The sequence below is a fragment of the Zalophus californianus genome, chromosome 3 (genome assembly GCF_009762305.2).
Source record: "Zalophus californianus isolate mZalCal1 chromosome 3, mZalCal1.pri.v2, whole genome shotgun sequence".
Taxonomy (NCBI): Eukaryota; Metazoa; Chordata; class Mammalia; order Carnivora; family Otariidae; genus Zalophus; species Zalophus californianus.
This window is the reverse complement of record NC_045597.1, coordinates 152,788,520-152,860,608: the sequence shown is the minus strand read 5'-3', so window position 1 is coordinate 152,860,608 and position 72,089 is coordinate 152,788,520. Positions and strand designations below refer to the sequence as shown.

The 72,089-nt window shown below is 40.3% G+C and overlaps 1 protein-coding gene across 1 annotated transcript; it reads left to right on the top strand.

The window, feature by feature from the left end:
* The first annotated feature begins 31,340 nt into the window (after positions 1 to 31,340).
* CAVIN2 (caveolae associated protein 2) lies at positions 31,341 to 43,188 on the top strand. The gene is made up of 2 exons (XM_027590822.2): positions 31,341 to 32,124; positions 41,902 to 43,188. The coding sequence occupies exons 1-2, from the start codon at positions 31,642 to 31,644 to the stop codon at positions 42,694 to 42,696; spliced, it is 1,278 nt and encodes a 425-aa protein (XP_027446623.1). The 5' UTR covers positions 31,341 to 31,641; the 3' UTR covers positions 42,697 to 43,188.
* The last annotated feature ends 28,901 nt before the right edge of the window (positions 43,189 to 72,089 follow it).

Here is a 72,089-nt window from a genome sequence, read left to right as displayed (position 1 = left end):
AGGGAGACAGTAAAGAGTGTCTTCAGAATTATAGTTTTGATTACTCTGTATTTGGTTTTGCTTTATAGAACATGGGAGTTTCTACTAGATTTGGGGTTTGCTCAGGACCCTTGCTCTCTCAGTGCTTGCGCGTTCTCTGATGACAGCATTTGAATATCTTGACTTTTTAACAATCATGGTTGGTCATGTATTACTGTTCCCAGTGTTAGCTGGATTCTTTACATTTCATGCTCTGCATTTTACTAATGTGTAAGTCACTATGCTGATGAGTTGAAGTGCAGACATTTTCTTTCCCAATTTTTGAGAAAGTTAGTAACTAAATCCTTTAGAAATCCAGTAAGCAAGAGTCTATTTATTTAAGAAATACTGTATTTCTTTGGAAATATTAAAGGTATATCACCTTTCTAGAGGCAAAACAAAAAACTGCTATTTTACTTGTTCCTTGGTAGAGGGAGAGCTATGAACAATCATGGAAGGGAGCTTAGAATAAAAATAATTTTATTTTACATTTTGATTCAGATCCTGTAATTTCAAAGAAAGCCTTTGGAGATAGATTGATTTTGATAATTTCCTGCATTCCACTTAACATCACCTGGAGCCAATCAAGAGAAATCAGAATATCTTGCTCTGACATTTGGGTGTGAAGCAAAAACAACACCTTTATATTTTAAACTACACTGTTTCTGAAAGTGAGAGGTTGAGAGGCGGAAAGGTTGAAAGTTCTGGCTTCATCCATGCACATAAGAAGGGAACACAGCTCTCGGCCCACAGATAAATTCAAATCAGATTTGCTAAGCTGGTAGTTCTGTCTGAAACCCTCTTAAGTAGAATCTGTTGATCAAGCCAAAGTGTATCCTGTAGTTCATTTTGCATACAAACATCCTCTAAAGTCTGTGGCTGAGAATATTTTATTTCCTTAAAACCCATGCCAATTTTAAGATTGTCAATTTATTTTCAAATTGCAGAGTTGGGATGGTATTTGAGTATGCAGGAGGATATATTGCTCAATTGTCATTTAACCATAGATTAAATGTCTGCATAAAAAAGGAATGCATTTTACAATTTTCAAATTGATGAAAGTTTTATGGGGAGATGTAATGAGAATAAGGATGTATTTTATGCAGGAGGAAATGCTGTCTGGCACTGGAGAACCATAGACAAGGATTTAAGAGTCTAGGATTGAATTGGTGGCATCACAAAAGATGCCTTCAGGCATGGATGCTCCAAGGTAGGTCGAAAGAGCATCCACTGAATCATAAAGGCTCACTGCTTCCTTTGTAACCTCAAAGACTTTGGGGCTCCCAGGTGTAAGGAGAAGGCAGGATCATCTCAGATCTGGCCATGTGAAGTTGGGCCCAGAACTGAAAGGAGTATAACATAGAGCAGAGATGGTATAACATGGTGGTCAGAGGCATGGATCCTCCAACCAGACTGCCTGCATTTGAATCCACTTTCTAGCTGTGTGACCTTGGGCAGGTTACTTAACTGCCTATGCCTCAGTTTCTAAGCTATCCAATGAAAATAAAAATAGTCCTTACCTCATAAGGCCACCATGACGATTAGTGAGTAACATTTGTATAATGCTGAGATCAATCCCCAATGTAAGTGTAGGCATTTTGTGTTCATTAAATAAATGAGTGAAGAATCAAGCACAGTGGTCGAGGCATATATTCTCTAGATTCATATTGCTCAGTTTCAAATAGATCTACCATTCTACTGGGTAAGTTGTTAGTCTTGCCGAAGAGTAGGTTACTCATACTCATATCTCCCATTGTATGAGTGATCTTGGGCAAGATCCTAGCCTATCTGAAGCTTGGTTTATTCATATAGCAGCAGACTTCCTAAGGTTGATGTATATTAGTTATCTCCCCTCTACTAGTCTTGTCAATAGATTCGATAAGTGTGTCTTTAACTCACTGAAAAATAGTAACCGAGAAAGGGCCAAGGAAAGGAATGGGAACAAAAGACCCTGTGGTGTTACACGAGTGGTATTCTTCCAGGTTGGCGTCCATGCATTCATCAACCCTCTCTGGGCATAGGTGTTCATCAATTACGACTCCACTTCGGGGTGCTGTCATGCAGCCCATATTTGGCTATTTAGTTCACAAAAATAATCGCTTCTTACTGCGTGTTTTCTAACATATACTACATGGTGATAACACCTTACATCTAGATAGCATGGTACTATTTCGCAAAGCCTTTCACATCCAGTATTTTACTTAACTAGACATATTGTAAGAAAGTCATTTGTCTTTGAAGAAGCAGCTCTGAAGAAATTTCCAAATTTAATTTAAAAACATACTTTCACTGCTAACAGAAGTTATCATTGAAAACAGTATTTCCATCAGTGATTCCTTTTAGGTGAGAGACTGTAGGCAGTGCATCTCTGGATGTTTGCTGCAGAGGGCAAAGGCACCCCAGCATTAAAATAGTTCTTTATGTTCTCTCCTCTCCTCTTCTCTCCGCTTCTATCCCAAGCCCATGTTGCCTATTATTTTGAAAACATCTCAATTTAAATTAAAAGTAAATTCTGTGTTTTCAGTTGTTCAAAATCTCTACACATTTACCATGAGAGTAGCTTCATCTGTAACTACCTTTCCTTGATCCCAGTACCCCAAGATAATGTGCGTGCTGCCTTGTCCACACTTAGTTTGTAAAGCCTGAACATTAGTGTTCCCCCAACATCCCTAAATCCACGTCCTGTTCTGCCTCTGATCTCCTGGCCCAATGCTTAATTATTTATGACTTGGACTTCTTTTTTATTTCATCAAATGAGTAAATATATAGCTCACCCACTTTCCAAAAGCATCTGAGGTGACTCAAAAACACATGAGCGATTGGGGAGTTCAAAGGAACAACATAGGTGGGCTTCCCAGGTCTTACTCTTGCTGTGCCCCGGCTTCTTCTGTCTTGCTTCTCACTCACATGCTGCACACGGAAATCAGTCACTTCACTTGGATAAATATGGTCTTAATCTCACTCTGTGAAGTGAATGCAAACTTTGTGGGCCACAGAATCTTCTCAAGACCCATTTTCTCTACTCTCCCCAGCCTGGAATCCTCCATCTCAGACAAACACGCCCCTGGAGACTCCATGTGCCTGTTCTCCCTCTCCTGCCTTCATACCTGTCCTTAGAAGTTTATTTTATTTGTTTAACAAACATTTATATCAAGTTCTTAGTCTGTGCCAGTCCTTGTTCAAAGTGTCTTATTTAGATTAGCCCATTTAATGCTCATAACAACACCTATGGGTAGAATTATTATCTATCTTACAAATGAGAAAACTAAAAGGGAGAGAAGGTAAGTGGCTCACACCAAAATTTCAAGCCCGAGTGGCACAGCCAGGATGGGACTGGGGCAACAGGGTCTAGAATCTGTGCTTAACTGGACTCTGTCTCCACTCGACTCTGTGTGATGCGTTTTGATCTGCCTGAAGCCCCCTTGAGTTCCTACGAGGTCAGAGCACATGCTACTCTTACATCCCAAGCATCTCGAAAGTAGTTGTGCTCCTCCAACATAGGCTCCAGTAGCTGGTGACCCACTAGCATGAAAAAATAATAATAATAATAACTCGAATTCATTGAGAGTGAGTTTCATGGACCCTGGTGTTGCTGTATTCTGTGAAGAATGTAATTTTTACATTAATACTCATGAACAATGTCTGAATTTAGAGACGTGAATCTGTTGTTTAGATTTGAATGAAAGCGAAATAAAACTACATGCTAGACTTATAACAAAAAATGTTTTCCTGAGTTTTTTTTTTTTTCTCATAGGGAAAAGGCACAACCTACGTAGGAAAATACAGAGGAAGACAATTTTACAAGAAATGACAGTGCCCAGGTCTACTTAGTAACCATGTTCTTCTCTTGCACTAACCTATAATGTTAAAACTCAAGCAAGCATCCAACAATTATACAGACCTTCTGTTTCACCAGTCCAAGTATTTTCAGCTCTAGACTTTTGTATTGTTTTTACTATTTCATACTGCCTAATAAATTACCAGCAGTATACTGGCTTAAAATATTTATAATCTGGAGCACCACATGATCAGTGAAGGTTGGCAAATTTCTGTCAAAATAACTCACCCCCATCGATTTTGCATGAAACCAGCCCTTGCCTAATTGTATCTGGCTCTGAAAGAAAAAAAAAAGGAAAAAATTTTAATCTTTCCCTATTTCTCTCTTCCCCTCCAATGACTCTACTGCCTGTCTCAAAGAAATCCTCCGTATCTCCACCACTATCACAAAAAAAAAAAAGCATTGTGCCAGTTGAGAAGCAAATTTTCTCCAAATGAATAAGAACTGAATATTAAAACAGGTTACTTCACACTAAAAGAACGTAGCGTTAGTTTTCACTTCTCAAGGACTTAAAAAATTAAAAATTGAAGATTGGTGAAAGAAATCATGATATATTTTACCTTTACCATTTAAATATTTTCTTAAACTTGGGAAAATATTTTTTGTTGACATTTTGGAGCGTATGTTGGAGTGATAGTAAGTATTGTGTCATTTCATTTCTTCTTACCAATGGATGAAATAAAAGATTTCTCATATATTTTATGACAGTCCTTAAAAGATCAATAAGATGCAGCCTGTATCCAAGGCATGGCTGTCATTCAACAATGCATTTGTGAAGAGAGGGAAGGATACACGTCAAACACTTAACTTTATAGACACTCTAAAATACAACATTAGTACATGATCAAGAAAGCACCACAAATAATTGAGTGAGGAATAGCTCATTCACTGTTGGGCAAACTGGCTATTTAGGGAGGGAAATTTCTTTGCCAATATCGCATATCAAAATGTACACGCTTCCCAATTTACAATGGGGTTATATCCCCATAAAGTCATCATAAGTCAAAAACGCATTTAATACATCTAACCTACCGACTATGAGAGCTTAGCCTCACCCACCTTAAATGTGCTCAGAACACCTACATTGCCTATAGTTGGGCAAAATCATCTAACACAAAGCCAGCTTTTATAATAAAGTGTTGAATATCTCATGTAATTTATTGAATTTATTGAACACTGTGCAGAAAGGGAAAAACAGAGTTGTTGCATGGATACAGAATGATTGTAAATGTATCCATTGGTGACCCTCATGATCACATGGCTGATTGGGAGCTGCAGCTCATCACCACTGCCCTGCATCTCAAGACAGTATATTACCATATTTCGATAGCCTGGGAAAAGATCAAAATTCAAAATTTTTTGTATGGTTTCTACTAAATGTAAATAACTTTCATGCCACCGTAGTCAAAAAATCGTAACTTGAACCATTGTAAGTTGGAGACCATCTGTATTTAGAAATACACATTTAAAAAATTAAATGTAAAAAATGTTAAGAATATATAAAATACCTGAAAAAATATAGAGTAAATATTTAATTCCTAAATAGGCAAGAATTTCTAAGCAACAGAAACAAATCATAAATCATTTTTAAGTTTCAAATATCTAAAACTAGCATTAGTATCTTAAAAATAATATATTGGGGAAATATCTGACAAAATTCTAGTATACAAAATGTTACATGTAGAGTTTTGGGAAAGTTTTTCTGTAGTAAGAAAAATAATAAAACATTATTAGAATAATGAGTAAAGAACATGAATAAATAATTCATAAAAGAACAAATACAAATGACCAATTAACACAAAAGAAAATATTTCCTCCTCACTAATAATAAATAAAAAATATGTTTTCAACTGCCTTCTTAAAGGATTTTATTAAAAAATTCAATTGTAAGGACTATGTGGGGAGAAAAGTGATCTCAGAGACCGTGCCATGTGTATAAATTGATGTAATCTTTTCTTGAAAGCAATTTGGCAGTAGATATCAAGGACTTTGAAAAAAATTAAACATTTCAGGCCAATAATCCTCCTTACAGGAATCTAGCTAAAGGCATTAAAAGGCATTTGTAAACCAGATTATTTGATGTAAGAGTACTTGGTAACAAATTTTCTGACAATAAAGAAATAGTTTTAGGAGTTGGTATATCCATCATAAAATATTATGCAATTATTTTTAAATCCATAATTTAAAGGAACATTTCATGACTTGAAGTAATGCTTTCAATATGTAAATGAGCCAAACTAGCAAGATACTACACTGTACATAAAACGATCTCAATTTTATATAAAAAATAATTATGTATTAAGGCATTGAAAAGCCTAGTATTTTTTAAAAGATTTTATTCATTTGAGAGAGAGAGAGAGAGAGAAACAGCATGAAAGGGGAGAAGGTCAGAGGGAGAAGCAGGCTTCCCGCCGAGCAGGGAGCCCGATGCGGGGCTCGATCCCAGGACCCTGGGACCATGACCTGAGCCGAAAGCAGACCCTTAACTGACTGAGCCACCCAGGTGCCTGGCCGGTATTTCAGTAGAGATTGCCCTTTGGTGATTAGATTATAATCACAAATGTTACTCTTAATCAGGAGAAAATAAGATCTTACTTATATATTTATTGATATAAATACACTTAAAGTAAGAAGACTAGCTTTCTGGGATGATTTGGAAAATTTAAGTCAGACTCTAGCATAAGCAAAGTACATGACTAAAAATTTGCCAGAAACAGGTTTCCAAAATGATCTCTCCCAGTCCTCTTATTGATCTGCAATTATTGTTGGGAGACAAATATCTGTGGCTCTCTCATGTTTTAGCAAGTCTTTATTCTTAACTATCTTCCTTAGTATGTTTGTCTAGTGAACGGCTATGGAATACATAGTGTCTCCATCCACAGCAAACAGCAGACGTGCTTACTGCCCATTTTCAAAGGTTTGACTTCACCATGTTCTAGATTCCCCTCCTGTAACACAACCCACCGTATGTGCAAGTGTCACCTGGCCCTCTTCCCACCATTCTGTGAGAATTGCGACTAATATCTGGCACCTAATATCACTGTGAGTAATAAACGGTCCTTTGTCTCTGACCCAGGTGTATCAAATCTTCTGCCAGCATCCATGAAACTGACAGGCTAACATGTTAGATTGCAAGTAGGGTAACGTCTCAGACTCTTCACAGATCTTCACAATTATCTCATTAAAAATGGATTTCTTTGGTTTTAAAAGTTTTCTATTAAAATGAGCATACATTAATAAAGATAGTACTTATACTTTATTCATCATTTATAACTTAATAATATGACAGAATTTATAAGATTCTTTGTTACAAACAAGGTTCAGGCAGAGGAGAATATGATAAGAATATATCATGCATCCTTAATGGTTGAGCTCAGTAGATAATGGTGCATACAAAACAGGAGAAGCAGACTCTTCTGAAAGGGAAGTAAGGAGAAGCAGACAACCAGTGAATAGGGTGACCATGTAATTTATTGTCACTTTGGAGTATGAAAGGGGTGTTACTGAACAATAGAAGAGGGTATTAGATTTACAGCATATAATCAATTACAAAATCACTGTAAAAAGGGTGTTCAGGCTACTCCATACCCCACACCTACTTTCCCACACCTAGAGGTACTGTACCCTGACCCAAAAGAGCATCTCCAACAGGGCAACAGCACAATGTCAAGTTCAGTAACACTGATTGATTGACAAATGTGGGAATTTCAGGCGACATACCGCAGAGACTGGACAGATTGGTTTTTTATAGTCTTTGACAGGATATTTTTGCACTGGTCACAGTTTGGACTTTTTTAAAAAGGAGGACACAATGTGTTTTTGAGTGAAAGATTCCTCCCAGTGGAGAAATTCATGAGAAAAAGTAACAGGGTCGACTTGAAAGCAAATCCAGTTCCATTTTTGTTTTCCAAGATTCAGTGCTCTCTGCAGCACACTGCCCCACCTAGAGAGCTGTGGGGGCCACACCCATGACAATTTCCAGCTCAGCATCAACCAAGATTGATGGTAGACATGATTCCCCTGAAATGCTCTTGCAGTTTGCCTTCCTAACCTACGGGTTGTTTTCAGTTAAATTGTTGTCTAAGAGAGAAAAAAAAATCAATAAATGGATTGAGCTTTTTATTAAAAACTCTCCAAGAAATAAGAATCAAATGATGAAAGAGTTAAAGAGAAATAAAGTAGCTGATTCAAATGTTTGTATCATAGAGAAGAGTCACAGCATTGTGAAGTGGTGACAAGTGGATTAAAAAAGGAGCAAAACACTTGAAGACTGAAAATTTCAATCCTTGAAAATTCCACAGGCTTTTCCCCTTTCTGTAATCTTCAAATAAGGGAAACTTGGGACCACAGCTTCTAAGAGAATTCTGCACTTCAGAAAAACTAATAAGTAAAATCAAATTTAATCTTGATGAAAATGACCTCTTTTTGAATAGAAAAATCGTTAGCTTGTGGGACCAGAGGAGTCTATTAAACATGTGGAAAACATCCTTGTGTTTAGTTAATACTCTTTTAACTGTAGTCTCTATCTGCATAACCTTGGATAAAGCCAGTTATGATGCTGGATTTCCCTAACCCACACTAAAACTAGAGCTAGCTCTATTTTCTCTCATCTCTGCTTGAAAGGGAAAAAAAAAAGTAAAAGAAAATAGGAAAAGCTCCTGGATTCTTACATGGTGTGTGAATCCACTTAACACAATTATAATGCCCAATTAATCTTAGCAACATGAGTGATGAATCATTTCTCCAGGTGTCTCTTCAAAAGAGAGTAAATTGAGTTCCAACATTTGACTATTGTTTTAAACCAACTATAATCATGCCAGATTAATCAGGAAACTAATAATTGAACTCAAATCCATATTCAAAAATACTCTCTCCCCAGGTACCAACATAACAGCACACTCACTACCCTGGATACCAATTTTTCCAGGTAATACAAGGAACAGTAACTGAATTCTATCATTTGCTTCCTCTTTTTAATCTTGATTTGATGGTATCTCCTGCCATCTACTGATAGATAAAAATAGATAAAAACAACTTTTCTGAATCATTTTGCCATCATACAATAGATAATCAATTGTCTTTTTTTTTTTTGCTTCAGTGTGAAAAATCACCTAATCTAAACATCAAGATTTTTATATCCAGAAACTAGAATAGGTTTGTTTCTAGTGGAAAACCTTTGATTGCATTCACAACATTTTACATTTAAAACAATCATCATATAAGAAAAAATATCACTGGCTTTGGAGTCAGAGACTCTGGGTTCTTGTGCTAGTTCATCCTAAGGCACAGACCTTGTTCTCTTCAGCTTAGGTTCCTTATTCTAAAATGAAATGGTGGGGGGGTGGCTCTTCTTCCCCACTTCAAGATGCTCTAAGTCTTACGGCGCATTTGAGTTCTTGATAAATACAGCTCCAAACCACAGGTCACCCACAGTTTTACAGATGGCTCAATTAAAAACCCCAGATTGCTACCTCCCTGTCATGGTCACAGAGTCCCTCAGCCACACTATGGAAGACTTCCTCCCATTTTGTCTATTGCATCCAAACACTGCACTTCCAGCCTGCCCCCAGCATGTAGCATCTTCAGGAGCTGTCCACTGCGCCTCCTTATGCTGACACAGCATCTTCTCTATGAAAAACTCCTCTGCATTCACTCAAAGTCAGCATGGGAATTGCGATTAAGCTATTGAATTTAAATGACTTTGCCACCTACTCTGCAGCTGACTCCAACTCCCAATTGGACGACAGATAGATTTGATTCTTTTTCTAACCTTTGAAGAGCAGTCAGTCTGATGACTCCTTGCTTATCTGAGTTCACTCATCTGGTAATTTGAAATGTCTAAGACACAGCTGAGAAACAAAGATGGACCAAAAAAGTCCTCTGAGAAACGTCTTTAAAGGTCTCCAAGAAACTAAATGCACGTCACCAAACTCATTTCACTAAAATTAATGCACTTGACTTAAGTGCATATATCATCAAGATTTCTAAGCTTATTCATGCTGAATTTGTAGCCATTGCCATTTACAAGCAGCAAATTATACATGGGGAGAATGTCTATCAGAGGCAGAATGGCAGACACGAGAAGTGACAGGCAAGCATCTGACAGTAAACAGAAAAAAAATGAAAATGTTACGTTATCTTAACTAAATCTTTTAAGAAAGCAAAAAGTGTATAAGTCATTTTGGAAAGATTCTCGTTAAAATTTGTTAAAATAAAAAACGATCAGAAGCCCTAAAGGTATGTTTTAAATAAGAAAAATTCACCATGTAGATTTCTGCATTTCTAAATGATTTTTTAAAAGATGAAGTATTCCTATAGAATTAAAACAAGGGAGCTGACACAGTTGGGTTTTTCCCTGGCCAAGTTCTTTTATTCAGACTTAATTTCTCAGTGAATTTTCCCAGCTGGCTCCCTTAGGCCACACCCCAGTTCCTAGATTCTTAAGAGCATAGTGTATGCAGCATCAACATTTCTTGATAATTAAGATTCTTCCCTATTGACATCAGTGGTCAAACCATGATGCCCTCCGGTTTGGCAGAGTTGTAGGATTGTGTGGCCCTCCACAAAATGGTCCTTGGCCGGAGCACTGTTGTAGTACATCTTCCCGTTTTGTTCTGGTCTGTCAAATCAAGTCCAGGTTTGTTAAGTGACTAGGAATCACAGTTTAGAAGGTGGCCTTCTTCCCTCAGGGGCCTCTCCTATAACAAGTATTTTTCCAAATCCTCAGCAAGACCTCCCTCCCCTTCTCTACCATGCTCATTCTAGCAGGCTCTGGGTTTACCCCACCTGAGTTTGAATAGTCATGCAAGGCAGACCAGGCAAGTCTCTCATCACTCTTGACTTTAGTTCCCACCATTAGTACTGTCATGTGAAGCAAAGTGTGTCAAAAAACAATAATGTGTAACAGATTGCAAAAAAAAATATGAATATGCTTTTGCCTCCCTCGGATTTGCCCTTTTACTGTCACGCACTGGGGTGTGAAGAAGCACAGCTTGGGAGGAATTTGACCTACTCTGTAAAGGTCATAAAAGTTTCCAACTGAAAGTGATGACTCATGTTCCATACATCCTGATATTTCAGAGTGTTCAGGAAAAATGCAATCTAGTCCAACACACCCTTTCTTTCCATCATTGTCTTGCCAACTCACTGTACTTGTGAGTTTCACTACAAGGGAAGTTCAACAGCCAAGGTGAGGGAAATTGCTTAATGTGAACAAAAGTTCAAAAGCAGGGCAAGAGCAGTGAGGCCTCTCTGTGCTTTGTGTTTATGAACAAGACAGGTTTCATCCAAACACACAGATCTTTCCCATACAAATATGTGGCTCAGTGTTTTGGCATCCTTCAAAGCAAAGTTTTAGAGGCTGCCTTTCCTCCCCAGTTCTGTACACACACATATGCACGCACACACAAACACCAGCTTTGAAATCGGCTGGTATTGTCTCAGAACTTGAAACACATCCAGCATTTGACCTTAACTTTCCAGCACTTCAGGAAGCAGGAATTCTCACACCCTAAGGCCTCTAGTTAAGTGAGCCCATGGAAATCTCTCCCCCAGAAATACTTAATTGTACACACTGCATTTTTATCATTTTCTCTTCTCATTGAAAACATACAAGGTCACACTCCAAATCTTGATATAAGTTTCTCATTTAACGATCAAGCAATATGGCTACATAATAAACATACGCAACTTGTGAGATCAACTTGCCATCTGCATGTGGATGTAGGCAAAAGGAACTAAAAGACTTTCCCTTCACAGTGCACCGTAGTGAAACAATCAGCTCCAACTGTTCTCGGTCCTTGGACCCTAGTTCTCAACATTCAAATTCCCAGGACAGAGTCTGCTTGGCCAACTGTGGGTCAGTCCCTGCCCCTTTGCCTGGAAAAGCAAATGATCTTTGATTGAAGGAAACACCAAGACTACATGCAGTGGGGAGGTGGAAAATCAGAGGAAATGGGAGTGAATACTCAATGGGCAAAATCCATAGGTTAGCTCTCCAAGCAGGGAAGTCACAAGACAACAAAGCTCAGTTAAAATCTTCAGAGGTTGTGCAGGCTATAATGAGGATACTTAGCTGATACTATGTTGTCCTTAATATAGGATTATGTACTCCAAAAAAGAAAATAACTCAAAAAAAAAAAAGGATGTAAAACCAACTTTATTAAAGCCATGGAATGGCTTAGTTGGCTTAATTATCTTATCCTATTAAGGGATATAGGAAGGAAAAAAAAGAAGCCTTTCAAGCCTTTATCAATCCTCTGTCAAAATGAAAATTGAACAAGAAACTTCTAATTCTGAATACTACAGAATGTTTGAATTGGAAGGAATCTTCATAGGTCTGACCTAACCACATATTCAGTGAAGAAATTCTCTTTACAAGCTCTTGTAGCTTTCGCTTGCACATATATATTCCATCATTTTACAACTCTAATAAGCAGAATGGTCTTCCTTATATAGAACAACAATCTATTTACCCATGAAGCCCACATATCGACTCTAGGTCTGCCAACTGGAACTACATGGAAAAGAAAAAATGATTTGCCTTTCAAACATCTGAATCATGCCCACTACCCCCCACCCCCGCCAAATAAATAAATGAACAATTGCTCCATCCAGGCTGAACACCTCCAATTCTTTCAACAGCTCCTCATAGCACTTTGCTGACTTCACCATTCTTGGAGGCCTCTTCTGTGCAGTTACTGGTGATGTACACATGAACGTAATTATTTTTTTTCTCCTACCTTGTTCCAAAAAATATTTCTGGTGGCTGAGTTCCAGTGTCAATACCCCTTTAAAAAATATGATGCCCAAAATGAAACACAATACTCCAGAGTCAGAAAGCAAATGCGCTCCGTTCAGCGCACTTCCCAGATAGGCTACCATATGTCACTGAGTGTTTCAGGATCTGCTGTCATTGAGGAGGAGGAAGTACAAGACTGCAGGGGAGTTAAGACAGAGTCCTGGGTTGTGTTCCAGTATCATTCAGTGTGAAATATACCCTATATAAGGAAAACAACAGATGTAATGTGCTGCTTGTCATACGAAACTCTTCCAACATGGGAATATTTTATCACAGTCACAATCTAATGTTGCCTCACACCCCCTAGGGGAAATTCCCCTGGGATGTGTTAGAAGAGGAAACTGCCTTGAAAGATATTTTTCAGGCACATTAGAGCTGACAGAAATCAGTTCTGATGTCAGGACTAGGGATGTAAAGGAGCTAACCAGGAATATAGCCCAGGTGCTCTCAATGAGCCATCACAGCCTATATCGAAAACCACCTCCTGGATGTTCCTGGCGCTGAGGATTTTGACAATCTCTAATATGGGGGTAAGAAGGGGAAATGAGGCTTTGGAAGGTGGGAGGTTGTAACTGAAGGCAGATTTTGTTAATGGGTTATCAAAAGCACATTTCACAAGTTCAACACATTCCCCATGCCTGCTAGAACAAACAACATATAGGAGCTTCCTTTGATTTGCAGTCAATTGTAAACTGTCTCTATGTGATTTTACAACTGTTTAAGCTTATTCAGAGATTTAAAAATCCAGTCCCAGGAGCATCTTTGTGCATTTATGAAGCATCTGAGAAATTAGTCATTCTGGAGCCAGAGGATACCCTACATTTTTCCAACTGTCAACTCGCATTTGCTCTATTCCCTAAGATACACACACACACACACACACACATACACACACACACACACACACACTCCATGCTGATCCATGTCCTGTGTGTATTAATGGTCTTCTTTTAATCCAAGCATAATTATTGAGTTTCCAAATTTCCAAATCTCCTAAGCAATGACAATTCTCCGTGCTTTATCTAAAGCCTACTCCTAAACTTGTTTTTACCACTGAAAATAGTAAAATAGTAGTTACAAGTTTTGGAAATGTAACAATGAACCATGTTTTGTTTAGCTGTTTTGAACTCTGTAGTATCAACAGAAAAAGAAATAAAAACTGCATGGTGGCTCTGGCTAGGCTGACAACACGTTGCTTATACAAACCTGAGTCGGGATTATAGTACCTCACAACCTATGGCACAGCCCTGCTCAAAATGGAAGGTGTGTCACACTGGTTTTCTGGAGAAGCACGGAAAGGTATCTTGCACACATATTTCAAGAGGAGTCTGCCAAAGCCCATCCTGTTTGAAAAGTCAGCCTGTGATATAACTGTCACTTTGTTGGGAGGTACACCATTTCCTACCCAACACAAACCGCTGCATCCCAAAGGCAAAGGGCAGACATATCTGTAAGATGCAAACAAGTATAGAAATCCACCTGCATTTTTATATAAATATGTTAACTGGAAAATAAGCCCCATGAGGACCCGGATTTCTTTTATTTATTTATTTATTTATTTATTTATTTATTTATTTATTTATTTATTTATTGTCTGTCTTGTTGACTGATTTATCCCAAGCACCTGGCACATATTTGTTGAATAAATGACATGAGTAAGAATGACTCTTCTAAGTTCAAGTTTGAAAAAATATAGTTCCTGGCCCCTGTACTCTGCTTATAAATATTAAGAAGTAAATTGTCTCATGCTGGCAAATACCAGCATTTTGACTAATGTGGGGATAGGCATCAAATGAGGAGCATTGGTAGAAGATAATATCTGGATCCATGTAGATATTTTTAAAAATTGTTTTCATGTTTTAGTAACCAAGAAATCATTCTTCACGTCTTTCTATATTACACAAAAGGAGTTTACAAAGAAAAGACTGGCAGTCCTCATGATCAGGTGATCTCTTATTCTGTAAGAATTTAGTATCTTGGGGCCCTGGGTGGCTCAGTCAGTTAAATTTCTGACTCTTGGTTTCAGCTCAGGTCATGATATCAGGGTCCTGGGATCGAGACCCACATCAGGCTCCATACTCAGTGGGGATGCTCAATGTCCTCTCTCTTCCTCTGCCTCTCCTCCCCCATCCCCACTCACTTGCTCCTTCTCTCTCTCAAATAAATAAGTAAATCTTAAAAAAAAAATAATTTAACATCTTAATAACTCTTCTAACTCAAGGTATTACAAGGTGTTGAAACAAAGAATAGGGCAGTAAATTGGGCCCTGATGTCAGCGAGAATCTCTGCTAAAGAGAGTGTGGCCAAAAAAGAGAGTCCAACAGGAAACAAGGACCCAGGATCCTGAGGACCAAGTGCAGACAGGGACGTGAGACTGACAATGAAGGATGAAGGTGTGGCCACTGGACAGCAGTGAAACAGAGGGCCTGCAGGTGGGTGGTGGGCAAGGTGCGGTGCCCAGAGGAAGCGGCCACCAGCTCTCCATTGCCTACCTTGAAGGATGGAGAAGGGGAGTGGTTCCTTGGCAGATGTGCTTGGTTGTCACTGCAGTTCTCCTAATTGTTCTCTGTTCCTACATACTCTTGGCTGTTGAACAAATAGCAGATCTGGTAGATGGACCGGGTGTCTTCATCAAGATCCTACCAACACAAATTAGCATTGGTTTGCTAGTCACATAACATTAGCAACATTATTTCTAATAGATATATTAATAATGATAATCCTAAAAACCATAAGATATCCAAAACCTCCTTATAAATAAGTGACATTTTTTTCCTCTAGGCACTTCCAAAACCTTATTTGCTATTTGTACATAAATAAGAACTACAGGTTACATAACACTCATGCTTACTGCAGCCAGGACCAGAGCCAGAAAATCCATGCTAGTCCATGTCCTATACACATAGATTCCACTAAATTCCTACATAGTTTGTTTTGATGGTTTCACAAAAATTCTATAATTATGCCAATTTGAAAATGAGAGAAATGAGAAAAATATTTACCGTAGGATTTTGTTATTGTATTTTTTTCCGGTCAGGCACAGAGGACAAAGATTTAGAGCCATGAGTCAAATGTTGCTTATCCTTTAAATGTAGTAATTTTAACAACCAGCATCTTTAGAATTAATAACAATCATTCTTAGACTGCCCAGCCCTGAGGAGCAAGCCAGAATATGTGTGGAGGGGGGAAAAAAATCAAGTACATTGGAATCAACATTATCTGTATTTTACATGTTAAAAACAAGTAAAATAAAATAAAATAAAATAAAATAGTGTTAAAAGCAGCTCTGAGGCCCAGAGTTCTATCAGAGTCAGGATAACATGGAAAGATTCTCACATATGTGGGGTCGTTAAGAGGAAGGGAGCAGAGCCAAGTCCTGTCATCCAGTACATGTTTCCAAGGGGCAGGTCACAGCCCTTGGGACTGACTTCTCAGACCTTTCCCAGGAAAATCTAATGTCCCTAACAAAATCTGCACATGTGGGAACTCAGGAGTCACTCCCAAATGAGATTACATAGAAACATCTTTGTTTCTAAGTCATTATTTCATCCCACACAGCGATGGAAATGTAGCCTCCAATAAAAAATAACAAAAATTTGGATTTAATGAATATAGCTTTCTACTTCCTAAAACTTTACCCCATTAGATGTATATAAAACTGAAAATAAAGCTTCAATTCAACCAAAGTCATATCTGCCGTTTAGACTTCTTCCGTTCTGTAACAGCCATAGAGGAGATACTGGGGACGAAGATTATGATTGTGCCAATATCCTCTTTAGGGATATGAACGCTGGGGTAGGAGCCACACAAAAGGCCACCTCCGTAGAGCCATGGGAAGAGCAGAGACCGAGAGTCAGGAGGAATTACTCAGGCCCTGGCTCCCAGCTACCGGGTTGTGTGATGTCGGGCAAGACCTCTCCTGGGTTTTGTCTATTTCCTCACCTGTGAAATGAGGGGCCCAGATGCCGATGACGATGGTGACAATAATAATCAAGGTGACAGGAATAATAGCCAACAAGGAAAGCTTATTAGCTACAGTTTAATTTAATCTTCTCGACATCCCTATGATTTAAATATAATAATTATTATCTACATTTACATTGGAGGAATGTGAGGCTCAGAGAGAGGTTTGATAATTTGCTTAGCTGCATGGAAAGCAGAAGTGAATTTGCTGCAAAATGAATGAAGTGTAAGCTTCAGAGCCCCTTATTCGCACAGGCCCCTTCCAAGACTCTGGGCCTAATTTTGTATTTTGTCTTAAAGAGGGCTTCTAAAATTGTATGTGTAAGTTTCAGGTTCCACAAAAATTGGATTTGCCCCTCATGGGGGCAAGAGGTAGAGTCGGAATTCAAAGGCAGGTGACCCAAATCTGAAACCTGAGATCTTACTCACTGCTGAGCTGGTTCCCTTTGTTTCCTATAACTTCTTGGGCTGTCTGTTATGGACAGAATTCTGCCCCTCTTCCCCCCCCCACCTCACCCCTGAAAATTCATATGTTGAAGCCTTAACCACCCGCCATGAGACAGTATTTGGAGATGGGGCCGTTAGGGAGGTAATTGGATTAAATGAGGTCATAAGGGTGGAGCTGTCACTCGATTGGCTTGGTGTCCTTAGAAGAAGATGAAGAGAGGGCGTTCCTGGTCCTCTCTCCCCAAGTGCACACTCTGAGGAAGGGCCACATGAAGACACAGCAAGAAGGTGGCAGTCTGCAAATCAAGAAGAAAACTCTCACCAGAAACAGAATTTGCTGGCACCTTGATCATAGGCTTCTAGCCTCCAGAATAATGAGAAAATAAATGTCTGTTGTTTAAACCCCCCAGTCTGGCATTTTCTTAGGGCGTCTGGAGCAGCCTAATACTCTTATCCCCTGCCAGCCTTGTCCTTCCTTGCGCCTTATGTCTCATGTAACAGGACTGCCCACATTTCCGTAAGATGGCCATTTCACAGCATAATACCTTGGAGAAACCCAGGACATTTTTCTGAGCATGATTTTAAATCATTTCTCTTAGGAATGAAAATACTTTCTTTTTCTCCGATTTTGGGGAAGCAGTGCAGTATTAAACGTTGGACAACAGACAGCAAAAGTCCAAGTTCTAATCTCAGTTATTCCCAATTTGCTGACGATATGCGGGGCTTCGGGGTCCAGGCCATTCTAGCATCGTTAGGTTTGAGGATTTCATCTACATAGGATTGCTGGGCAGAATAATTCATTCAAGATAATACTACGGAAACTTTGCTAATATAATACAGTACAGTAAACGCCATTTGATTTCCCCTTACGTTGTGTAATTGTCCCAAGCCCCTCAGTGAGGAAAACGAATTAAATGGAAAATCAAATCACATGATTGTCTTGAATTCAATATAGGATTCTAAACATATAGCCAATAGTTTATTTTCCCTTCTCAATGACTTACTTGTTTTGTTGGCACTTATTTATTCATTCATTCACAAGTTCATGTTAAATACCTACTAAGTGGGGCGCCTGGGTGGCTCAGTCGGTTAAGTGTTTGACTTTTGGCTTGGGCTCAGGTCATGATCTCAGGGTTGTGAGATACAGCCCCCGTATTGGGCTCCACACTGGGCATGGAACCTGCTTAAGATTCTCGCTCTCCCTCTCCCTCTGTCCCTCCCAACCCCCACACTTGCATGCACACTCATGTTCTCTCCTTCTCAAAAACAAAACAAAACTACTAAGTGTCAGATGCTCTTCTAAGCCTTGAAACTACAGCAGTGTGGTAGGCAGAATTATAAACTGGCTTCCAGGATTCCCGTCCCTGGTGTACCTGCCCAGTATAATCCCCTCCCCTTGAGTGTGGGCAGCACATGGGAATATGATGAGATTTCACTCCTCTGATTAAGTCACATTATGTGGCAAAGGTGAAGAGATTTTGAAGATGTTGTTAAGGTGCCTAGATCCATTGATTCTGAATTAACCCAAAGATTATCCTGGGTGGGCCTGACCTGTTCAGGTGGGCTCATAAACGAAGATCTAGAGTTCAGAGACTCTCCTGCTGACCTTGAAGAAATAAATTACCATGTTGTGGGAAAGTCTCATGGCTAGAACTCTGGGCAACCTCTGGAAGCTAAGAACATCGCACCAGATGACAGTCAGCAAAAAAAGGGGGACTTAGATCCCACAATCCCAAGAAACAGAATTCTGCCAGCAACCTGAATAAGCTTGAAAGACGACTCTGAGTCTCAGATGAGCTTGCAGCTTGGCCAAGCCTGGTGAAGCCCTGAGCAGAGGATCCAGCTGGTCCACACACAGACTCTGGACCCACAGAAACCGAGATAATTAATAAATGTGTGTTATTTCAGGCTGCTAAATTTAAATAGGAAAATAATACAGTGAATAACATAGACAAGGTCCCTGCTCTCGTGGAGCTTTAGATCTAAGGGGGAGATGGGCAATAGGCAGCTCACAAATAAACAGTATTATTTCAACTAGTGATAAGTGCAATGAAAACAAAAGGTGGTAGAGGAGAGAAGCTGAGGACGAGACTCACATTAGGTAGAAACAGTCAGAGAGGCCTCCTCAAACGACCGGGAAAAAAGCGAGCCATGTGAGAATGAGCTGGAAGGATATTCCGTGCCGAGATAGCAGTCAGGAAGAAGGCCCTTAGCCCTGCTAGCCATATCATTACAGGATTAACTCCAAGAGCCACAGGGAGACACTACACAAGCCCGTTCATTCAACGGATGTTTAACTTAATATAAATCTATATCTGCCTTAAAAATATGCTTCGGGGGGCACCTGGGTGGCTCAGTCAGTTGAGCACCTGCCCTCAGCTCAGGTCATGATCCCGGAGTCCTGGGATCTAGCTCCACATTGGGCTCCCTGCTCAGCGGGGAGTCTGCTTCTCCCTCTCCCTCTGACCCTCCCCCCGCCCCCCCCGCTCGTGCTCTCTCTCTCTCTCTCTCTCTCTCAAATAAATAAAATCTAAAAATATATATGCTTTGTTAGAATGGGTACTATCAGACATTAATCTGTTTAAGTGTCATTACCAAAAGTTCTAATTATAGTAGCCTTTTAAATTTGGCTCTTCTTTAACCTTTGCCAGGCAGAAATTTGTGTTTTAAGACACCGTACTTAGCACATAATGGAAATTCAAAAAAGGACAGTTATTGGAGTGAATTCAACTTTGTTTAAAGTTTCATGTTTGTTTGATTCTTTGGGGAAACAATGCTGTTCCTTTATAGTAGAAAGATAAAGAGCTATTAAATTGTTTTATCTGAGACTCTGATGATTAAGTCAAAATCTGAATTAATATAGAGACTATATTAAATGAACAAATACAAAATGGGGACACATTGGTAATTTTGGCTAGCTGGCTGGTATTTATCTGTGTTCTATGTAATAGGGATGGTGTGATGTCATCAAATACATGAAACATTGACTAATATTATCAAATTTTATTTAAGTAATTATTATTATTATTATTATCATCATCATCATCACAATTTTTTAATGAGGAAATTGAGGCCTAGAAAGATTAAGTACTTTTGTCAATATTCTACAACTAGTAAGTGAGAGGCTGGGACTTGAATCCATATGACTGGCTCTAAAACCCAGCCTGTACATCACTAGCTGTGCCATCACGCCACAATGACTAAAATGCATTAAGTGCTTACCACACGCCAGGCCAAGCACATCCATATATAAACTCAGTTAATCATCATAGCAACCCTACAAAGTAGATATTCTTAGTGTTTCTCATTTAATAGCTGCATCTCAGAGGGTTAAGAAATTTGTCCAAGGTCACCTAACATCTCTGGGACTCAGTCCCCACAGCCTAAAATGGGACATCAATAGTACCTGCCTATGATGGGAAAGGGCAGAGGGTGGGTCGGATGCCAGCCAGTCAGGCCTCACAGCTCCACTCAGAACACCTTACAACACCACTGCACCAGCACCAGCTATGGGCCAAAACAAGCGAATAATGACAAAACAGAGTTGGCAGATGTACCTAGCCAAACTAATTATAGCTGGAAATTTTAACTTACTTTTCGTTGCTCATTTCTTTAATTAGCATGAGTTGCCTTTTTTCCTTTCTTCTGGACTCTCTTCTATCCCTTGGTCCGTGTTTTAGGGCTGGAGTAAGGTAACCCCTCCTGTCCTCCCCAAAGCTTGAATTTGAGTTGTAACAGAAATGTCATGCTGTGCAGTTGAGGTGAATAGAAGCTGCTAAAACAAATGTGAATTGTTAGTCTGCAGCATAACCCACTGTAAGATGTATTTTGTGAATGTGGGGCTAATAAGACCAGGGGACTTTCTGTGTTGTGACAAGAAGACCAACGTGACCTCTCAATCCAAGAAAAATAGAGACTCTTTCTCAATCTCAGCAAGGTGGCAAGAGAATATCCTGAGGACAAGGATAAAGCTGACATGAAGAAAGTTCTTATTTAATCAATTGTATTGTAACTTTTTGTGGGCAACATATGTGCAACAGGAGGGATGTGATCTGAGTGGAATCTGGAAAAGGAGATCCAGAAAGGAAACACCTGTCAGTGTTGATTCAGCTTCATCCTGGACGAGAGGGCTCTGAGTCTAGAGCAGTGTTTTTCAAATTGTGGGCTGTAAAATTGAATTGTTGAATATCAACTGACATTTTAAACAAGATAGAATAGACCCGAGTGTATTGCATGAGGTAAAGTTAATTATTGTTTTGTGAAACTTTTATTTCTATTGTAAAAATTTATATATACATATTTATGTAGGTGTGAGTTGCATGTAACAATGTGTTTCTCTCTGTGCATCTTGATCAAAAGTTTAAAAAGCCACTGGTATACAGATCTTATTTCAGTTTTCTAAACCAATCATTCTCAGACTTTGGGATTTCATGGACCATAAATCACCCTCCAAAAAAGGAAAAATAGGGAACCATCAGAGGGTTGCCAATATTTTCCTTTGCCTAATTGAAAAAATATATATACACATATAAATAAAGATAGCATTATAATTCCCTAAAATCAACTTTTAAAATTTTTATTTTATTTCATTTAATTTTATGTTATGTTATTTTATTTTATTTTTTAAAGAGGGTAGGGGAGGAGGGGCAGAGGGAGAGAGAGAATCTTAAGCAGGCTCCACGCCCAGGGCAGAGCCCGACCTGGGGCTCAATCTCAAAACCCTGAGATCATGACCTGAGCCAAAATCAAGAGTCAAATGCTTAACCTATTGAGAAACCTAGGTGCCCCTAAAATCAAAATTTTTGACATTAAAAACAACTAGGGCATAACCACAGAATAAAGTACATTCTTTTAAGTTAAATATATTTGGTTTTTGGTAGATCAATTACACTTCCTCTTTTTTCTCCATTTTACTACAGATTTGAGAAAACACCCTCCTGATCAGTCATTGGAGGGCAGACAGAAATATGCTTGAAATGTGAAAAGGCAGTACAGACGTTAATCTTACCTCAATAAAATATTTGTTGGGATATCTATCTCCCTTTGCTATGTTTCAGCATCACTGAGCTAACATCTGTTATGGAATTTTGTACCTGAAGGGGTGCTACCTCCACAAAAGTGAGCCAGGATAAAGGAAATGACCGAGGGAGCTCTCTCTTTAGTCATTAAGACACATGCCTCGTAAATCACTGTCTTGTGCATTTGAATGATGAGTCCCTTTCCCCCACAACTTATCATCTAAGAGTGAGCGGATAAAACTCAATTTCTGGACCTAGGAACTGGAGAAGTGGATATTTTAGACTACATGACTCCAGTGGGCAGAGTGGAAGCTTTAGCTCACGACAGGTCCTACCATTTTCATACCACTGTGATAAGCTCCCACAGCTGCCCCCCGGCTGGCTGGGTTCTGGTGTCTCCCACATGTTCAGACTCTCTGAGGGAAAACCACCCAGTTGCTCTTTGCTCCCAGCTGATCTTCATCCACACAGCTTCCCCTTCCGGGATGCTTTTAAAACTTTTCATTTCGGCTTCTCCTTAGCCCTTGCCTGGATGTGACCTCCTCCTTTCCTGACCAATAGCCAAGCTTGAGCAGACTCTGTGAGGAGCTCTCCTTACTATTTTGTTTTACTTCCCTCTTCCCAGTGTCTGTCAATGTTTTTGTGCCCAAGAAGAGCTTCCAGAAGCTCGTCAGTCACGCCCTTCGCTATGCCATGGCATATGACAGCCTGAAGCAGCCAGCTGGCCTCCCTCTGTGATATCTCTTTTAGCAACAACTTTTTGGAGATAACAGTTTCAGATCTGATTGTAATAAAATTGCACAGTTTCTAGTAAACAGAAACCAAAGTGAGACAGCATTTGCTCAGACCCTACTGATTCGTAAAATTCCGAAAACTAAAAGTATATGGGACTCAGGTTGACCTCTGAACTGTTCACATAAGATGGTGGGGGAGAGGTCATTAAAAAAATGAGCAGCATGAACAAAATTTAAAGAGCTTGATTGGTCACTTTATTTTTAAACATGTTAACACATAAATTATACGCATGTAGTCCTGATGAATCAGAATTTATCTATTCATTAAAAAGAAGAATCTAATAGCCCTTAAACTTAGAAATGCTTTTCTAGCAATTAGTTCAACTTACCACACATACTTGACAATAATATAATTGCATTTCTTTTTTAAAAAAATCCTATAGTTCAGATTATATTTTTCTCTAATTTAGATTGGGCTTCCTTCCATTTAAACTAAATTAGTTCAATCTTACGTCGGGGAGATTTACACCAGTTTCCTCAACTGGCTTCATTAACCTCTCTCTGCCCTGATTCTTTTAAAGGTCAATCCCTGAACTGGAAAAACTCCATCTTCCCGAGTTTTCATTTCTCCTACACCCTGCAGAGGAGTACAATTAGCAGTGAGAGATGGACATGCCTAATCACCAGAGTAGATTGTGCTTCAGAGTAGTGGCTGCAGTGAACTCTAGACACTAGTTTCAGGGTCTAAAAGGCAGACCAAATACACCTTTCATTGAAGGGGTCTTCAGCCACAGGGGAATATCAGCTTTCATAATACCTGAAAACTCAAAAGCCCATCGTGCCTCCTCTGTGCTCCTAGAGCTTTGTGATTCTGTTTTCTATTACAAGGCTTAACCCTGTCTTTCTTCCTTTGGAGGGTTTCCTCACATCTTTATCTTTGCCCTCTTCCCGACTCCCCCCTCATGTCTTATTGAAAGGTTTTAAATGTAGGTAACCATTAATAAATGTCTACTGTATTGAATTAGACCCTCTAGTCAAACCCTTCATGTTCCACACGAGGAAACCCAGTCCCTCAAGGTTGAGTGCTCAGTGTCATCTAGTTAGTGTTAGAGCCGAAAATCAAGTTCAGGTCTTTTGACTCAATCCACCCAAATTCTACATTTGGTCAAGAGACCTTGGCTATGAGCCAAGGTGAGATCCAGTGACCAAAGGATGCTGGGTTGTTTGTTTGTTTCTGATTTCTACTCATATTTCATTTTTCTGCTCTCTTTGCTGTTGTTGTTTTGTTTGTCTGGGTTTTATTAAATGAAAGGAGCAGAGGGAGAGAAGGGCCTATGGTCTCTTGGGCTATGAGGGACAACCATGGCCCTCCCCTCCCTCTGTTCAGAATGCATTGCATGCTGGATTTAAGGTATAAGCTGGGCAGGGAAGGCAGCTGGGAGTGCTGGGAGAGGTCAGAGGTTGGGACCTGTGACCCATGCACCCCACTCTCATGGTCAGGGAGGGAGCTTCTTGGATCTCAAATGCAGCTCACCCTGAGGGCCAAGGGCTGGGGGTGGTGGAACCAAGACCTGGGCTCCAAGCCACAAAGTGAGACCCCAGGCCTGACCCAGGCCCCTTCGCACCCCAAGAGGAGGAAGGAGCAACAATGTCCATCCACTGGAGAGTGCAGGGCCATGGGGCAGAGTAACCAGTCCCCTCACCATGGATCTCCCAGACCCATGAGTTTGTTTGTTTGCCTTTATTGTTTTTGAAGCCGAGAATCTGAGACAATGCTAGCAAAATTACTCTGCAAAAATGTATTAAAGCGTTCATTAAATTGTAAAATGTTATCACTAGAAAAGTCTTTAGAAATCAAGTAGACAAGTTTTTACAAATGAGGAAAGTAAGGCCTGAAGACACAAAGTCCCTTTTGCATTATAATACATTCCAGCATGTTTGCCATTAATCAGGCTTGATATTATGACTGTCTATGCAACAGCCTAAAATTTTTTAGAGATACTCCAAATATGTTTTAATAAAGCAATAAAGCTCATGAGGACAACTAGCCAAACACTTCCTCCCTCTGCTCTTGTCACTTATTCTTGTTACTTGGATTTTGGGCTCACTCAGTACTTATTTATTTTTTCAATTGGAACAGAGCCACATCTTCAACTAAGACAACAGGTCTTTGAAGTCAACAAATGTGAGCCCAAAGGGATAGGAATTTGGAATCACACATTTTTAGCATTCAGAGATAATTCAAGATAGTTCAAGCACTTTCTAAGTGTTAAGCCATCAGGCAAGTATTTCTTGCTACCACCATTCACCTACAAAAATATTTTATTACTAAAACATGCTGCATTGCCTAAATATTTTTGAGAAAAAACATTTTTACCAGTGGGTTCTATAGCGATACAGCCTCAATTTTATCAAGGATCCAAATTGTAACATCAGTATTCAGAAACCACATAAGTATGATTAATAGGTAATTTATAGAAATCCATTATGTGGCTGTTCATTAACTCAAAAAACAGAACCGAATGAGAGGAAATGGTTTTATATTCCTACAACAAGGATTTAAATTATCTATGAAGAAGAATTTCCTGACAAATACAAGACTTGGTTACCAAAATGGCCTTGGAATTTCCTTCTTTACAACTTTCAATTTATTATAACTTCCTTTTAAGACAGGGTAAGAAGATTTTGTTGTTGTCCTTGGTTTTTGTTTGTTTGTTGAAACAGAGAATCAAATTGTATGGCTTCTTAATGTTTATTCATCATCATAGGTCAAGGAACAAATTCACAAAATAGACCTCAACTAACTAAAAATAAGCCCTATTAAACTCTGGAACTGGCGAGCGGGGAATCTCTAGAATTCCCTTCACAGAGGAAGATTTAAGATTCCATTACCAGCAGTAGGGTGCCCAGGAAGGGAGAGGGGAAACGGAGGAGACAGCTGGAGATGGTCTGTCTAGTGGAGGAAGGAAGAGAGTGCCAAATAAATCTGCTCATCTCACAGCTCTGTCCCCAGCACTGTGCCTCCCCAAGCATCAGTCAGGTCAGAAAAAACAGTGGAATCCCTGCCCACTTCCTTCAAGTATTGTTTTTCAAGGTCTTGTAGTGCCTTGAGACAACATACAGGAGAAGCTCTGTACTACAAGCATTATTACTAAGTTACTCTTCTCATTTAAATCTCTTTGCCTCAGTTCCTGTTTGCTTTAGGGCTCTGTAATGAGAAAAGCAAATGCTAAGGTTATTGTGAGGTGAAGGGGTTTCCTGAGACTGAAAAGGGACCACTTCCTGGCTCCCTTAGGTATTTGCTTTGTATTGTCTTCTAATTGCTTCTTGTGAGTAAATCTTGCTTTTCCCAAAACTCTGAACCTCTCCGTGATAAAAACCTTGATATATATATTTTTTGTGTGCGTTGTCCAAGAGTCTAAGTCTATGCCGAGCACACAGCCACTCATTTGAAGTAGTTGATTTACTTTTCTGTAGGAAGGACAGGGCACCCCCACATATTTCCTCTGCGTACACCACCAAGTCTTCTGTGAATGAGCAAGTCACAAAGGGACAGCAGAACAAGTATTAATTTTGAATATGGCATTTGCAACACAAAACATGAACATATTTTTGAAAAAAAAATTAAATCACATCTTCAAAGCCATGAAGCTAAACTAGACAGTTACATTAAGAGTTTTTATCTATTCAGTGTATGTATTTAACACATATGTTCAACGTGTTAAGCAAAGACTGCCTTGACCACTGGAAGATAACGCCCTTGTCACTCTCGGTCCCCTTATTCTGCTTTATTTTTCTTCACAGTACTTATCACTGTCTGACATTACATTGTATTTTTATTTATCATCTGTCTCCACTCTCACCCCTCAGAACACAAGCTCCATACAAACAGGGACTTTGTCTCTTGTTTACTGTTATATTCCTAGTACCTACTTGTGAGTCAGTCATGTTTGTTGAGTAAATGAATGATGAATAGACAATGTTCTAAGTCATCTCCCCGCCCCTGATCTTGACAACAAAACAAGATGGAAGAAAGTTTAGTTAATCTTAACTGGCACCAGAATTCTTAGGAAAATAGGAAACTATTTTTTATGATAATAATAATATCTTTTTCAGGTAGAGGATAAAACCCAAGAGCCAGTATTTGAGTAAAATTTCCTTTCATGAAACAGAAAGTGGAGGTAAGGAGAAAACAGGAAGACATAAAACTGGGAAGAGGAGAACCAGCAAGCTGTCGGAAACCTTCCTGACTGTGACCCTGAAGCTTCATTAACATTCACTACACTCGTGAATGCTTTGTGTCAGTAGGTTCTGTGATGCTTAAAAGCAGAGGCTAGGGTTCACAACTGGGCAGGCACGGAGTCGTACAGAAATGGCACACTGGGAAATGGGAGTCTGAGAGGCGGTGGGTGGGGGTCCTTGAGAATGCAGGGCCCTCTAGGATTTCCCAAAACTGTGGCCTTCCCTAAATGGCAGCTCAGGGGAAGGAAGTGGAATCTACCTTTTATGTCACCGTTACACATTATCTATGCTTCATCACTCATATATACAGGACCTCCTTATATGTCGCTGTATTTCGTACTGGCATCCCTGATAGGTTATATGGGGACTTTGGTTGGGAGATATGAGGGTTATGTAATCACATATGTTTTGCCATTAATTAATATTTCTAGTGAAAGTGAACACTTAATTCCTCTCCATTGCCTCAGCAGAGGATAAAGAAAAGGCAAGACCTTCAGGCCTTCTGCAAACTATACCCTCGCTTTCCTCTGAACCCATGCAGGATGCAGTGCAGAAAGAATCCAGAAACGGTCAAATGGGCATTCACCCCCACAAAGAGAAAAGTTAACTTGCCAGTTTCGTGGCAGAAGATGCATGACTTCTGGTCCAGAGACAACAACTTTATCACTCATGGCACAGCCCACAAATAAATTCCATGTTCCCATCAGTTCTTCTTCCCTCCCCTCCTCACATCACATGGGGGTGACACAGAGGTGGGTATAGGTGGATCCTGCACATGCCGTGGATTTGCATCACATGTGAAGAACCCCAAGTTTAGGGAACTCCAATCTTTTATCAAAGGCTGCCAACAATCTGCCCAACCTTTGCCCAAGATGGAAACATCACGTTTATTATACTGGACATCAAATAATCCTAGCCTCTGCTACTTCTTGCTTTCCAAGGCTATTCACTCTGCATTCTTGAAAAGGTAGTCCAGAACAAAAGACTGTCAGTATATCTGCTCAAAAGACTTTCATCAACATAAAAGATCAATGGAAAGTTGCCTCTTAGCCAGGAGCTATCCACATAAAGGAGACCTCACAAGTATGTGCTGGGAGTAGAAAGAGTTTTCATTAAGAAGAATAAAAAGGTTATAAGATTCCTCTTCTTCCTGGAAGACACCTTCCTTTTCTTTTGTTTTCTTTCTCTCCTCTTCTTTCCTTGAAAAAAAAAAAAAGTCATCATGTCCTTTCTTTCCATGTGATTAATAGAATCACATGACCTCCTGCTCAAGAGGCAACTCAATCTTTGAAAGGCTTTTGAATACCACTATGGGGCTCAAAGGAGAAGATATATGGAGTGGCCAGCTTAGCTTTTCTGATTCTTTAGCCATTGAGGAGAAGGGTTTTCTTTTCTGCAGGATCATCATTCCAGGACTCTAGTGACTGCCACAGTAGTAAGACCAAGAATTCAGGATTCCTGTATAGGTTGAAAGGAAAAAGGCCAACCAAGAAGGTCATTGAGCTGCCTCTGGCATAGAAATTATGCTAAAGGAGTAATCAAACCTTACTAATGACCCAAAATGGGAAATAGAGATTGAGACCAATGCCCTAGCCAGTAATAAAGTAGGATTTTCCTGGAATAACCTCTCTGCTTATATGATTTAGAGAGCTGAGGTAACAGCAGGCAGCTGGTGGTCAGTTGGAGGATTCAGATCCCTAACCATACCTGTTGTGACTAAAGCTCTCATAGTACCCCATTCTGGCACCACACCTGGACATCCATATCCAATATTTGTTTGTTAGAAAGATCAGAAGAGAGTCCCTGGAGGCTGAAGACAGGAGAGAGAAATCCCAGCAGTCTAGTCAATCTAGCTAAGGAGCCAGACATGTGATTGAGAGCATCCTGGAATCCATTACAAGTGAATGAGCCTGCCTAGTGGAAGTGATCCATTCTAACTGAGCCCTGCCGAGCCAATCACAGAATCATGAGTAAATAAAGCTCGACTGTTGTTTTCAGTCACTGAATTTCAGGCTGGTTTGTTACACAGCAATAGACAATAGTTCTGTTACTGGAGTTATTCAAAATTACTTTTAAAGCATAAATAAGCTCAAACCTTTCTTCCTGTCTAACAACCAGCTTCTCTCTTTTTCCCACCTCAACTTCATGTCTCCAGTGTCTCCACTCATCTAACTGATGATGCAGTATCTAACAAGGCAATGTAAAATCAATGCAAATCAATGCAAAATCAGGGCAAAGTGATTAAAATGTGAAATTGAAAATCTTTCAAAATACGTAAGAAATCATGAAGTTGATGAAGGTAATGTTAAAGAAACCCTTGAATCATGGACAAGTCCTCTGACAAATGAGAATCTGCAGCTGGAATAGTTAACATTCGAAGAAGAAAAAACTATGCAGATGATGGCACAATAAGTGCTTCAAAAGGGAATGATATGAATGTCAAAATTTAAGAGAGGCTCTTGGAAAACTGATGAAGCCCTCAAATATTTTTGCAGTAATGACCCTTTTTATGATTTGCCTGCAGAAGTCAAATGTAAAAGGACATTGTATCATGATACCGTGTAATTTGGTTAGAAAATTATGGTTCTCAAAGTCAACACTCGATTCATTCTTTTTCTAAAAGTTAACATCACTGATCAACTAAATTTTGTTAAATGTAAAGTCAATTAATTTTAATAATTTTCTTACATGGTTTAAAGATCAAGTTTCAACCAAATCTGCCCAATTTTTAAAAGATTTTATTTATTTATTTATTTATTTATTTATTTATTTATTTATTTATTTATTTATTTGAGAGAGAGAGAGAGCACACGCACGAGCAGGGTCTGGGGGGCAGAAAGAGAAGCAGACTCTCCCCTGAGCAGGGAGCCCGACGAGGGGCTGATCCCAGGACTCTGGGATCATGACCTGAGCCGAAGGCAGACATTTAACCGACTGAGCCATACAGGCGCCCCCAAATGTTTTCACTTTCATTGTCCCTATTTTAACAGATTCATTTTAAGCGGATATGGGGTACCAATTATCTGAGGAAACTAGGGGTCTCTGTAAAAATGTTCAATTCATCTCCCTAAGTAGCAGATGTAGTCTGAGATCATGCTTCACTAACATCCCCTGGATAGTTCCTCAAACCTAAAAGTAAGCAGATAGTGGGGACTCACAAATTCAGTAAATGTGACAACAAATGACCCACTGATTGATTGGCTTGCATGTAGGTTTTTGCCACTGAAGAACGGTGCTTTTCCATTATCTATCCCTGACCCAATAGGAGATGGCATTTGTTCTTCTCAAAACTGTTCATAGCAGGCCTATTACAAACTTCCTGCTGAAAGCACTCTGAAAGGCTGGATACATTTAAAACCAATTCAAGCATGTAAAGTCGTTTTAGGAAATAAGCCCTGCGTCCCAAGGGCTCAGCTGAGGAGGGCCGTGTTTCAGAACAGGTGTGCCACTTCACTGAACAGGAATTTGGAAATGTCAAACATTAGAAGCACTTCAGAAACTCCGACTCAACCTGCCCGACAGTTACACTTGTGGGCACGTGTCAATAAATGACTCGCAGAGATAGGTATTTGAGAAAAGCTCTTAGCGCAGATTCAGAATTCGCTAAGCCAAATCAGCATGGTAGGTTCTTAAGGAGACTACACTTTTTTTGTCTTGTTTTTTCCTTTTTCAATTTTACTTCTCAAAAGAAACTCTATATTTTAAAGTCATTCAAAAATTCACCTTCTATTACATGATAACCAGTACAAAACAGCAGCGCATGTTTTCACATTCCTGAAATTCAGGCTCTTTCAACTTCTTTTGCACCCCCAGTTGCAAGAGTAATAAGCATTGGGCTGTTTTTCCTTGTCATTATCGGGGTTACTTCCTTTCCTTTGGAAATTAAAAACTCACAGTACAAGCTTGGCTGCAAGTACCCTTTAAACCTGGCGCCCCCTCCCAGGAGGACACCATTCCTCCTGCAGCCCATCAGTCCTTCTACGGCAAATGCAAACGGCAAATGCAAACAATACTTTCCGTTACAATAACCTGTATCCAGGAAAACACACACGCACACGCACGCACACACGTGCGCGCGCGCGCACACACACACACACACACACACACACACACGTGCTGTGTTGCCTCTGTAGCATAGCAGCCTGAGAAAAGTTTACTAGCTTTAGCCAATTGGAGGCTGTGGAGCTGAGCCAAATTCGCATGTTTTTCTCCGCCTCTAGATGAAGTCATGATTAAAACATGGCATTGAACTTCTTTTATAAAGGGATAGAGGAGGAGGGGGAAAAAAGCGACACCTGCAGGAAAGTGCCCCCGTGCCAAGGAGCACGAGGTTAGGAAGTGTGCCCCTGCTTCTGAACCCTGAGTGGTTCTCAGCTCTGTAAACTTCGCCTCCCACTGGGTGGAGTAGGGCCTTTAAGAGCAGTGGGAATGCAGTTCCCCTGATCAGTGTAGCCAGTTGTTGCCTGTCTGAACCTCTGCCAGTCCTGGAGAGCAGTGCTCTGAGCTCAGACCAGCGGGCCTCTCTCCGCACCCCCACTGCTGTCCTTTTTGCCAGAGAAGCACGTTCCCACCTGTCCAGCCATGGGGGAGGACCTTGCACAAGCTGAGAAGTTTCAGCACCTGGGCTCGGCCACGTGGCAAGAGAAGCCAGCCAGCCCCAGCCTAGTGCCCTCCTCCACGCCGAGCCCCAGCCTGAACCTGGGGAGCACGGAGGAGGCCATCCGGGACAACGCGCAGGTGAACGCCGTCACAGTGCTCACGCTCCTGGACAAGCTGGTGAACATGCTGGACGCGGTGCAGGAGAACCAGCACCATATGGAGCAGCGGCAGATCAGCCTCGAGGGCTCCGTGAAGGGCATCCAGAACGACCTCACCAAGCTCTCCAAATACCAGGCCTCCATCAGCAACACGGTGAGCAAGCTGCTGGAGAAGTCCCGCAAGGTCAGCGCTCACACCAGGGCGGTCAAGGAGCGCATGGACAGGCAGAGCGCGCAGGTGAAGCGGCTGGAGAACAACCACGCCCAGCTCCTCAGGCGCAACCGTTTCAAAGTGCTCATCTTCCAGGTCAGTGCCCCCTACTCCTCCTCCCACCCAGCTGGGACTCCTCAACACTGGTGATCTCAGCCAGCCTGGCTCTCACGGCCATTTGTACATCTGTCCTGCCTGGCAGGGATCACACACACACACAGCGTTGTCTCTCCCCCCCACCCCCCTTCAGCAGGAGGCTGTGGAATCTGCTTACAGGGCTGGAGTTTCTCAGGTCTCTGCAGCCACAACCCAAGGCACCAGGGGCTAGTAGGCCGGGGTCATTTGTTAGGGAGCACCTCGAGGCAGTCCATACAGGTTGGGAAGGTGAGCAGGGGCATGCACCCTAGTCCAATTCATTTGCCTCTCTGCATTATGAACTTGGGGCTCTGACTGTTAGCTGGACAGGGCATATTAATTCCTTGGCTGTTGATTAACTCTGTGGAAATGAGATAATCGCGTGAGGTGATTTTTTTCACCAAGAAGTCAAATTCATGACTGTTTTAGGTGTCTCTTTGGCTAAAAGCTACCAGTGTTTGGGGGACTAACCAAGTATTGAAAGCTGATTCCATTAGAGTTGAACTCATCTGTTCCTTTAAGATTCCTTTTGGCCAAAGCAGTCTTTGTTGAGTTATTTTCTAGCCCATGATGCACTAAAAATATAGAGGGTAACTCTTTACAAACGCACTAGGTAGGCATCCTATCACTCAGGGAAACCACAACTGGAAAGTAAAATTCAAGCAGTGTCATCAGTTATAGTTTACAAAGGCTAGTCTTGAATATTTTCTCTTGTAAATGGTTGCCTTAGAATTAACAGTCCACTTAATTTTTTTTAAATGCATCAATGATGCAATTAATGTAGCAAGAGGGTATCTGGGGACAGGGAGATTGCGTGGGGCTGTTGTTCCGCCAAGTGGCGGGCGTTTGTGAATCCAAGGGCGGCCCTGCCTAATGCTGGAAGCCCTTCGGCCCAGTGGAACACAGCCAACAGCAGATCCCAGGAAGCGACTGCCATCCCTGCCCCAGGGCTGTCTCCTTGTGACCATGTGAATAGGAGAGGATTTCAAAGCCATGGAGGGGAGAGGCTATAACCAACTGTTTGATTGTGAAAGGCACACAAGAAGAGCCTTCATCTCCTAAGGGAGAATTAGAAATTGGAATTTAAACCGAGGGAGCCTTCTTTTTTCTAAATGAATCTGCTCTGCCAAGTTAGAACCTAAGCCTCCTTCCCTCCATAAAAGGAAAGGCTCATCTGGATGCTTTTTTGTCTTCCCCAAATTGCACTTGATGTAAAGCTTCAGGCAGCTGATGTCCTCCTATACCTTGCAGGCTCTTGCAGCCCAGACATTTTTTAGCTTTTAATGCAAATGGAATAGCTTTTCATGCACCAGATGAACTGAAAAGAGATACGGTGACGGCGCCTTTCTTAAGCCATATAAGATCCTTACTTTATTAGCCTAAAAGATATTAGAAAGCTCAGCTCTCAAGGCATTTCTAAATTAAATACTGATCTCCAAACAAAACCAAACATGTACAGACATGTTTAAATCTGAGTCGTCAAAGGAAATTTTCCTTCTTCCCGTATGAATCGGGAAGATTATCTCTTGTCCTCTATCCCTTAGTTAAGGGGGCGGGGGAAGTACCTAGCAGAGGAAAATCATAATTTGTCAGGATCGGTTTATGTTTCATTTTGCCACGGATGTTCTGTAGATGTTGGGGGCGGGGAAGGAGAAGATGTGTGACTAAAAATTCAAGAGAATTGTAACTCTGACATTTAAAAAAAAAAAACAAACGGTTGGGGAACTTAAAGACTCGGGCTGCCGTTGAGCCCTACCACGGTCTCCTGTTTTGCCATGTTGGATTGACAGGTGTGAAATTGTAGCCAGAAATGGTAGCAGTTCTCCATATAGTGAGTAAAAGGTGAAACAGGGGTGCTCAAGAGCAAGGTGGAAGCTAAGAGAATCCAAAGCAACGTGTTCAGGCTCCATTCTGCACCTCTTAGCAAGCTGCCCCCAAGGACCCTTTTTTTTTTTTTGAAAGAACAGTTTGGGAGACAAGGAACTAAAGTCAAGGAACTGGACTTTCTTAAGCCCCGGAAGATGCTTTAGTAGCCTGAAAGATATTAGAAATCTCAACTCTCAAGACATTGTAAGATGATTATTTTGACAAAAACACATACAGGAGCAGTCTCTTCGTGGAAGGGTTGTTCTTTCTCTTAAAGTAGGGTCTCCAGGGTAGTGATTACGCCAGTGGGTGAACTTCTGACTTGTGCTGGAGAGTGCTCCAGTTTCAGGGTTGAGAAGCTCTATTTTGTCACATAGACAGACATTGGTTCATATTCTAGTTTCACCGCTTGCCAACTATGTGATCTTGTGCACACTTTGTAGCTTCTCCAAGCTTCTGTTTTCTCATCTGAACCCTGAGGATATTAATAGGAACAAAACATTGTTGAGCTCTTTTAGTAAGTCCTGCGTGCTCTAAGTGTCTTTCTGTGTATTATCTCATTTGCCCCCAATTTACAGATGAGGATGCTGAGATTCAAAGATGTTGTTATCTTGTTTGACGTTATTTGGTAAGCAAGCAGTGTGGCCGGGATGGGAACTCACATGTAATTGATTCCAGTGTGTGCTCTTAAACATGAAGGCTTCCTCCTTCCTGCCTCTCTTACAGGGTGAGGAGTGAATGGAATAATCTATTTAAAATGGTTGGTGACTGGCATGGTGTCTCAAGGAGTAGAAACTCTTCCTGGGTGGATCTGAAATGCATTTGCACAGAGTGGAGGCTATACTTTTGCTTGGTTAGAAATATGGCTCTTGAGTAAAAAATGACCCCACCCTACCCAAGACCTTAAAACAGCTATGCTTATGCTTTTTAGTTGGGACTTATTTTGCTTATGCTTTAGTTGGGACATTGTATGACACCTATCATGTTGAAATCTGTATTATGTCCCCAACATACCATGAGAGCAAAGGATTCTGCCCAAAGGGCCGGCCCAAAATAGACTTTTCTAGTGGCAGCAGTCTGCAGAGTGGCAGAGGGTGGGTAAAAGAGTAAGGAGACAGATAATACACCAGGTACCGCATTATAAGTAATTTGTCATTTTCAGTCCACTCGAACCCTATGCTAGACTTTCCTTTACTAAATTCATTGGTTTTCTAATTTAAAACAAAAAAAATTGATGTGAAAATTTAAAAAAGAGAGTAAAGAAAATCTGTCACTTTACTTGAGCATATTTACTACAGTAGTGTTCAGAGGATTAGGTTTCCAGTTTGTAAAGTTCTGTTGTGTCCTCCAAAATCTGCAGGTGCTCTTTGGTTGGTCGCTCAGTTGGTTGGTCTACTAGGTACTTACACATTAGCATTTTTTAAAATTCCAAACTTTGTCCTTAATTTGTCCTATTTAAAATACATTATTTATTAGCTGCTGAGTGGCTCAGTTGGTTGAGCATCTGCCTTCGGCTCAGGTCATGAATTTGGGGTCCTGGGATCGAGCGGGCTCCCTGCTCAGCGGGGAGTCTTCTTCTCCCTCTCCCACTGCCCCTCCCCACCGCTCATGCTCGCTCTCTCTCTCTCTCTCAAATAAAATCTTAAAAATAAATAAATAAATAAAAATAAAATATTTATTTATTTATTTAAATGCATGCTGAATTTACCACATTGTTGTGGCTTTAAAGCCTCTCATGCCTTTGGCAATTACTTCAGATTATAGCCAGTAGTCTCTAAAACTGGAGAATATTCATCTCCCTTTGAGCAATGAAAAAATTGTAAAATCCTTGTTAAACTTAGCAGCTTTTCTTTTTACATTATTTTATAATAGCTTAAAATCAATGTTTGAATTCAAAATACTGTGACAAGACCCAGTATAAATGAAATAAGACTCAGAGGGATTGGTGATCTAAAAGCAAATGCTAAAGACTAATAAGACTAATGCTTTGCCTGTAAGTATGGCTATCTTTACCTAAAAATGGAATTTATACAGAAAATCAGTGAATTTACTGTTAAAAGGGAGTTTTCTCTGTTGATTGAAGAGCCTAGAACCTCATAGGCAACTGGCCATGAGGGGGTGGCACCCACTCATGCCTTAAGGTTCTAGCGATGATTATCTGAAAAAGCAGTTTGGGAATGATTTCCAATCTAGGGAACAAAATGAGAGTACTCATGGACAGCTTACACTTTCATCCAGATAAAATTGTGAAATTGGGTGAAAAGAGTAGAGGTTGGGTGTTTGCTGTGGACACATTCGTGGAGAATCAGGCCTATCAGTGTGTTCAAATCTTCATCATTTGGCTTCCTTTGATGAGATAAGAATTTGAGAAAAGTGCTAAAAGTGTAACCTCTTCAGACTATTTTCAAGTTGATTTTTTCTTAAAGATGATACTTTATCCAAAGACACTGTTCTGAAAACTGCTAAATTTTTACAGCTGTAGAAGAAATGAGAATACAGAAAATCAAAGACACGTTTATGTGACAACTCACCATGTTTATGTCACATTGATTAACATTCCCACAATGGGCAATTGGTTTTGATGTGTGACTTATCCCATGCCCTTTGAGTTTCTGAGATAAACAAAATACTCTCATTATTATTATTTGCACTTATTGAATGTGAGCACTGCCTCAGACATGTTAAGTGAATAAGTGATTATTGTTTCTTCAAAAGAATCATTACTTTCTCTCATTTATTAAAAAACTAGACTGTTTCTCAGATGCAGTCCTTCCACATAAATGTGGCCCCCTCCATTGTTTTGCAATCTGGATCTGTTAGAATTGAATGAATGAAAGACATTCTCCAGGGCATCTCAGGTCCTATAGTTTGGATTCTTGCATGAAATGAAACCTGTTTGGCGTTAGTACACTGGGAGATCTCTTCTGAAATTTGTTAATTATTTTTCATGGGATTTACATTAATACCAGAAAATCAAACGTCTCGGAGCTGGAAAGAACCTTAATAATCATTTAGTTTAACCTCATTTTATATCAAAGAAACAGAGGCCCAGAGAAAGTGACTAGCAAGGTTTCCTTTTATCAATAAAAAAATTATAGAGTCGAATGGTAAAATGAGTAAAAACAAACGCTGTATTCCCACTATGGCAAAGTTCATGTTTACTGGGTTTTCTTCACCAGCTTTTAAATAATTCAGAATGATTTGTTTTCCGTTTTGTGGTGGGTTTTTTTTTTGGTTTTTTGTTTTTTTGGTTTTCTGTTTTGTTTTGTTTTGTTTGGTGGGTAACAAAGAATACCTAACCAGTGTGATCTTAAAGAAGAATTGAACCCTTGATAACACTGAAAAATAATGAAACTTTTAAATCCTCCACAATGTGAAAGACTGCTCAGGGATTATAACTAATGCATTTTATTCTTATGACTTGCTGAGTCTACCGACAGCTGGCTTAGGGGTGCAGTTCTAATCAATGGCTTTATCCACTTGGCGATCTATACCACAGAAACACAAATTGGAGAAAACCATCAATGTGTAAAAGAGACCTATAAATCAGAATGTCAGGTGGGCATAGTTCCATTTTAATAACTAGTATTTAGAGATTATTGGATAAAACATCCCATGGACACAAATTTATGATCCTCATATCCCTTCAGGATGCCACCACATCCCTGTGGGACTGTGACAACCGAAGTTAATTTCTTCTAACGACAGGGATCCTAAGTTAGGGACAAAAGAACAGATTGCTGGCTTCTCTCCCCTCATTCAAGCTTTGTCTCTAAGCTTCCTTTTCTAACGCTGGTCGTAGAATCTCCTTCTCTTTTAAAGTGTATGCTTCTTATGAGCAAAGATTTGCTTCCATGAGCTCCAACCCAAGAGGTGCTTGGCAAGTTGGCAAGTTTCTCTGTGTTGATATCTGCATGTACAACCAGGACAGTTAGTTCGTGAAAATCAATATAAATAGCCAACAAGCTAAAGCATAAGGAAAAATGCCACTTCTCAAGAGTTCTTTCCATTCCTTTTCTCTTTCGTGCTGCAAGCACGTCATTCATATGTGTTTGAAGTGGGCTGTTTAACTCTCCCTTCCTTTGAAAAACTCCTATGGGTTCTCGTGAAAGGTCAGAACTTGGAGCAGCGGCATCGGTGGTGGCTGAGTACCTTTTTGAAAAGAAATCTGTCGGGCAAACAGTCAGCCACTCTTGGGGGACTACTAGATAGAAGGGCCCAAGAAAGGATTGCAGCCCACCAAGGATACTTCATGCCACGTTAAGGAGTCACAAACCCGAAGTAGATACATGAGTAACTAACAGAGTCAAGCAGTGATGGAACTGAGGCATAAGCTTGGCCCTCCCCCTGGAAGGAGCCGTCGGTATTGGACTCTGTGAGTGAAGGCAGATCAAAACCATGAGGACGGGAGGCTGAAGGGGAAGTGTCCCTTCACCTGTAGACGGGTGAGCTATCATCAAATGTTTCCATGAGGACCCGTGAAAGGACTGAGCAATGGCCCACGTGCAGGGGAGACTGGGCCCCTGGGGACAGCGCAGTTCTAGAAGGTCTGCTGTCTGAAATGCCAGCTGAATTTCCTCCATCGTAACAGCTACTTCATAGTCCAGCACAGGGCAAGCAAGAGAGATTTTGAAGAAGTGTCTGTATTTCCTGCTTCTACAGACACAGCACGGAAAGGTAAGAGCTGCGTGTGCTCAGATATCGGCAGACCCCTGTGGGAATGGAAGGGGCTTGCCCTCGGACTGGATGCCATGGGCCGCCGTAGAATAAACGCTGTCCGGCAGACAGAATACAGAATACGGCTCAAGTAATAACAGTGACAACAGAAGCATAAAGCAGTTAGGCAAAAAGACCTATCTCACTTGTTTCCAGTTTTATGAAGACACAGCTAACTCATTCTGGATTATGTCTGTTGTCGCTGGGTTTATTTTCAGAGTTGGCGTAAGCGCTCTTGAATCAAGGTCCCAGGCGTTCGTTGGAGGAAGGAGTTCAACAGGTCTCCCTCCATCCCTCAGCTGTGCTTCTACGTGCCGTGTGTATCTACCAGACATCGCTGCTGACTCACCTGACCTTGCACTTTCCTCAAACCTGTCCCCAAAGGACATGTCATGAGCAAGACCAGAGTTTCCGACTCAACAGGAACTATGCTGTCTTAATAACAAAATGCAATTTAAGAAAAAAGGCAGCATTGTTTAATTCTAAGTACAGTTACTATGTTTCCCTCTCTGTTAGGGTTGAAGAAAGGGAAGTTATCAGGGTAACCCTCTGATTACCCCCGGAGAGCTTAGACCATACAAAGTGTATCTCTGCTCTGGGAACCAAGGCTTATTTTTGTAGTTTCCCACCCAAATTTCTGCTTCCTTCACTGAGGACTTGTAGTAACCTTTCACTGAGTTCTTGGTTTCTGCTTTTCCTGCAAACAGCTCCTGTCAAAATCTCCCAGCCCTCTCATCAAACCCCAGAAGTAATTTTGCTTCTAGACTAAGCACTGGGGCCTTAGCTATCTCTATAGTGGGCCTCCCTTCTGGTGATGCTCATCCACTGAGAATGACACCCTTCCTTAAAAATGGAAACCACTGTGCCCCTTAGGCCAAGGTTCTCCTCATTTCCCAATGGAGCTACACTCAACAAACTTCCTTCTAAGACACAGAGCTAAGCCCATTCTTTTGTAGTTCTCAAGCCTACCAAAGGGTAGGGCTAATTTCTATTGCAGTCACCCACAGGCCTTTCTTAGAAAGCCACCTTAGCCAACAGGTGCTCATTCAGCAAATGGCTATTGAGCTGCCAGGAAGTATTCTAGTCACTGGGGCCTAACAGTGAACAAGAGACAAAAATTGCCACCCTCATGGGGAGTACATGCCAGCGAAATAGCAGCAAGATAAGACTTGAAACATGGGGAAGTCACTCTCTGGAAAAGTCTATGTCATCAACGACTCATGGGAACCCCATGCTCCTTTCAATTTTTTTTCTTTGTCTTTTATACTGTGTTCCTGACACTTTCTATTACATTCAAAATGGGTGGTTGTGGAGAGAGCTTTGGGAAACAGAATCTGTGATTTCTTTACTCTGATGGAGATTCTATTTAACCAGATTTTCTGCTATTTACCTCTACCCAAGACTTTATCCTTTGTTTGTAACCAATTTACAGAAAGGACCATGGTACCAGTAGGTGTGTGTGAGGGGAAGACACGGGGCTGTATCTTTTCAGAGTATCACAGTTATACTATTCAGTGGTTAATAAGGGGAGGGACTTTTCAGTTTCTCTAAATCAAACTTTGTTCATTTAGCTTTTGTAAGCAAAAAGTTAAAAAGTATGCAGGCAGGTACACTCCTAGAGCATGTGTTTGATCATAACCTCAATGTTACTGACTTTTCGGTGAAAATTGCAAAACAAGAAGGGAAATTCTTACTGTTAACACAAACTTTACAGGAAGTTTAGATCCCAGATTGACTTTTGAATGTACAAAATCTGGTTATTTTTCAAACTGAGAGTCTACTGGGCAGTCCATGTTATAATCCAGACATCAAAGCTCTGGTTGAGGCCAGGGTGGGCCTGGGCTCTGAAGCCTGGCCCACCTCAGCATGCCTACAGAGCCCCAAGTGTCCCTGGAGTGCAGTTTGAAGGCTGCTCATTGGGGTCAAATCCTCTTCATATTTAGAAAAAACTGAGATCCAAGGAGATTATTTGCTGAAAGCCACCCAGCCATTCAGCAATCCAGCAGAGACTGAGAGTTAGGCTCCTGTCACACGTTCTTTCTACTGTGCCATTTCTTCCCATGAAAATGTGAAGACCCCCTTGCTGACTGGCTCTCGTTAATCCAGTATTCAAAGAAAAATTTAAAAAAAATGAAAGGAATTCCTATGTTGGGTGACCAAGTCCGTCTGAATTCCTATCCACCCACTTAGCAGTGTTGGAGCACCATTGCCCTTGCACTCTGGAGGCACATTCTCGGGCTCTGCTCCCCAAGACACGGAGGGGCAGACCTTTGCCTGTGTGCTAGAAGCTGGAGGAAGAGGTATGCTGGGAATAGTGCAGGGAAGGAGGCAGATTCCTGAGCTCTCTCCTCACTCTTAGCTCTAGGTGGGGGCCAAAGTATTCTTGCCCAAGGAAGCCCTGGATAACAATAGAGCCTTGATAAGCTACTTCAGAATTCCTGCTCACGACTCTGAAAATGGCCATGGCATGCCACCTCTGCTTATTAATGCCCACAAAGGATATCCTAAACCACAAGGCTCCAGGGGTGGGCCCCCAGTAAGGCTGGCCCTTGCTTCTCTTACTCTAAAGTTATGTCATCAGAAAAATTAGTGTGCAGTTTCAAGCAGACCCCAAGGTTGACCATACTTTTACTTCTGACTCAGCCGGGGAGGGAACCCGATCAAGGCTTTACATGGTATCCGATACCTGAGGACTTCCCAATCCTCTCCCTTGCCCCCATCTTTTATCTTCTAATTTGGCCTCCAGGCTCTTTTGCAGTGAGATTTTGGCAGGGACAGAGCCATCTGACCTTGAAGGAGGATAGGAGAGAGAGGCCTCTGGGGTTCACAGTAACTTACTTTAGCTCCTTTATCTAGGCGACTTCCTGGTCTATCAGAACCACAGCCCACTTCCCTTGCTGCCTGTCACTGATAGAACCCTTGCCACCTGCCTTCGTAGGATTCCCAGTAAGCAGTCCTTGCCCCTTATCCAGCCTAGGGGAATGACTTGACCAGTTTAGAATTAACTCCTCACATTCTAGAAAACTGAAGCCACAAAGGTTTCATTTTGATCTGTCTTTCTACCCTGTGCCAGAAAGACCAACACAGCAAATTATAACATTTCAGAACATTTGTGAACTGTTATTAACATGAAATCTACATTGTCCATCTTTTCAGGAAGAAAATGAGATCCCTGCCAGTGTGTTTGTGAAAGAGCCGGCTTCCAGCCCAGCGGAAGAGAAGGAGGAGCTTGCTGATGAAAACAAGTCCCTGGAGGAAACCCTGCACACGGTGGACCTCTCATCAGATGATGAATTGCCCCACGATGAGGAGGCCCTGGAAGACAGTGCAGAGGAAAAGATGGAAGAAAGTAGGGCAGAGAAAATAAAAAGATCTAGCCTCCGGAAAGTGGATAGCCTCAAGAAAGCATTTTCTCGCCAGAACATCGAGAAAAAAATGAACAAGCTGGGGACAAAGATCGTATCTGCAGAGAGGCGAGAGAAGATTAAGAAATCCCTCACTTCCAATCACCAGAAGATATCCTCTGGGAAAAGCTCCCCCTTCAAGGTTTCTCCCCTCACCTTCGGTCGAAAGAAAGTCCAAGAGGGAGACAGCCCTACAGAAAATGAGACCAAGTCAGAAGACCTGCCTAGCAGTGAGCAGATACCGGATGAGCCTGAAGAGAGCTCAGTCGCGGAGGGTCTCTCTGAAATGTCCCAGCCCAGTGCTGCGGTGGAAGGGAAGAGCAAGGAGGGGGATGCAGGGAGGGCAGCCTCCAGGGGGAGCAGCTCGGGCTTGGCTAGCAACATCGACTTGACAATTAAGGAAGATGAAGAAGAGGAGTCGGTGGCCGTGGAACAGGCCCAGAAGGTTCGCTATGAGGAGGGCTACCTGCTAACGTCTGAGGATGCAGAGCGGTCCGATGAGGACGCAGTGCAGCCTGCAGTGCTCCAGGTGGACCAGACCGCCTAAATGCACAGCACGCTGGACCCAGCCTGTGCCTTTGTTTAAATGGGTAACCAGGGTGCAGGACAGCCCCCTACACACATCCAGCACTGCCCAGTCACTGCTACGTCCTTGTCCAAACAGCCACTATTGACGACATAGCAGCAGCACGCTCATGACCAAGATTTACTCTGAAGGCGACCTGTCAGGAACTCTACTTCTAACTTGCTCTTAGGTTCTATTTTTGTAGAATTTCTCCAAGACTGCACGGAAGAAGAAATGGAACAGCTGCAAAACGCTGATCAGTTTGGCTTTGTTAGAAAAACCAGAGGCTACTTAAGATCTTAGTCATGAAATGTGATTCATTTTTTGTCATTCCATAAGCTTGCTGAATAGTGTACCAGTACTATATTGAATTTCCACAGAACTCTGTGAAGCTAATTATTGTATTTCAAGTTTGTGATATATAATTTACATATGTATTTAAGCTAAAGACATAACTACTTTATATTTTCAGGGGAAAAAACCCACTTTTAATAAAAGGTGAAAGAGAAGGTCCAGTTTGTTATTCACTTAGTAGAAACCAGTGTCTTATTGAAAATGAAGGAAAAAAATCGAGAGACTATAATAGTCAGCTAATAAAGTAAGATGTAGAAAAGCCAGGACTATCAGAGAAAGAAAACTAAGGAGAAGTTGGAAAATAAGAGAAACAGGAAAGGAAGAATGCCAAAGAGAATGAAGAGAGAGGAAAAACTATGTGCTTACAAATAAAATATTTACAGTATCAACTCAAGTATTCCATTCCTTAAATAACAATTCTAAAGAGTTTCATATATCCTGGAATAATATGTCCTATCTTCACAATATTTTTATTTTCTAATATTTCAAATAATATAAAAAACATAGTTTACTGTGTTAAGGCTGGATTCTTCTTAATAAATAAAAGACATTACAAATATTTCTCCAAGGAGGTTTAAAAGGATGTTGTCTCTTTAACATTGGAATGAACATAAATCTTCAAAATTCATATGTACTGTCTTTTGTAGGAAGTTGGATCCTACTATTCTCTCGTTTTCCAAATTTGAAATAACCTTTACACTTCAGATGATGTGATGTAGGTCTAGAAAGATGTTAAAATCAACAGGTTTGAGAAGGGAAGGATTCTGTTTTTCCTTTTTGTACATATTGCTAATTTCACCCCAGGTTATAGTTTATTTATATATTAATTTCACAGAATATTAGCATGACTCTTCTGAAAGCATGCTAGTGTATATGCGCACATTTATTCAGACAGGATAATTTTTACTACTGCCTAACATTATACTAAAATATTGCTTTACCTATTTTTAATTACAGAATGCTAATGTTTTGAGAAAACTATTAAATTTTAGTTTAGAGACAGTTGTACTAGGGAGCAAACTCCCTACCTTTTGTATTTACCACTCACCGTAAGTAACCTTTACAAATATAAGTAATCCAAGACCGTATTAACAAACGATGCTTTGTGTTATAGAAGGAAAAATAGGATTAACAAACATATTGACGGCATAATCTATACAGCTATGTCCTTATTTTGCAATAATGTACCCCAAATATTAGATTGTTGCACTAACAATGGCTGTGTTAAAGAAGACTAAATAAACCAAAAAATAAAAAGTATATAACACTGTCGGTTTTTTGGCAGAACAATTTTAGAACAAGCAAAAAGAATTTATTTTTAAACTCTTCCCCCAAATGGAGCTGTAACGTTGATTGTTTCAGTCTTGATTTCCCCTATTAACTCTGCTTTCTTTTTCCCGTAATCTCATTTAGAAATCCAAGGCTCATTCTTCAAGTTTAACTTTCTTGACATCACCTTGCCAGCTCTGGAGAGCATCTGAATATATTGCAGCAGCTTGATAAATTTGATAGTTCCATCTGCATTTTTATTGTTTTATACCAGACCTTATAATACCTTAAATAGCCCTGCAAACATGAATGTATTGAACTGTATGTTCAGTTTATTCACACAGAGAAACCTTTGTCTTCGGCGGCACCATACACTTGGTAGAAGACTTAATTTCACTCTGGGCCCTAAGCTTGCCTATTTAACCTTTATGAAGTTGCTGTCACTTCTTGCAGCCAAAGAGTTGGGGGATCCAGAGCTAATGGAATTTTTACACTTCCTTTCCAAAAATGCTTATGCCATTTGTTCCTACAAACTATTTGCATGCTGGTGAAAATTCACACTTAAATCTTTTTAGATTTTACTGACAAACATTTATTCTGTGTTCCACATTTGAGGCATTAAAATTCTAAGCAATAAAACAGCGAATTAGGCCAGATAATTGTTGGAAAACACATCCTGTAGGGATTAGAGAGAGCAGCAGTTGTGGAAATGGAAGCTATTTATTATTGTTGAATTATTTGCATACTGAAAAGGCTGGAAAGTCCCCAAATTAGATATGTCTTCTTTCTACCCACCTGATAACCTGTTCCTAACTTTATGTGCCTGGAACTCAAGAACTGGATTAGTTTTCCCCCAAAGATTGGTTATACATTAATAAGCACTGAGATCCATATCTCAGAAATATAATTCAGGAGCAAGATACATCTATTACATGGATCACAAATCTCACAGAAATACAGCAAAGATGTCACTTTACTGCAAGATTTTATTTGTAAAATATACAGACATATATTTCAACAGGAATAATTTCCTCTTTCCACTTAGGAATCTAGTATATGGCTGAATTTCTTTTTATGCATGAAAATAAAAGCTCCACGCTAAGGCCACTTCAGCACAAAATAAAGATTTTTCACATTTATCGTATGATGAAAGCCCAAAATGTTCCAGTTTTTAGCACTGCTCATGCGTTTCAGTCCACCGTCAACAGACTAGAGGCTCTTTCCACGTAGCCAAGCTGCTGGTGTAAGTAAAGGTTATAATGAAAGGCATTTCTGACATTAAGACACAAATGCCCAAGCCCAGTTAATTCTTTCTTGAAAGTTTGTTTACTGCCCTACAGCCCAGGTCTAAATGATTTTATATCGGAGATTGGGAGTCTGAGGGATTGAGGAACAGGCAGCAATCATTATTAACAGTTCCATAGCAACCGCAAGTCTTTTCCTAAAAACCAAGACTCTGACACTGCAAAACAAGTTTCAGATGAAATTGGCATTGCGACCTTTGTATTCTGCTCGATCTGGGTGTCGAGATAAAGACTTCTGCAGCCAGCAACTCATTCCTAAAGGGAACAGGCAGTAACTCACATTATTACATTATTACATCCTTAAGATCCAGCCTTCTCATTTTTGTTTTAACCAATGCATTCCCCTGCGGTATCTGAAACTCTATAATTTCTAACTCTTTACACAAACTGCCACAATTAAGAAGCCACACCTTTAGCAAAATGACTTGATATTCGTACACATGAAGACTTTCCACCGTAAGATCAGTATAAGATCAGTTCATTAAATATGTGTGGGGCAGTGCAACCATTTGCTAAAACTCTTAGTGTCCAAAGCAGTAAGGCACATACATGCACGAGTGAGAGGGAACCAGCATTTCTGATGGCTCACTTTACGCCAGGCTGTGCGCTCTGGGGGAACGGTACCGCGTACCTACCACGTGCTGAGCACAAGTATTCTCTCATTTAATTTTTTTTAAAGATTTTATTTATTTATTTGAGAGAGACAGCGATAAGAGTATGAGCAGGGGTGAGAGGCAGAGGGAGAAGCAGACCCCCCTGCTGAGCAGGGAGCCCCACTCAGGGCTGGACCCCAGGACCCCAGGATCATGACCTGAGCAGAAGGCAGATGCTTAACCTACTGATCCACCCAGGCGCCCCAGTATTCTCTCATTTAATCATACAAATCCTATTAGGAAAGTACTGGTTTTGCACATGAGACTTTTTTTTTTTAAGATTTTATTTATATGACAGAGAGAGACACAGCGAGAGAGGGAACACAAGCAGGGGGAGTGGGAGAGGGAGAAGCAGGCTTCCCGCCTGCTGAGCCACCCAGGCACCCCTTTCACCTGAGACTTTTGAAGTTAATTCACTACAACTAGTAAAACGGAGGGAGAGGGGGATCTCCAGAGTTCTTAATGGCTCTAAGTTCTCACTCATGTTACCATTATTTTTCCTTTGAAGTTCACCGAGTTAAAAGACTTGTGCAAGTTTACGTAACTATTGAATGTCGGAGTCAGTGCTCAAGCCCAGTCTGAGATCCATGCTACTGCCAAGACAGACTCCTAATGGTATCATCCAACTGTGCCTAATTATGAATCACTTTATAAGCTCTCAGATAGTATTGTATCACTTCGTTTATCATCCCTTATATGGCATCAGATACAGCTGCACTTTATAAATGATTTTGGTGCTTGTCATACCAATGCTAAGAAAAAAACAGCTCACAGCTCCTGGGGAGCCACAGACAGACTATTATTCAGGTCTGCTGAGGCCACCCAGGCGCTCCTAAGCTCCTTGGCATCACCCTTTGTCAGTAGCTGCGGGGCTCACTTTGGGCATGGTTTAATAAGGGCAAGCTGTCAACAAGGTACCGGAATCAGATAGCTCCAAGATGGCACAACAGGTCTGCCTCAAACTCTTCAAGTAAAAGCAGTCATATCCCTGTATCATACTAGAGAAATTGCTATTTCCTGCCTGGACACATCCTCCCATAGACTGAGAAAACGGGCAAACATCAGATCAGCCTGAGGGGCGCGGGGGTGTGGGGGGGTTTAGGAAATCAGGTGAATCTTGAGGACACAGAGACCTAGCCTCTGAGTATAATTCCTACGAAATCATCTTCTCAAGGAAAACAGGAACCAGGTCAAACAAATGCCGACGTCTCATCTCTGTGGGCAAGCCATCAAAAAAAAAAAAACCCTCTAGGCCAACCCTCACTCATCAAGATGTATGCTGCAGGCAGCTACGTCTCCCAAAGGCTTTGGCCGTGGTCACGAACTCACAGGCCCACAGGGCTCACACATGAGTAAAATGGTTCAAGGTGGCGGCAGCTTGAGGCAACGTTGCTACATGTGGGCATGATGGGACACCCTTACAATTCATCTGCCCAGAGGCAGGGCCTTTTTTCTAATTCCCAAAAAGGGATGGTACCTTCTAGCTGCCACCCTGGATTGTGGTAAACTGACAGCCCTTACCCAACCCCCACTGGCGTCACTTCACTTCTTTTGAGAGAGGCCAAGATTCGGATCTCTTTTTTCAAGAAAATCTCCTGGTTTTTAATTTTTTGGCAACAAGCTCAAATCATTTTAAAATATTGCATAAACCAATCAACCGTCTGCTGTCTGGATGTAGCCTAGGCCTCGACCATCAGTTTCTGACTCCGGGTCCATAGGGATGAAAGCTCTGGGGTCCTCCTTCCCCACCCTGAAGCACAGACAGGAGAATAGAAAGCTAGTAACAGGATTGGATTTGCCTTGAGAAAAAGCACAGGAACCTTCCTAGGGAAATATAAAATACAAAAATACCCTGGCCAGAACTTGTAAGAAATTTTTTCTTGCTGCTTACTGAATTTACTGTTAATGCACTGAGGAGACAAGTTGCCAATCACATTGGAAGATGGGTATATGTTCTTTAACGGGAAAGCACCACTTGCTGTTAATAGCACTGCTATCTACCTGTGGGTTATCCGCAGAGCCATTGAATGTCTAAAGGATTAGTATTTTTGGTAAACTGAGCATAGATTATGACTACCCCACTTCTGTGTTTCATTTGAAAAACACCTAGTCCTGTCAATAACCTGAAGTTTCTGTGGATGACAAAAGGTAAGTTTGCATTCTGCTTTGCCATATGTCATAGCAAAATTGCCAGCCAACACCCCACGTCTTCAACTCTTTATTGTTAGTAATGAGGTACTAAAGGGAGAGAACAGGGCTCAATTTTTTGGATTCTAAATTGAGCCTTCAGAGCTCAGGGCTGTGGAAAAAAAACTGGAACAGATGTAGCACAAGAGGCAAGATGTCCTTTGTTAAGGAGAAATTTTTCTTGCAACCACTTGAAGCTCTAAGAAAGCACAGGTATTAGCTGCGTTCCCTGAGGCCCACTGCATGTTGATTATCTCTGAAACCTCAGTGACATGCAGAGAAAAACAGTGTATTCTGGTGAGTGTGGCCTTATTTGGAAAATAAAATTCCCTAGGGACTTTAAATCAATAATTTTAAGTCACTACATAATAAAAGGAAGTCCCCTCCTACGGAGGAAAGTGGTATCTTAGTTTATGGGGTTGCCCCTGAAATTAACCAGAAAGAGGGAATCTGATATACACTGGGTATAATTTCATTATGACCTACAGTTCTCTTTTTTTCTTTCTACCATCACTCTTTTTATTGTCAGAGACCAAAAGATCCTTCCCAACTACCTTGTAGCTAGATTTTCAGAGATTAAATAAAAGCAGTTAGACCTGAGTTATCCAATAACCACAGGGAGGTTTTCTCTTTCTATTTCTGCAAGAAACATTTAAAATTCATCTCGTTTTATTAACTAACACATTTATTGGGCATCTATGTGCACCAGGCCCCATGCTGGGTCCGTGGATAAGAGAGAAGAGTAAGAGAAGAGTCTTTGCTATTTAGAAACTTTCTATTGAGAAAGGGGAAAGCACTGAGAATCCCCCAGATAAAGAATTTGAACTTATAGTAACAAAGCAAGAGGAAACAAGTAATTTGAAAGAAAAATAAATCTTCAGCCTTGAGGAAGTTATTTGAGAAATAGTCACTCAAGATAGTTGATGGAGATACTGTAGCTTGGCTGTATAGCATATCATAAATGTCCAGGAGAGAGATGGAAGGAAGCTATATTGTGGAAGGTGTAGTTGTGTGGACTTAAAGAACACACAGGAATCGGAATTTTTCTGCTCTAAAGTACAAAACAAAATGGTAGAGGGGAGACTGGGTGGAAGAAAATCTGTAGTCTTTAAAATGCAACATTGACAGCAAGCACATTCATTTGTTTTAATTAACAAGTAAATATTGGACACATATCGTCTGCCAACCCCTGAGAGAGGCCCTGGTTCACTAGGGAGACGGGAACAAACCCAAGAGTCATGCTCTGCCCTCTCGCCATCCCAGCACAGCCCACAATAAACTGCTTGCTTAGTCACTCTCTGGCCAGAAGTGTTCAAATTGGTTTTGGTTTTGGTCGTTTAATTTAGGGAGTTTTCCCTCCTGCAAACACATTACTAATTTATAATGTTACATATTCTCTTTTCTAGGATGAGGCAGGGATGAATAAATTAAAAAATACAATGAAAATCAATGAGAAATTTTGACTTTCCTTAGGGACAGTAAACTTAACATTCACCTTCAAAAGCACATGTTATCCTTACAATAAGGGTTGGGTTATTTTTTAATAGCATTTCTTAAGTTTCTTTATTTAATTAAAAATATAATTAAGCAGGGGAAAAATGGCCCATAAGCCTAGTGGCCAGATAATCCCTGATGTAACTGTTCATTTTCTTAAAAGTATTACAGAAAACTAATAGTTTTCTGTCACTGTGTAATAAATGACCACAAACTTAGCAGCATTAAACAGCACCCATTTATTAGCTCATGGTTCTGTTGGTCAGAAACCCAGCATGATGAGGTTGAGTTCTATGCTCAGTATATCCAAGGCTAATATCAAGGTATTAGCTGGACTGAGTCCTTGTCTGGAGGCTCTGAGGAAAAATATGCTTCCAAGCTCATTCTCGTTAGCAGAACTCAGTTCCCTGCAGTTGTAGGACAGAGGTCCCCATTTCCTAGCTGGCTATCAATCAGGGACTGCTCTCAGCTGCTAGAGGCTGCTCACATCCCTTACCATGTAATCCCCTCCATCTTCATGCCAGCAATGGACATTCAATCCTTCGTGTTCTTTGAATCTCTGACTTCTTCTTCCTTTTGTTCTTCTTTCAACCCCCCTCCCTTCCTCTTCCAGCCAAAGAAAACTCTGTCTTTAAAGGGCTCCTGTGATTAGGTCAGGACTACCTGGATAATCTCTCTTAAAGTAAATTACATCATATAACATGGATAAAATCACAAGAGTAAAATCCATCATATCCACAGATCTGAAGATGATGCAAGGCAAGCAATCCAGGGAAGTGGGAAATCTTGGGTCCATCTTAGAGTTTTGCCTACACATAATACAACATGGTGAGGAAATTCAAATGATGTGAAGAGGTCCGTATTCAATGAAAATTGAAGCCAGCCCTTTCCCACTTCTTCCATCATATTGCAGTGGTAACCATGGTCAATGGCTTTCCTACCTATCCTTCTAGGAAAAAAATACAAAGATATATATGCATCTCTATATTTTCTCTGTATATTTAAGTATCCAGGATCTTCTCGCACCTAGCTGTTCTCATTTACTCTCTCAGGGTACTCCTTCCTTAGTGGCAAATGTGGGTCTACATTATTCTTTTTCACAGCTACATAGGAGGAGATTTTTATTTCTTTAATAATTACATAAGAATAAGCAAAGGGATCAGCAATGAATCATCCCTAAGATGAAGACAGATTATTTATGATTCCAAGGATTTTTAAACTGTGGAGATAGTTTGCAGAAGACCCATTGTTATTTCTTAGAGCAGATGGATTCTCCTGGAGTCCCTATTTTGGAAGAGAATCAACAAATTTCTCTCCAAAGTAAATTTAAATAATCACTTCTGGAGGAAGTCATCTATAAGGATTTTAACAGAATTTCCTCACATGTAAAGGAAAGGTCCATAAAAAGCAGAAAGATGAGGAGGAAAAGGAAGGAGACGGGAAGAAGGGAAGAAGGGAAGGGAAGAGGAGGAGGAGAAAGAGGAAGAGAAGGAAGAAAATAGAAAAGTAGAATAAACCAGTTGAAATTAAACTGAAGTCAGGAATTCATCTATGCTTCAGGACAGGGATAAAGTTCCACCCTCTGACCATTACCTCATCTTTTCTCCAGAGCAACACCAAAGAAATAAAATGTATTTTATATCTTTTTTTCCACAAAAGATGCATTTCTTTCTAATTATTGTCATTTTAAAGTTCTTAAGCTACAATGTTTGATCTATGGCTTTAGAATACCAATTTTTCATATCTGTTTCTTCTAAGTACAAAAAGACAAAGAGACTTCCACTACCTTTCATTGTTCTTTGAATGGGACTAGACATTAAAAAAAAACAGATTTACATTATTAGTCATAACTTTCAACTCTTAAAGCTCCCACAAAACTCATATATTCAATTTTTTCTACAGAAGTGACAAGTTGCTCTGCTTTCATCAATTTAAATGAAAACACAGTAAACAATAATAATGGTCCCAATTTCCAAGAGCATTTTCTCTGCGTGAGGAGTCCATGCATGAGCTGAAAGTTTCTCTGCAGAGCTTGGTCCACTGCTCCGAAATGGAGATGGCCTATAAACATCATGTGAACACTCATGAATTTGTGTTAATACCTGAAGAATGTGTGATTTGTTCTTCAAATCAGAATTCCTCATCTCCACTCTAGAGAGATGTCCTAAAAGCACACCCCTAAAGGTTGCCTACCGGGACACAGAGGAGGGCACTTTCATAGTAACTTATCAGCGATTTAAGAACAAGCCCCAAGATTATATAAGGCAATTGCTAGTTAGACAAATTACAACAGAGAAGCTATGAAGAAATCCCATACTGCACTTAGACCCAGGCAAGCAGGGACCCTGTCCTGTGCCTGCTCCTCAGGGAGCCCCATCCATTAAAGTACCTTCTAAGAAATTAAGTTCCCCGCTGGTGCCTGGGACCAGCCAGGGCTAGTGTCACCAGACAGGATGACTCAGATCAGATCAGGACCCTGTGTGGGCCCCAGTCTCCATTTCTCCTTTTCAGAGTATCAAACCTCTATCCCCTACAAGCAGTAGACCAGATGCCCCCAAAAACCTTCAGGAGGGAAATCCTGCCAGTCAGCAGAGTGTTTCTTTAATGAAGGTGTGAGAGTCTGGATGAGATCAGGCACTCTGAAATAGTACTGACACACTAATTTGAGGAAATTCACATCTCTGAGGAACACAGGACAAGGTTAGGGCTCTGGGATACTGATGGTACCACCAATCCCTGGGCTTGAGACACCCATGTGAGCTGGCACAAGAGTTCTTCAAACAGAGACGCCACCTCCAGTCTGTAGCACCAAGAAAGCAAGATGGCAGCAGGTGTCCTTACCCAGGGCTGTCATTCCACTTCCTCAGGATCCATTCCACGGGTCAGGCTGTTTTCCCACAGTTGCCTCTGTCATCTCTTCCAAGAGCTTTGGAGAACTTTGTTCCCCTATGTCCAGTGATTCTTCTGATCCATGTCCTCTTTTTCCTTACATCATGTGTTGATATTTGTTCCCTGTCAGGCTAGTCTTAAGCCATGCTAAATGAAGGATGGACATTTCTTGTTCAAATGGACCACTCTTCCTGTCCCCATGAGTCTTACTTATCTTCTCCATGAGCTGGAAGTGATAGAAGGCAGGGACACAGCCAACATTGAAAAGAGATCATACTGTAGGAAAGCTGTGGTCACCTCCTAAAGAGTTGAAGAGAAGACATAATTGGAAGATATATCGTTCTATATTTATGCTATAAAATTTTAAACACTAAATTTGGCATAACCAGAAAACAAATTATCATTCACATTTTCCTGCACATACCATATAAGACTTGCATTTGTGGTCATCATCAACAAAGCATAGTAACAACCTTTGAGACAGTCAGGAAATCAGTGTCCATACCATGATGGATGATACGGAATCATGAGTAATGATATAACCAGTATTAAATAAATGGTCTTAGGAACTACAAAGGCAAGAAGATCTATATTGTTTCAATTCAGACAAGATCTAAAGAGTCATGGCTTTGTGAATAACAGCATTGCTACCTTTTCCTCAAATGATGGGAGATATGAAATTAGCCAGGAACCATTCATTTGACAATAAAAAACAAGAAGATAATAGCACATAGCTACTAGCCACTATGAAAAATATTTACATGCAATGATCAGACAGTAAGCAAATATGTAAATAGCTCTACTTTATCCATTAATCTGAAGATTTACTGAAAATTACCATAACTTACATAGGCCTATGAATTTTATAACACTTTTTCAAGTCAAGTTTTTATATAGACAGGGACCCTATAGAAAAGATTTGCCTGGGACACTTTATATCCTAGGGATGGCCTTGAGAACTCCTGAGAAAGGGTAGGAGGTAATTTACCAACAAACAATTTCGTCTTTTCTCAGTATGGATACAGATTTCACATTACATGGTTTAGGAATCTGCATGTCTTAATTTAGCAAATATTTTATATACACAATGAGATAATTACCATTATGCATTGCAAAGACTTGGCGACTTTTGCAACGTTTTTTTGTGGGGAATTTTATTTTTTTGTAGCTGTAATTATTGTAGCTACTGATGTCCTTATTCAAAATCCATTCCTCATTTCTCAATTACTCAGTTTTGACTTATTCATTTAGTAAATTAAGTGCATAAAATAAATGCTTTATTTCTAGATTGTCTGACCTCCAACTTGAGTATTTTTAGATGGCCTTACTATGTCATTAGTTGGTAGAAACTCAGACAATGTAAATTAATTTTTATGTTAGCCTTAAACATTTTAACTATGGAAGAAAATTTGCTCTAACAATCAGATAAATGCATGCTAACATATCGGATTATTTCTGAAATATCAATCATTTGGATTATTTTTGCCTTTTATATGAAACATTTATAATTGAGGTTTAACCATTTTAAGGCTTCCATTACATCAATGGTATGTTTTTTCAAACATCACTCATATTTGTACCTACAAAAAAATTCCATATTCGCTGGTGATTAACCACTAACCTGCTCAAATAATTATTTGGCCAAACTATTAGAAGAGGTTGATAGTGGAAGTTCTAGTTCCAGTTGAAGAAATCATGGTTTATTTCTAAAAATGGGCAAAAAAAAAAAACAATTAGGAAAAGAAAATCAGAAAAAAAATTAAATTTTAAATCGATATATTAAGCCAACTCAGACATGATATAGTCATTCTATAAGCATGTGTCCTTCCTCTTACCCAATAATGTTTTACCCTGCCAGATTCTGACTTAGAAAAATGCTACTAGCAATGCTTGAGCTAATCAAAGTACATATTTTATTCTCCTGGCTTTTAAAATGTCAAATTCCATTGAATTTCCTTTCAGTGAATCTTACAAATATGAAAAAGAATAAAATATTCTAAGAACACAGCACATTAAAATGTAAAATTTGAAGTTCATTTTTATATTCCAAATTTTTGTCTAATATGAAACTTAAAGACAAACATTGCATCAGTGCCACTATTCTTTTCAAAATTTTAACAGATTTTTCATTTAGATGGAGATGGTTATAAAATGCATGTGGGCCATAGAGAAAATAGTAGGGCATAATTCAGATTTTCTGAAGTAATTCTTTTTCTTTTGACTCACCAAGTCTTGCCTCCCTCCTTTGTATCAGACAGGATACGACGTACCTAACTTTCAAAGATCTATCTAACAATTTTAAGTGGCATGATAATCATATGGTTAGTGAGGAATGGATTTTGAATAAGGACATCAGTAGCTACAATAATTACATCTACTTTCTTAGTAATGAACAGCAGTTCTAAGCTTTTTTGTTTGGAGTTTCAACAACAAAATGTGTTTATATTTTCTTAAAAAGCAGTGGCCTTTTTGGACTGAAATCCCTGGGAAATAGCCTTAAAATGTGAAAGTCTGTGATCTTCACAAATAAACCATAAGTCGTACCATACTAAAAACCATCACCTGAAGAGTACCTGAGTGGCTCAATCAGTTAAGCATCTGACTCTTTTTTTTTTTAAAGATTTTATTTATTTGAGAGGGAGAGAATGAGAGATAGAGAGCACGAGAGGGAAGAGGGTCAGAGGGAGAAGCAGACTCCCTGCTGAGCAAGGAGCCCGATGTGGGACTCGATTCCTGGACTCCAGGACCATGACCTGAGCCGAAGGCAGTCGCTTAACCAACTGAGCCACCCAGGCGCCCTAAGCATCTGACTCTTGATCTTGGCTCAGGTCATGATCTCAGGGTCATAAGATTGAGCCCTGCATCGGGGCTCCAGGCTGAGTGTGAAGCCTGCTTAAGATTCTCTCTCTCCCTCTTCCTCTGACCCTGCCCCCCGCCCCCCGCTCCTGCTCTCACTTGCGCATTCTCTCTCTCTCTGTCAAAAAACCTGAAACAAAATAATACCTGACTTTTCAGGCACACTGACCTTCAAGTGGATGCATCCCGAAGATTAAATGTTAACAGCTTTACATCCTCCAAATCTAGCAAAAAACACCTGTGAACATAAAGAAATTGAACCAAAATGATGGCTAAATAGAAAATAGCAGGGGCATTTCAGTTGGTTAAGTGACCAACTCTTGGTTTCAGCTCAGGTCATGATCTCAGGGTCCTGGGATTGAACCCCGAGTGGGGCTCCCATTCAGTGGAGAGTTGGCTTCAAGATTCTCTCTCCCTCTGCTCCTCCTCCTGCTCTCTCACTCTCTCTCTCTCTCAATAAATAAATAAATAAATCTTAAAAAAAAAGCAAGCACCTGCTTGCTTTAAAAGAAGGTTTTAGATTAATTAGAAGGTATTGATTATAAATAAGCAATAACATGGTAGAAATAAAGATCCAATTTCTTTAGACAAAAATACTGTATTGAGAATCAGCAATATTCAGTTTGGTACATCAATCAACATTTTTAGACATTATGTTTGGTTCAAAGCCCAGTTTTGATGTCTGTGAAGGGTTGAAACTTCCACTGTGGAGTCATGTATCTTTGCCCCACCCAACAGAAATAATTCCTTTAAAATATTTCTGTTCCCTGTGTCTTTTTTCATCACCTCTATGTACGTTCTGTTTTCCTAAGCGGCAGAGTCAACCTGACATTTCCTGGAGGACTGAGCCTGTCAGCTAGAATCACTGTTCTTCCAGTTGCTGAATCAATCCACCCTCCTACCACTAGCTGGTAGCGATTACAAGGAGACTTTCAAATTTTGCAAAATTTTGTGTGGATAAGAATGGGTTCCAGGCCAATTTCTTTAAACCCAGTACAGATTTTCAGACATTTATACAATCAACTTTCTAATGACAGAGGACCCTGAAATACCTATCATTTCAGACATGGATGGACTACCTGATTCCAAGTGAAAATCTTTTCTCGTGTCACCCAGATGACCACCACATACTAAGGCCATAATGGCTATTCCTATTGTGGCAGGACATAGTTCTAACTTGAAAAGCCAAGCTTTTAGAAGGAGCGCTATAAATAGAGTTAATATTAGACAAACCTACCAAAATGGAAAGAAGGGAGTAGGAATCAGTCATTGAGTTCAAATTTCCAACCTTTGTGGCTTTGATACTCTGCCAACCTTGCTTCTTTCATGTAAGCTAATGGATAAAGGTTGCACAGAGTACAGTGCCGAACTGAAGAAATTTTTCTTCTGTTGCTGCAAAGGTTTATTAAGGATCAATAGAACAGATGTCAACAATTTGGAGACGGTCGTTTGTTTTCAGAGGAATTCTGGTTAATAATAGCAGCGTATTGGTTAATTCATCACAACAAAGTAAGTTAAAATATATGGGCAAACTGACTGCTGTAGGTCTGGACACCCTAAAATCAAAGACAAAGATAGCAGTTCCAGTGCATGTTTATTAAAGGGGCGCTCTTCAGGGGAAAGCTCTTCAGGGGAGGGTATGACAAGCAGAGGAGGAAGAAGAGAGGGCTGAGCAAGGGTGGGGTCCCCTAACCAGGCTAGTCTTGACCTGATCCATGAGATCACACCACAAGATGGATTATGACCCTCTCCTTTGATGCAAGGGGTTCAGCCTTTTGTAGCCCATATCCATCAATCATTGGCTGCTCCTGTTGGAAGATCATAACCTCTTGGGATATGCAGCTGCCAACAGCAATTCTCAGGAGGTGGGGGGAGACAGCTATGGATCATTAGCAGCCAAAACTCACACCAGTTGGAGAAGGCTGATTCACTCAGAAACTCAAAAAATACCTAGGACTCCGGCAAATTTTAGTCAGACTGGAAAGGGTCACCTCTGGTATCAACAGGTGAAGTCATTGGGATGGAATGGCTGGCAATCTTACCCAGTTGCCTTTAATTATATTATACCCCATGACTTGTGCTTCCTTTGCTTGTTAACAATCTACAGCCTCTGACATAATGTATCCTTAACCTATTTTGGTGCTCTTAATTCAGAATTATTCCTTCTTCCCGCATGAAAGAAAAGCTGCCAATTTTGAGAATATCCATTAAGTTAAGGGCACAAGGCAGAATGTTAACATTCAACTCAAAGGAAAAGAAGTAAGGCTCTATATCTAAATCACAAAGCACAATTCTTTTTTTAATGAAAGAATGAAGTTTTCCATTGAGAGATTTGGGGGGAGTAGAAAGAAGTTTCCTCAGCTCAGGTCTAAGTTTTATTTGCATTCCATGAGTCCTGTTACATGGACATCCTTCACCCAGTAAGAAATGTACACTCTGCTGTGGTTTGTGACTGTCGCCATTTTTCAATTATGGGCATTAGAAATTCCAAACATGCTGTGAGTCATTTTTACCTTCTTTCCTCCCAGACATTGTGCTGGAGATGGAGTGATTCGCATTTTCACTGTTGCTCTGTGGTGTACTGAAACAGTCAAAACAAATCTAAGTCTTTATTATCCAACAAGTAGATAGGAAATAAGAATCCAAAGGCTAGATAGCAATAAACTTGGTAGTCTTTACCCAGATGGGCTTTTGAAACCACAAAAAACTCAAACGTATCATTTTGTACCTCCAACTTTTCTCCACTCCATTTTGAGGTGATTAATTTCATCTGGATGTCTAGAGAACAGACAGCTTTATATTTGAATTCATTACAAAAACAGAGAAAGAAAAGATTTGCCTGTCTCTAAAGGAAAGTCCATCTCTTTCCCTTTTGACCTAATCAATAAGAGAAGGCATTAAATATAATGGCTTCAAAATCTTAACTAGAAATGCCAGTTTGGCCACAAAAGGCTTTGGTAAAAGGGCATGTGGGAATCTGTGGGGAGGGTCATCATTACAATAATCCACCCAGGATGGTTTGATTTCTGTACCTCTGAGTCCAGATATTTGTCCTGGATTCTGCAGCCAGCCAAGTCAGTGGGATATTTTTTTCTGAAGCAAACAAATCTCCCTGTTTCATACTGATCCAACCTAATTCTAGCCACCCAGCCTACACATTATATATTTCCTATTTTGAGAAAAACATTCCTGGAACAAGGAGTGGGCAGTGGACTCAATTCTATTTTCCACTAAATTAAGACACCTTACAGATAAGGAAAGTCACATTTTCTGTGACAGGGAAGAGGCAGAATACTTGCTGTGGTTGAAAAAAAAAAATCACAAACCGAGAACCAGAGGATAAGAGGAAAATGGCAGATTGACTTCCGGTTAAAGGACAGCTGTAAGCTATTACAAGGCTCCCTCTGGCATGCTCCCTCATTCCTTGGCTCCATCAAAATCCATAAAGAAATAATTTCCCAAAAGCAGAGCAAAATTCCAGCTTTACGAGGGCTTCTAACCTTGGCCTCATACAATCAAGGCAAGACCTTCAAATTATAATTAGCTTTCATTGACCCTTCTCCAAAACATCTTTTAGCCTGAGAGCGACAAAAGCTGTCAGTCAGCATGACCAAATCACTGCTATTTTTATCAGGGCTCAGTGGCCATTCTTGTGGCCACAATTGTGTTCTGACCTTCTCTAGAGGGGGAGTACTGAGGATCACTATAGTTTTGTTCACACTCAAATCAAGTTGATATGTCATGTCTGGGGATTAGAATCCTGACTTAAAGAATAGATGGCAGCTTTTGGTTTTATTATTGGAGCAGGACAGTAAGACTTCATTTTTAAAATTTGTTATTTAGTCGGGGGGGATCAGTGACTACATTTATGAAATGTATTCATAAAGTAATTAAGAAGGAGAGGAATATGAAGAAGAAGAAGAAAAGGGGTAGAAACTTCTTATCAAAATTTTGCCAAGTTTACAAGGAGGCTAAGATTAGACCAGTTTTCTGAATTAAGACTAACAGAAATTTACCTCTTTAATGAGCCAGAACTCAGCCTCACAACAGAAAATTTTACCTCTTCCGAAATTCAACTCAGGAAAATGCAACTTAGGTGGACAGAAGTGCTAAAGCCAGAGGAACAGCCTCTTTGCTAATAGAATTAACTGACATTTGTTTCATGTTTAAAGGTTTCAGGTGCTATTATGAGTTCAATGCTAGTATGAAGTGTTATCACTTCCAGAACACAAGCTAATCAATGGGATTAAAGCCCAACTGGAACATTTACTAGGTGTGTACCCCCAGAAAATGTATTTCTGGGTTTTTCTCCATGTTTTTTTTTTCATTTGTAAAATGAGTGTTGGAAATAATCCCTATCTCACAGGTTGTCATAAGGTTAAAGGAGTTAGTTCATGTGAAACATCCAACATAGAATCTGACACATGGAAAGAGTTTAAAGTGTTGGCTATTACTATGATCTCTCTTACTGAAGATGGAAAAGTGGACGTCTAAAGGTTAAGTAGCTTTCTCAAGGTCACACAGTGAATAATGAGCAAAACTCGGATTTGAATTCAGGTGATCTATCTCCAAAGTTCGAGTGCTTACAGAGTAGACCTTAACACCTCCCTGACAAGCATGTTCCCCAGGACCCAGCGTGATTTGAATTCAGCCCTTACTGACAAGGCAGGAGCAACAAGATGGCGATGGGTTCTTTTGGCCAGAAGCTTGTGGCAGATCATGAGTCTAAGTATAGAACAATTAGCCACTACAAAGGCTGACTTACAGCACAAATTTGAAGGCAATGTTAATTCCTCAATGGAGGGAGGGGTTAATGCAGGAAAAGTTGTTGGCCGAAACTAGATTTCTCTCCTGAAATTCAACCATTATCATGAAATTAAAAAATAACTTACGAATTAATAGCTTCAGTGAGGGCATAATATTTCACTTAAAGCAAACAGAAATTATCTTTTGTGGTAGAAAGATACACAAGTTCCGAACTAATAAATGCATTTTATATTCACACTGTGCTAGATACTTTGTCATATGGTATCTCACCCAATCTCTGCCATCACTTGCTGAATTAGAAATTATTAGGTTTGTTTTATGGATGAGAAAACAGAGAGGTTAAATGATAAGGTCACAAAATGGCAGAGCTGAATTCGAAACCATGTCTCCAAAGCCTAGTGTTTTAACCATGAAACGGATATTGCCTTATTGCTTGAGCAGTGATGCTCTGTTTATGTATAAAAATTGCAAGGGTTGGGGCTCCTGGATGGCTCAGTCGGTTGAGTGTCTGACTCTTGGTTTCCACTGGGATCGTGATCTCAGGTCCTGGCATCACCGCACATTGGGCTCCCCACTCAGCGGGGAGTCTACTTGCCTTCTCTCTCCCTCTGCTCTTCCCCATACTCATGCACGTGCACTCTCTCTCTAAAATGAATAAATAAGTTATTAAAAAAAATTGCAAGGGTCTCTCCTTATACAATAGTATTACCTTAGCAAGGCTTGTCATGCAGCTAAAAGGCTTAATAAATGTTATTTTTCCTTCTAACCATGCACTTAAAAAGCACTTTGGAATTTTGAAAGACTTGTACTTCTCTTATGTTAAATAGAGCTAAGGAAGGCATTACTACACCCACTTTACTGATTGAAATATTGAGATTTGTAAAGAGTAACTCTCTCCAATTAGAAAGTTTTTAAGTGATGCCATGGGCCTCACCCTCTGGGCTTTTCATTATACCTCATTCCCTACTTTTGACAACACTACCCCAAATAGGCTATTAGAGGATCTAAGAATACAATCGTTTCTCCAAATATAAATGATTTTTTATCAAAGGCAAATATTTCAGATGTCTATACAGCCATACCAAAAACATTTCCACAGAGACAGAGTTTTGAACATGTGAGTCTCCTAAGATTGATAGATCTTTGGGATCTAACTAAAGCTATTGACTGATATCTTTGGGCCCTGGTTCTCCTAGAACAGCCACAAATATCATGTGGCTTACAGGCTCAAGACAGCTTAATGACCAAAAGTGCCTGCAAGCTGTTGGTGGGAGGCCATGAGGCATAAAAGAATGGCAGTGTTTGTAGGAGATGGGGTAATTGAGACTATGCCAATTTTTTTCTTGTTTGTTTCCTGACTATGAAAAGACTAAAGCAAAAGAAAAAAAAAGAAAGGAAAAGAAAAATCAAACAACCAATGTCTGCCACACAGCATCCAACAGCAATCACCTTAGCACGGCTAGTTGTACTTACATCAGCCTTAGCTTCGTATTGAACATTCAAGATTCAAAAAACAGCATGCCCGATTTTGCCCTTTCTTCCCTCCACGGGATCAAGAGAGGGGAAAGATATGATTGCAGAAACAAGGAGAGGAAGGAAGGAAGATAAGGGAGGAAGGAAGGAAGATAGGGAAGGAAGGAAGGAAGGAAGGAAGGAAGGAAGGAAGGAAGGAAGGGAAAAGCTTTGATTCTCCACACATTTATTTATGCAGGAAGGAAAATGTCTTTGCTGCCATCTCTAGATGGAAGAAACCTGTGTACTGGTGGAGACCTCCTGGCTCATAATGGGCACTCAAGAAATGCTTATTGGATGAGGAGCCTGGGGCTTTCAGTGGTGGAGATGACATCAGTCCTATCCTGGAGGGACTTGCAATTGAAAACTTCTGACATTAACCCAGACAAAAATGGACAGGCAATCCAAATAATGCACTGAGAACTTTGAGCAATCAAATAAATATGTGGCTTGATTTTTTTTTTTACATCACTTAGAGTCACAGACTGCTCAATTCCCGACCACCTTATTAGCAACCTTGATTCACAGACTATTAAAAGGAAGTCACAATCCATTCTGAACAGCGGCCTTCAGTAATGTAAATATGAAGGCATTTTTGACTGGAGACGAGTAGAATGTTCTTAAAGAACCATGAGAAGGCATCTTTGAGTGAATCTTGCATAAGATTTTCCTTTCGGTTCTTTTGAAAGGTAAGGTGGATTGGCAGTTAAACTAGTTTCCACTTGGATATAAATTTGATTATTCTGGCAAGCTCAGAAGAGTTCTAATGATTCTAATGGATTCTTAAACTGCCCTAAGTAGTTCTCCACACTTGCCTGTTCCTACAGTCACCAGAGATTGAATCACGTACATACGGGAAAGGAGTCAGGTTGGGGACCCGCCTGCCGACTTTGCGTCGCGCCATTCCCCACGAGCGTGGTCTATGACCTTATACCCTTAGATGCCTGTATGGCCCTTTATGTTAACTTTCTGTAATTTCTCATTCTTCCCCAGCCTTTATATGACACTTTTCAATGGGAACCCACTGCACAATCACTTTGGGTTGTTCTCTATTGTCTGAAACCCCTCTTGTGACTGTCTTCTGGGTCTGCTGCCCAGAGCCTACTTCCCTCGCCGCGAAAAGCCCTAAGACACAAGGAGAGAAACGAGCTTATAAACGCAGTCTGGAGAGGTCATTCTAAATATTTTGTTAAAGGTGGTCTCAGGAGTGATATTTGTTCATTTGGCAGAAATGCACGTTTCCACCAAGGATCAATAGTGAACCCATTTGTACTACGCTTAGTGTTCAAAGTGTTTCTGTGCATTTATCCCACCTTGTGCTCTTTCTCTCTATAATAAAAGCCACTGGCTGTCTGAGTTTCAGAGTGCTTCTGCATGTTGGTGCTGCTATCCTTGCCGGAGAGACGCTCCCCATCCTCTGCACCCTGTATTCAAGTGAAGATTTTCCTGGGCTGGCAGTTTTAACTGCGCCTCATTTCTCTGCCTTTAACTCCACGGTCTGTCTGCAGCCCTGAAGCCTCTGCTCAGCACAAGCCACCCCATTTCTGAGGGCTAAACCTCCAGACCACATCTGCTGATTTTGTTTCCCACCATTCTGAAGCTCTGTAGACTGCGTGAGGGGATCCCTCAGGTCCCACTCTTTTATACCTTCTGCCTGACGTCTCTATGTTTGTCATGCGCTCAGCACAACTCTTGGGACTGCTGCCTCTACCGCTCTCCCATACCTGTTCTAGCCAATGGAACAGTGTTATAGCAACGTTTCAAAGGAGAGGGAGTAGGGCAAAGTGGGAAGATCATGGACAGACCTTTGTTAAATTCCATGCTTGGCTATTTACGAGGCACGTTAATCAACCTCTTTAAGCCTCAGTTATCTTATATGTAGAAAGAGTATCATAATGCCTACTGTGAATAAATGTTCTAAAGATTGAAATAAGACCTGGAAAGGGCCCAGCTCAGATTGCAATGCCTTGAAATAGGTATGGTTACTCAATTCTGATCAAAACGGACAAGTTCTAGGAGGAGGTATCACATTACTTAGGAAGCTAGAATAGCAAACATTCGGTAGACCCCAGATAATTTGGCAGGGAGCTTGAACCCATGCTCACTCTGTCCATCCCACAGATGAAAAATAGGTTGGCCTTTTTTATTGGCTTTTGGGATTTCTTCCTGTCTCTTAGTACATCGTTGGACGGTGTGCTAGCTGGTAGTAGAATCCAGTGACAGATTTATGACAGTATGTTGCTGATGGAATTCTTTGACTGGGGCAAGATGGAACATGACCCCTTTCTCCTTCAAGTTTAACATCAATCAATGGTGTTCTGTCAGCTCTCTAAGGAGGATCTTAATTTCTTTTTGCCCCTACACTTCAAGAAAAGATTAGGCAGCAATCAAGTTGCCGCCCAGTAAGTTCACAAGGGCTTTTACAGCCCCTAGAACAAGAGTGGACACCTAGTAGGCACTCGATAAGCACTGGATGCAAAGAAGAAAGAAGGAATGACTTTATGTGATACTTTATGTCCGGGTGGAAGAACTTCCTGTGGATCTGGAACTTGTGTTGCCCACAAGTTCCCCTTTACGTTTTCACATGTTTGAACACAACTCAGTAAGATAAAATTGGAACTCATGTAGCTCCATTTCACTCCATTGACAGTAGGTCACTATCAATACTTGCATGAATGATTGCACCTGAGTCAATGTCAAGACACTCACGTTTCAAACTGAACTGGGGCCTTTGTAATTTGTCCTTATCCATTTTGCCTGCACACCTACGTTATTGGCCATGTAGCAAAGCTCACATCAACTTTTCCACTTTTCATTCTAAAGACACATTGTTTCCCATGTGCCTTTAAGGAATCATACCCTAAAATGATCTCAACCATAAAACTGGAAAGCTGCATAACTGACAAGATGATCCCCGAAGGCAGCTGAAACATGGGGTAGATTGAAACCGACAGTTAATTTGTAGCAGTAAAAAATAATGATATCACCATAAAACAAGTTTAAGATTGGATCGGGCTCAAACGCTCTGCACCCACAGAATATATAGATGGATATTGTCAAGCTTAAATAACAAAGCAAAACAAACCTGAACCTCACAGCCCTACTGAGCCCAATTTATTTGCTTTTTCGTGGTGCGCTATCACCATCTGCTGGCTGCAGCCGATAAAATGCCTAGCATTCTTTAAATCCTAGAATATTCTAGTGTGCAGATCCTGTTGTTAATCAGTATGCATAAGAAAACATATTTTTTAACCTAACAATATCATTGCAATGGCACAAATAAATCAGATCTTCCTAGAACACCAAACAAATGAAAGAGCCCAGAAAGCTAGTTCCTGCCAACGGCATCCTGGTCCGCTACGCCTAAAAGATGCATTTGCTGAGTGCGTAAGTCCTAGCACATTCCCTTTTTATTCCAGAGCTTCCTTCTGACACGCATTCACTTTCTGACTTCCTCCTCCCCAGCTGCCTCCCCCACCAGGCATCCTACACAGCACTGCAGTGACAGGCAAAGCAGCAGCTCTCAGCTAAAAACAGCCTCCTCCTGGAGATCTTAAAGGAAGAAAACCACTGACACTTGTCTTCTTTAAGGAAAGCAAAGCTCCAGAGGGATTCAGCAAGCAAGAAAGGATATTGTTGGCGCCCGAAACTCTGAGAGCAGATATTTTAGCATGGTTTCCTTAGGGTTAAATGCCTGGTGTTGTGCCTGTCTTCCTAACTTGGCAACAAGTTTGGAGGGAGAAAGAATAGAGTCTCCATAAGCAAATAAAATCTAGTGACCTCTACAACCCTGCCCATTTTATCTGAGGTGTTCAGTCTTACCATTCCAGACTCTCTGTTATTAGCATCCAGGGCCTCTGGCTTCTCAACCATCCTGAGGATAAAGAAGGCCTTAGGAAATATTCCTGCTGCATCATGACTAGTTTCAGTTATTATTTTTTATTTTTTTGTTTATCCAAACTTAAAATTTTTACTCAGTGAGCATGCAGTAGTTGTGTATTGTAACCATTTATAAAAATTCTTCAACTTTTCTTTTATTTACAAAGTTTTTCTGACACTCCTATTTTTATAACAATAATGTAGTAATTGCTCTGAGACAAAATAGATGGTTTTGACGGAGCCATAAGGTGACTGCATCACAAGGTGTCTGCCATGGAAAGACGACCACAGCCCAGCGCAGCAGCAAGAATGAACACTGTCTCGCGCGGCCACGCATCTCTGTATGACCAGGCTCTCCCAGTGAGAAGGCCATCACGACTCTCTACACGAGACTCTCTACAGGAGACACAGTGGGCTGACTTAATTTCTTCCTGAATATAATCATCCTTGCATTTATCTAAACAATGACCTCACTCTCCTAAACGTTCCAAGATGTAAAGTTCAACTCAAAGGCATTCTACATTTTCTTCCTGATGCTGCAATTTTAGAAAGGTACGACTTACAGGTTTAGGTGGTTTCTATATAACAAAGTTAACCCCTGAAAGGTTAGTTGGTTTCTTCTATATAACAAAGTTAACCCCTGAAAGCCATGGATCCTTGACAAAATTTTCCCTTTAAATTTTTTTCTTTGGCACAAATGACCAGTGAATGTATTTTAAAATGCCCAATGTCATCAAAATAATTAAGGTCAAATTACTCTAAAATAAAATAATATTTTTTTTTTCTTATCAAACGGCAAAGGATGCTTTAACAAATAATAATACCCATCGTGCTCAAGGGATGGGGAAAGTTTTTCTGTGCACTGTTGTCAGGAGTGTACAACCCTTCCAGAGGGTAATTTGGCATTGTTAATCAAAAAGCCCTTTTAGGGGCGCCTGGGAGACTCAGTCATTAAGCGTCTGCCTTCGGCTCAGGTCCTGATCCCAGGGTCCTGGGATCGAGCCCCGCATCGGGCTCCCTGCTCCACGGGAAGCCTGCTTCTGCCTCTCCCACTACCCCTGCTTGTGTTCCCGCTCTCATTGTGTCTCTCTCTGTCAAATAAATAAATAAAATCTTTAAAAAAAAAAGCCCTTTTAAAAAAGTATACCTACCCTGTGGTTTATACATTACAGCACCAGAAGTTTATCCTGAAAGAATAATCATTTCTGATGAATATAGCATGCAACCTCACAGCCTTGTTCATAAGTTACAGACAGCATCATGGCCTTGTTTATAATAAGGGGAGATTTTAGTATTCAGATATGGTAGGCTGTATAATGTCCCCCCCAAAGACGTCCACATCTTTATCCCCAGAACATCTGAATATGTTACTGTATATGGTAAAAAAGATTCTGCAGATATGACCAAGTTAAGGATCTTGAGATTATCCTGGACTACTTGGATGAGCCCAATACAATCATAAGATACCTTATAAAAAGGAGGCAAATTGAGCCAACATTATGGAAGGTGATGGGGTAATGGATGCTGGGGTTAGAGTGATGGTCTTTGAAAACAGAGAAAGAGGCCACGAGCCAAGAAATGTGGTAATCTCCAGAAGGTGGAAAAGACTAGGAAACAGACTCTTCCATAGCTTCCAAAAGAAACATGGCTGAGCTGACACCATAATTTTACGGTTTCTGATCTCTAATATTATAAAATTTAAGAAATTGTGTTGTTTTAAGACACGAAGTTCGTAGTAATTTGTTACAACAGCAATAGAAAACTAACATACCAGATATCAAGCAATAGAGAAATTAGTCAACTTAAGCCTCCAAAAGCCTTATACTTGAGGGTCTAAGTTATGAAAGAAACTTTTTTTTTTAATCCTGTGTTTTTATTTTGATGGTAATCTAAAAAATGTCAATGTAAAGATATTCTGGACCATCTGGTAGACTCACTTATAACTCACAGCTAAGCTATGATTTCAATGTCCAAGTTGGTGTTTGTTTTATAGTCACATTGGTAGTGCCAAGCAAAGGCTACCTCCATGGAGTACTCTGAGAAGAGAGGTGCTGCAGCAGCTCCCAGAAGAATGGTGGGAGGACTGACTTATCACCTGTCAAACAGCTGTTGCTACCATACTCACGCTGTGAGGAGCTGTATTTGTACCTAACAAGAATAAGTTTAGCAGCAAAGTATTTTTGTTGAAACTTTTGTTGATACTATATTTTGAGGTACACCATTAAAGTGACTGACCCATAAGAATAGATCTCTGGTTTAAAATGAGTTTATTATTAGAAGGAAAAATAATGATGATGATTTTCAAGATGATTCAGATGATAGTACATGAGGCTCAAAATCAAATGAACCATTCCAAGAAAAAAAATATAAAACATTTATCATCCTACTATTAAACATCAACCATCCCCTTAAATGGCTGTTGGCATTTTAATTATATTGACTTTATATCTAAATTTAAATGTAAATTTGTGTTGGTTTTATAGTTGTAGACAAGTGAGGATCATTCACAATGAAGAATTAATCCTATTTTTATATTTCTACATAGAGGACTAACAATGTAATAAAAATAATCTAAGTCAGCCCTGAAGGTAACATGGGAATTTATTTTTCCTTTGAAAAGGATCCACATATTTACTCAAGTCTGCAAAATGTAGAGTCAATTATGGTACCTCTTTCCAATAGAATACTACTCAGTCATTAGAAATGATGCTATAGAATAACATTTAATGAAATGGGGAAATGATCGGGGTGTATTGGTGAAATTTAAAAATAGTTACCAATTGTAATAGTAAACTGTCAATGTTAAAAAAGAAGAGAGAAAGAAAGAAGAAAGTAATTTCTATATATAGAAAAATGAATAGAAGGAGACCACAAAGTAGAAATGCATTCTTAATTCTATTTTCCTTATGCTTTTTGGTGTTTTCAAAATTTTCTACAACAAACAAATTACTTTATAGAGAGAAAATAGACCTTTGAGTAGCAGATCTGGAGTTAAAACACTCCTCTTGTCCCTGACTTCAGAAGGTTTAAAAATTGAAATGACAGGTTTTTTCTCAACCCCTGGCAGACAACTATGCAGGAGAAGATAGCCTATGTTCCCCTGAAAGAAGAGAAGAGTGTCAAGAAAACAACTCAATGAATCCATCGTTTGTCCCCTGAACAACTATGAGAAATAGAGATCTGTGCATACATGAATATATACAGGTACGTAATCAATCTCCAAGAAACCCGTTTACTTAATGCTTAAAGTAATTAATGCTAAATCATTTTCCTAGTGAGAAGTTCAGGAGACTCATTCCCTGGGCTGCCACACATTCTCTTATTTCCACCAGCTAATGCTTTAAATCCATGAGCTCTTGAGAAACCACGTAACCTTTCTCACATGTTTAAGTTGACTTCTAGAACTTTTATGGTAGGCTTAAATTATTGCAGAGGATGTATTTACCTACATATTTTATATTGACACATGCTTTCCACATAGATTTGTCAAGACTATGGAGCTGAAAATTTAACTGATTAAATCTATAGAAAATATCTGCCCTAGAACTAATGGGCGAAAGTTGTCCTTGCTGTGAAACCAATCTACCAAACCAAACTTACTTTCTAACAAGAAATGTCTGACTTCCTTTTTTATTTTAATAAACATGTTCAATCACCTCTTGTATTTCCTATAAATTCAAATTCGTTGTGAAATGGACTGAGACAGAAAGACATGAGTTTGTTACTGAAATAATTCAGAAATAAGGTTCAGCATGCATCAGTAATTCTTATCGAAGTTTGCTCTGCTCCTCTCTTACAGGAGCCTTCCTCAGGAACCTTGCAGTCTCAAATATCACTGTTCTGCAGTACAATAAGATCAGAGACGGGTCAGACGCATGTCTTTCTTTACAGAATAAAGGAGAGTGCTAGAGAAGGATAACTGGCCCACCACAGCCATTCTCTCTGGGAGATTCATTTTCGGAAAGAGCCAGTGCAGAGACTGAGGATCTGGAAATTGATTCCCTTAAAGGTTTCCATGACCTTGGAGCTCCTGCAATGTCTTCTGTACCTCCAGGTCTGTATGGGCCCTTGTTTGAAAACTGCTACTTTAAACCCAAACAAAATAAATGAAAATTTTCAATTCAACTAAACACAGAAAAGGATGCATTAAGTCAGAATACTAGCCATGATACCAGAGCCTAGAGTATAAAATACACATGAGAACATGTAGGATCACCTCTTTAAATGACTTTGAAGTTTTTCTCATATCAGATACACTTTTAAAAAAAAATTATTTTATTTAAATTCAATTAATTAAGATATAGTGTATTATTAGTTTCAGAGATAGGAATTTATCAGTTGCATATAACACCCAGTGCTCATTACATCACGTGCCCTCCTTAATGCCCATCACCCAGTTACCCCGTCCCCCCACCCACCACCCAAGATAAACCTTTGGAAGGTAAATCATGCAGACAAAATTCTTAGAATCATGAAGTCTCATGCTTTAACATCAAAAAATGCCTCTGAACTATCCCAAAATCCCAGTGATTATTAAAACACAAACAAACAAAATCTGTTCTCCAGGACCTAGTCAACTCAACTTTTGAGATGAATATGTAAATTATGTAGTCATGACTCCCAGTTGTCTCCCCCATCCCAGTGCTTAGATTTCCATCACAGACGTAAGGTCTTCCATTAGGTTGTAGTCTACAGGGTAGTAATTATTGTGATAAAATTGACCTTAACCTACCAGCAAATTTTTAGTGCATACTCCAGGCAGGCATTGTGCTACACTGTAAGAAATGTGTTATCAGATCACTCCCTACGCTCAGGAAATAGAGAAAGTAACTAGATGTGGATGAACCAATGCTTTTCATAATAGCGTCTTACTCCATTTGAACTGAGAATGTTATAACAAGCTACTCTCATTCAGTAAATCTGTCTAATGTTAGCCTAACTTTGAAAAGGATTTATCCAATGCCTCCTCTCCTCCTTCCCAACTCCCACCCTAGCTTTTTAGCCTAGAAGCAGAAAGACTCTCTCTGAACTTGTTAGAAGCCACTAGCAGCCCAACTTGTATCAAGAAGATTTTCTCTCTCTTTGTACCCACCTTTCTTGCCTGCTCTGACTACAACCTTACCATTCTTGTTGCTCTTGACACTCTCTGTGGTCCAGCCACAGTGGCCTTCTTCCTCTCCAGTCCAAGAAATTCTCACAAACTGGCCTCTTTGAGCTGGAATGAGCTTCTCCCTCCCACTCCCCCACTAAACTCTACTCTCCCTTCAGATCCCAGCACAGTCAAAAAGCCCCCGTTCTGCACTCTTGCCAAGCCTTGAACTTCTGATCTTAGTTTGTAATCACATTTTTGCTTCTTCTATTATTTGATTACGTCTGTCTGTCTCACTAGTCTTGAAACTACATGAGGGCAGAGTCTGTGAATACTTTGACTCCCTAGTATCTTTATGGTGCCTGGAACATAGGAGAAGCTAAATAACTGTTTGTTAGCTATTTGTATGAATGGTCTAACCCTGCTTGAGAAACCCCAGACCTAGATCATCACAATATACTCAAAAGGGTAACTCTCCAAGTGTGTGGTCTCCAGCCCTAACCCTTGCCTTGCTAGGTCCAGGGAACCTGTTAGGTATTCCAGAGACTTTTTCAGACACCTGCTTGGTACAGGGAGCCAAAGAAATAGAAACAAAGAAATGTCTTTCCCTGGTGGTCAGCGCTACGACCGCACTCTCCTGCCTCAAGACTCCAGTGATCCTCTATGTGGGTCCTTCTCCAACGGGGCTTGAGTTGCACCTGCCTTGTTCGCTCCTGAGCTACCAGCACCTAGGAGACTGGCTGGCACCTATTGGGTGTTCAGTATATATTTATTGAATAAATCAGTGAATCAATCAATCCTTGACCTAAGCTTCCCCTTAAGTACAAAGCCCCTGAAACTGCCCAGTGGCATAAGAGTTTGGCACCTACGCACTGTTGGACACTTTTCTGCATTAATCTCACTTCTTTTTTTAAAAAAATCCCCATTTAGTTTTCCCTTTGATTCATTAATTTCCACATACAAACTGCCAATTCACTCTGAGAGGTAGGCGGCAATATAACTTAGGTTGACCAAAAAAACTTTCTTTTTCTCATAACCCAAAAAAAGCAAAGATGAAAACAGTTGTCCCACTCTTTTCTCAGCCAAATGTGTCTTGAAAGATTTGATTTTTGAGCTCAGAAT

Coding starts and splice junctions, on each gene's coding strand:
- CAVIN2 (XM_027590822.2), top strand. CDS start 31,642: ATGGGGGAGGACCTTGCACAAGCTGAGAAGTTTCAGCACCTGGGCTCG. Junction 32,125..41,901: donor TCAAAGTGCTCATCTTCCAG/GTCAGTGCCCCC, acceptor CCATCTTTTCAG/GAAGAAAATGAGATCCCTGC.